This window comes from Schistocerca nitens, chromosome 4, assembly GCF_023898315.1.
Source record: "Schistocerca nitens isolate TAMUIC-IGC-003100 chromosome 4, iqSchNite1.1, whole genome shotgun sequence".
Classification (NCBI taxonomy): Eukaryota; Metazoa; Arthropoda; class Insecta; order Orthoptera; family Acrididae; genus Schistocerca; species Schistocerca nitens.
Genome location: NC_064617.1, coordinates 175,707,653 through 175,779,741, shown reverse-complemented (window position 1 = coordinate 175,779,741; position 72,089 = coordinate 175,707,653). Strand labels below are relative to the sequence as shown.

At 43.6% G+C, this 72,089-nt stretch overlaps 1 protein-coding gene across 1 annotated transcript; it reads right to left on the bottom strand.

Moving 5' to 3' along the window:
• Positions 1-16,110: 16,110 nt before the first annotated feature.
• On the bottom strand, positions 16,111-31,674 carry LOC126252185 (ATP-dependent RNA helicase vasa-like). The gene is made up of 3 exons (XM_049953056.1): positions 31,467-31,674; positions 31,189-31,386; positions 16,111-16,277 (listed from the first exon to the last, which is right to left on the bottom strand). The coding sequence occupies exons 1-3, from the start codon at positions 31,672-31,674 to the stop codon at positions 16,111-16,113; spliced, it is 573 nt and encodes a 190-aa protein (XP_049809013.1).
• Positions 31,675-72,089: the final 40,415 nt, after the last annotated feature.

Below are 72,089 nucleotides of genomic sequence, written 5' to 3'. Positions count from 1 at the left end.
ATGTCGACACCACGAACAAAGACTGCAAGCTGAGCACAGTCCGATATGTCGGTGCTTTCGTCAAGCGCTAGCGAAAATGCAACAAATCTCTCCGCCTTTTTCCTGAGCTGTGTCTCTAAATCCGCCGCCATGTCCAGGATTCGACGAGACATTGTTTGCTTCGACAGGCAAACCCGTTCAACTGCCTGCACCTCCCTTGGAAACAAACATTCTGCAACTGCAACCATGCACGACTTTACGAGTGGTCCCACCGAAAACTGCTTGCGACTCGTCGCAATGATGTGAGCGACCCTGTAGCTTGCTCGAATTGCAGATTCAGTAGTGTTTCCTCCGCTCTCATTCGCCTGAAAATTATAAACGCATTACAGAACACGAACTATGTTGCATGTTTTGATACCCTCCGTATTACGAAACCGTTTTTAAACTTACGTCTCCTGGTGCGTCGTTCTTAAGCCTGGCTACCAGTTCTCTGCGTGCAACGCCTTCTGCCTGATCGTAGTGCGCTGCGTGAAGACGGGTATAATGTCGTTGTATATTGTACCTCTTCGGAGAATTAAATACTTTATGACATAGAAGACACTGCGGACGACGATCCCTCTCAATGAATAGAAAGGTATCTTCCACTAGAGGTACAGGGCTCCCGCGGCTAGTCATAGCTGTCATTGAACACGGATTATTGCGTCAGTTGCGGCTGCATGCGGTAGGGGCAGTGAGTTCGCCTTCCCCCTCCACGCGGGCTCCGAGCTGCCGCAGTGAGCGCTCCGGCTCCCTGAGGCTTGGTTGGAACAGCCTGCTCTAGATAGTCGTTTCCCTTGCAGTCTATGTTTAAAAACTTAGGCTGGTCTTGAAGGGACCATCCTTTCCACATGATCCTTCCAATTTCTTTTTCTTGTCTTCATCCATTTATTTATATTCTGTATTCCACACTTTCCATTATCGACACATCTGTCCTTTTGTCCCACATCATTACTCCTCGGGCCTGTCTAAGTACCATCATCTCCACTCACGTTAACTTTTGTTTTATCTTTTCCGTTTCTGCTGCAGAACGCACCATTGTTTCATATATATTTATTTTCCCCTCACTTATCGTAAATATGTTTCTTCATACAGTATTTCGCAGCCATGCCCTTTTCACTCGATTTTTCACGTCCATCTTTAAGTCATTATACCTGGTGATAACAGTCCCTAGATAATTAAAGCTCATCATTTGCTCAATTGACGCATCATCTACTTGTAATTTACATTATAGAAGTACTTTTGATATTACCATACTCTCAGATTTTTTTAGATTAGATTTCCAGATTATATTACTTAGCTGTTTTATTAAATTGTTGAAGTAACCATTGTGAATCAACCTATGCTATCAGTACAGCATCATCAGCATAACATAAAATACATACCATTTTATTTCCCATTTTATAGGCCAGTTTCTTTCTTACGTCGTCAGTGATGTGGTTCATTATTACGTCGAATAGGAATGGGTTTAAAGAGTCCCCTTGTCTAATTGCTGTTTCAGGTCCATTTTCGTCTGTGAATCCTTCTCATTTTATCGCTGTGCGAATCTAAGCTTGCCCTTTTCTCACATGATATACTGCGAACTATGGATAGAGGGCAACAGGCATATTGCATTTATTTACACGTCAAGTTCCGTAGGATCAAGTTGATGAGTAAATCTCCAAGGACATGGAATGTCTCAGTATATTACAACTTAAAGTAATAACAGATAAAAATAAATATGAACCAGAAAAAAGTCAGTCCATAAGTAAACGCAATCAACAATGAAGGGAGAAACAGCTTTATTTTTCAAGGAAATGGTTCAAATGGCTCTGAGCACTATAGGACTTTACATCAGAGGTCATTAGTCCCCTAGAACTTAGAACTACTTAAACCTAACTAACCTAAGGACATCACACACATCCCTGCCCGAGGCAGGATTCGAACCGGCGATCGTAGCCGTCGCGCAGTTCCGGACTGAAGCGCCTAGAACCGCTAGGCCACTGCGGCCGGCTTTTTCAAGGAACTCCTCAACAGAATAGAAGGAATGACCCATAAGGAAACTCTTCAGTTTCGATTTGAAAGCGTGTGGATTACTGCTAAGATTTTTGGATCTTGTTCAAAACTGCTTATTCTTGAGAATCAGCTAATATTGTTAACAATAAATGACAGTAAGGAATACATATATTGATCTGGCGGACATGGTGAGCAGCTATTTGCAGTGTACTGAAATGTGTCTTTGGTGCATGACTGTAGAATGATACAAGAGGATTTACAAAAAATTTATAGTCGGTGTAATGGATGACAGCTGGCTTTAAATGCAAAAAATTCAAGTTAATGCAGATGAGTAGAAAAAGAACACCCATAATGTTATAGTATGGTATTGGTAATGTGCTTGACAGACTCGCGTCAATTAAATACGAGGCCTGTCTAAAAAGTATCAGATCTTTGGCCACAAAACATATTTAGAATACCTGGCGGGGTTCGGCTTTAGAAGTCGTTTGACATCTTTTCTCTGTGAGGTACTGGATGGGTTAAACAAAAGGTCTCGATGACACTAGCCTGGTAGTAAAGGATGTTGTGTGCAACATTGGTTCGGTTTCTAATAGTGCAGTTCATGACCTAAGTTGATGGCTTGTAGAAAATAAACTGACGCTATATCACAGTAAGGCTAAGTTTTTACAGTTTCTAACACACAATTCAACAAAACCTGACGTTTTAATTTCACAGAATGGGCATATGGTAAGTGAAACTGAACAGTGCAAATTTCTAGGTGTTCAGATAAATAGTAAACTGTCGTGGAAAGCCCATGTTCAGGATATTGTTCAAAGACTGCGGCCAGTGTCAAAATACCCAGACTCGTGAACAGGGGTCGACAAGAGGTTCGTGAATTTAAACCACTTATGGCCCGAATCACCCGTTTCTGAGCCAAAAATATGCTTTTACGATGGGAAGAGTTTCCCCAAAATATAATACCATACGACATAAGGGAATGAAAATAAGCAGAGCAGACTAATTTTCATGTCGAACGATCAATCACTTCAGATACCGTCCGAATATTAAAAATGGCAGCATTAAGTCTTTGAACAAGATCCTGAACGTGGGCTTTCCACGACAGTTTACTATCTATATGAACACCTAAAAATTTGAAATATTCAGTTTCACTAATCATACGCCCATTCTGTGAAATTAAAACGTTAGGTTTTGTTATATTGTGTGTCAGAAACTGTAAAAACTGAGTCTTTCGGTGATTTAGCGTTAGTTTATTTTCTACAAGCCATGAACTTAGGTCGTGAACAGCACAGTTTGAAACTGGGCCAATGTTGCACACAACATCCTTTACTACCAAGCTAGTGTCATCAACAAACAGAAATATTTTAGAGTTACTCGTAATACTACACAGCATGTCGTCTATATAAATAAGGAACAGGAGTGGCCCCAAATCTGATCCCTGGGGTACCCTCCTCCCCCCCCCCCCCCCCACTTTACTGTACTCCACTCAGACCCCACATCACAGCCATTATCAGCATTGTGAATAATGACCTTTTACTGTCTGTTGCTAAAGTAAGAGGTGAACCATATGTGACTCACTTCCCGTACTCCGTAATGGTCCTCCTTCTAGAGTAATATTTTGTGATCAACAGTCTTAGTTAAATAAAAAAAATATGCCAAGCGTTCGAAACCATTTGATTAACCCAACCAGTACCTCACAGAGAAAAGAGAATTTAGCATTTTCAGTTGTTAAACGACTTCTAAAACCGAACTGTACATTTGATAGCTAATCGTGTGAAATAAAATGATCAATTATCCTTACATACACAGCCTTTCAATAACTTTTGCAAACACTGATGGCACAGAAATAGGTCTAAACTTACTTACATTATCCCTTTCCCCCTTTTTACAGAGCGGCTTTACTACTGATTACTTTAACCGTCCAGGAAACTGACCATCCCTAAAGGAAATATTTCAAATATGGCTAAATACAGGGCTAACATGTGCAGCACAGTACTTTAATATTCTGCTAGGCACTCCATCTTAACCGTGAGAGTCCTTAGTCGTCAGTGATTTAATTATTGACTCAATCTTTCCCTTGTCTGTATGACAGAGGAGTATTACAGACATCAATCTTGGAAAGGCATTTTTGCCAAGTGACTTATATGATTCCCTATCGAAACTAAATTTTTATTTAATTCACCAGCAATGTTCAGAAAATGATTGTTAAATACTGTACATATATCTGATTTATCAGTAACGGAAATATTTTTACTGCGAACTGACTTTATATCGTCGACCTTGTGCTGCTGACCAGACCCTTCCTTCACAACTGACTAAGTGGTTTTAATTTTATCCTGTGCATTAGCTACTCTATTTGCATACCACATACTCTTTACTTCCCTAATAACGTTTTTAAGCACCTTTCAACACTGTTTGTAACGGGCTACTGTAGCCTGATTGGGACTACTTCTAACATTTTTATATAATTCCTCCTTTGTTCTACAAGATAACCTTATCCCACTATCAGCCACCCAGGCTGCCTATTACTGCTAGTTCCCCGTTCCCGTTTAGAACGTTCTAATGGAAAGCAACTCTCAAAGGGCATGAGGAATGTGCTAAAGAAAGCATTATACACTCCTGGAAATGGGAAAGAAGAACACATTGACACCGGTGTGTCAGACCCACCATACTTGCTCCGGACACTGCGAGAGGGCTGTACAAGCAATGATCACACGCACGGCACAGCGGACACACCAGGAACCGCGGTGTTGGCCGTCGAATGGCGCTAGCTGCGCAGCATTTGTGCACCTCCGCCGTCAGTGTCAGCCAGTTTGCCGTGGCATACGGAGCTCCATCGCAGTCTTTAACACTGGTAGCATGCCGCGACAGCGTGGACGTGAACCGTATGTGCAGTTGACGGACTTTGAGCGAGGGCGTATAGTGGGCATGCGGGAGGCCGGGTGGACGTACCGCCGAATTGCTCAACACGTGGGGCGTGAGGTCTCCACAGTACATCGATGTTGTCGCCAGTGGTCGGCGGAAGGTGCACGTGCCCGTCGACCTGGGACCGGACCGCAGCGATGCACGGATGCACGCCAAGACCGTAGGATCCTACGCAGTGCCGTAGGGGACCGCACCGCCACTTCCCAGCAAATTAGGGACACTGTTGCTCCTGGGGTATCGGCGAGGACCATTCGCAACCGTCTCTATGAAGCTGGGCTACGGTCCCGCACACCGTTAGGCCGTCTTCCGCTCACGCCCCAACATCGTGCAGCCCGCCTCCAGTGGTGTCGCGACAGGCGTGAATGGAGGGACGAATGGAGACGTGTCGTCTTCAGCGATGAGAGTCGCTTCTGCCTTGGTGCCAATGATGGTCGTATGCGTGTTTGGCGTCGTGCAGGTGAGCGCCACAATCAGGACTGCATACGACCGAGGCACACAGGGCCAACACCCGGCATCATGGTGTGGGGAGCGATCTCCTACACTGGCCGTACACCACTGGTGATCGTCGAGGGGACACTGAATAGTGCACGGTACATCCAAACCGTCATCGAACCCATCGTTCTACCATTCCTAGACCGGCAAGGGAACTTGCTGTTCCAACAGGACAATGCACGTCCGCATGTATCCCGTGCCACCCAACGTGCTCTAGAAGGTGTAAGTCAACTACCCTGGCCAGCAAGATCTCCGGATCTGTCCCCCATTGAGCATGTTTGGGACTGGATGAAGCGTCGTCTCACGCGGTCTGCACGTCCAGCACGAACGCTGGTCCAACTGAGGCGCCAGGTGGAAATGGCATGGCAAGACGTTCCACAAGACTACATCCAGCATCTCTACGATCGTCTCCATGGGAGAATAGCAGCCTGCATTGCTGCGAAAGGTGGATATACACTGTACTAGTGCCGACATTGTGCATGCTCTGTTGCCTGTGTCTATGTGCCTGTGGTTCTGTCAGTGTGGTCATGTGATGTATCTGACCCCAGGAATGTGTCAATAAAGTTTCCCCTTCCTGGGACGATGAATTCACGGTGTTCTTATTTCAATTTCCAGGAGTGTATTTATCATCTATGTTATCGGCACTATAAACATCCTGGCACTCTTGATCCTTGACAAGGTTTAGAAAACTTTATATTGCTGTTGGATTAACTATCTTACATAGTTCGTAATTACATGTGACATTTGTTTGAGTACTAAAGCCTTTTAGTGTTAAAATTCGTGCATCATGGTCTGAAAGGCCATTCACCCTTTTACTAACAGAATGCCCATCCAGTAATGAAGAATGAATAAAAATATTGTCTATGGCTGTGCTACTGTTCCCCTGCATCCTCGTTGGAAAAAGCACAGTCTGCATCAGATCATATGAATTTCTATATTTCTGGAAAGCATTTGAAGCGGTGCTCCATTACAGGCTATTAGCGAAGCTATGAGCATATGAACTAAGTTCACAGGTAAGGGAATGACTCGAAGACTTCTTAAATAATAGAACCCGGTATTTGTCCTCGACGGCGAGCATTCATCACTGACAAGGGTCTCGTCAGGAGTGCCCCAGGAAAGCGTGACAGAACCGCTGTTGTTCTCTACATAGATAAATGATGTGGCGGGTAGGGTGAGCAGCAATCTGCGTTCGTTTGTTGATGATGCCGTGGTATATGTAAAGGTGTCGAAGTTGAGAGACTGTAGGGAGATACAAGACGATGTAGGTAAAATTTACTGTTGATGTGATGAATAGCAGCTAGCCTAAATGTGGAAAAATGAAAGTTAACCATGAGCTACTATCGATATTTTTGACTATCACAACTACTATCGTGGGGACATTAGTGACCCCAAAAATTATTAGTATCTGCATTTACTTTGATTCAATTTTTAAGGTAATTGTTTTATACAAATCCATTTCAATTTGTTTACAACTGCTTTAATCTAAATATGAGGTGTAACAAAGCCAGACACTCATATAAACATGTTTATTTTAATGTATACATTTTTTAAATTCTCAGTGCAGAGGTAATTTTAAAATAACAAATTTTTCACTTTAATAGCAACTCTTTTTTTTTTTTTTTTTGCTTCATCTGCCTTGCTGGTTAAGGTCCAAATTAATCTCTGAAAGGGGAAACGTAATTTTTAATGCATAGTAAAGAAATTAACAGCCATTACTTTATGCTTAACAAAAATTTCAATTTCTAAACTATTGTTGTTCGTAATAAAGTTACTCTTTGTGGCACTGCACACATTATGTCTCCTGCTGAGAGTGGTTTTCGCAGAAATATTTGTTGCATCTTCAACAAGTGACTGACATTTTTGTCTCGATTTCGTGAGCAAAAGTTACATCTTTGGCGCTTTTTAGGCTCACATGAGCGTGATGTTTGGAACCGTTCTTCCAAACGAAATCCTGAATTAATTAATATTTTCAAACTTGTTGATAGAGTTAATGACATCTTGGTGTTAGGATTGGGGTACTGCCATATTACGTAACTGTTAGCAATACCAATATTCATTAAAACCCACCATATGGCTTGTAGCCACGTTTTACATCTTCTTCCACATTCATAGAGAGCACACTTCTGATCAAGAGCATCCACGCCCCCTGTGTAGAATTGTAAAATAGAAAAATATCAGGTTTACCACTCTGCTGATCAATGTGCTTGTCATGATACACAGACGATAGCACGACTACTGATTTACTTTTCTTGGGACATAGGAGCATACAGTATTGTTAAATCCTTTGTGAAACAAAATTTGTAGCCGGTTGCTGTGACCGAGCGGTTCTAGGCGCTTCAGTCCGGAACCGCGCTGCTGCTACGGCCGCAGGTTCGAATTCCACCTCGGGCATGGATGTGTGTGATGTCTTTAGGTTAGTTAGGTTTAAGTAGTTCTAAGTGTAGAGGACTGATGACCTCAGATGTTAAGTCCCATAGTGCCTAGACCCATTTGAACCATTTGAACCAAATTTGTATGCCCCACTTAAATATGACTTATTGGGCAAGAACCCTGCAGGAATTTCACGTTTCTGTTTCCGAAGTGTAGCGACGTATGTCAGGCCAATCTTTTGTAATTCATTAGCCGTTTCTACAGAGGTGAACCAGTTACCTCCACTTACGTTTCTGTTTGTCTTAGCAATAGCTTGAACCAGCTTCAGAACAGAATGTGCTGGGATGCTTAGTTTTGATGGATTTGGCTTTGTCGCCTTCTCTGAATAAATAAAAGCGTTTAGCAGATAGTGGGATTTTGCACGACACAAACAATTTTTAACCCATATTTTTGGGATTTGTTTTGTAGATACACTCTAAAAGAACATGAAAACCTACTAGCATTTCATCAACTGTTGCAACTTGTGATCAGCTACAATTTGCTGCGGAGTTGGATATAAACGTGTCAAGCAATTCAGAAATAGCTGCCAACTTGTCACCTGATTGTTTTCTCTGTTCCCTTGTTGCTCGGTTATCAAATATGATGACAGACAGAAGAAACCGTTCATTGGACATTGTTGCTCTAAATATTGGCCTTCCTGTTAGCTCCGTAGTAAAAAGCGAGTCTGCATTCTCATGGTTAGATTTACGAGCCGCCGCGAGATAAATGAATCCGAAAAATGCTTGCATTTCGTCTAGAGACACACGATCAACATAAATCGCAGTCACACCATAATTTGCACTCACCTCAGAAATTTGTGCGTTTGTGTGGTCTACCATAGTGTTCAGCATATCATCTATAGTAAGCAGAGACCATGCTTCAAATGACGTAGAAAGCTTACATTGCCGAGGAGGTCCAATCAATCCCGGTAATTGAATAATAATATTAGATTTTCGCATTCTAGAACTACTGGGCGGTTTCCGTGACAATTTGAACCTGTTTTTCCCATACTACCAGAATAATTTTCAGAGATTTCGTCTTCTGAGACGTCTGTATTGTGAGCACCGCGTTCACTTTCACCATCACTTATACCGGAACCTTTTCCTGGCTTCGTTCTTCGTCTGCAGATTCATTTTTTATATTATCTAAATAGTCCATAACCTCTTCCGCCATCATAACATGTCCGTCGATTCGAATAGATTCACTGCTCATTGTTAGATCACACACGGATCTCAGAAAGCACAATGGAATATTCAGAAATAATGTGCACGTAAGTACTATCCTGTGGTCTTCAGTGACCCCAAAATCCAATGACTCTGTAACAAACAGTCTCAAGACTTGCTCTAACATGTTTCCTTGAAGACAATTGACTTCTAATTGTACGAGGGCAGTTCAATAAGTAATGCAACACATTTTTTTTCTGAAACAGGGGCTGTTTTATTCAGCATTGAAATACACCAGGTTATTCCCCAATCTTTTAGCTACACAACACCATTTTTCAACGTAATCTCCATTCAATGCTACGGCCTTACGCCACCTTGAAATGAGGGCCTGTATGCCTGCACGGTACCATTCCACTGGTCGATGTCGGAGCCAACGTGGTACTGCATCAATAACTTCTTCATCATCCGCGTAGTGCCTCCCACGGATTGCGTCCTTCATTGGGCCAAACATATGGAAATCCGACGGTGCGAGATCGGGGTTGTAGGGTGCATGAGGAAGAACAGTCCACTGAAGTTTTGTGAGCTCCTCTCGGGTGCGAAGACTTGTGTGAGGTCTTGCGTTGTCATGAAGAAGGAGAAGTTCGTTCAGATTTTTGTGCCTACGAACACTCTGAAGTCGTTTCTTCAATTTCTGAAGAGTAGCACAATACACTTCAGAGTTGATCGTTTGACCATGGGGAAGGACATCGAACAGAATAACCCCTTCAGCGTCCCAGAAGACTGTAACCATGACTTTACCGGCTGAGGGTATGGCTTTAAACTTTTTCTTGGTAGGGGAGTGGGTGTGGCGCCACTCCATTGATTGCCGTTTTGTTTCAGGTTCGAAGTGATGAACCCATGTTTCATCGCCTGTAACAATCTTTGACAAGAAATTGTCACCCTCAGCCACATGGCGAGCAAGCAATTCCGCACAGATGGTTCTCCTTTGCTCTTTATGGTGTTCGGTTAGACAACGAGGGACCCAGCGGGAACAAACCTTTGAATATCCCAACTGGTGAACAATTGTGACAGCACTACCAACAGCGATGTCAAGTTGAGCACTGAGTTGTTTGATGGTGATCCGTCGATCATCTCGAACGAGTGTGTTCGCACGCTCCGCCATTGCAGGAGTCACAACTGTGCACGGCCGGCCCGCACGCGGGAGATCAGACAGTCTTGCTTGACCTTGCGGCGATGATGACACACGCTTTGCCCAACGACTCACCGTGCTTTTGTCCACTGCCAGATCACCGTAGACATTCTGCAAGCGCCTATGAATATCTGAGATGCCCTGGTTTTCCGCCAAAAGAAACTCGATCACTGCCCGTTGTTTGCAACGCACATCCGTTACAGACGCCAATTTAACAGCTCCGTACAGCGCTGCCACCTGTCGGAAGTCAATCAAACTATACGAGACGAAGCGGGAATGTTTGAAAATATTCCACAAGAAATTTCCGGGTTTTTCAACCAAAATTGGACGATAAAAAAAATGTGTTGCATTACTTATTGAACTGCCCTCGTATACGTACAATCTTTGGCGCAAGAGTGGCGTCATTACAGAGATAAATAAGATAATGTTTATGCTGCGGTCAAAAATGACCCCACGACAGTAACTGGGGGTTAATGCGGACGAGTAGGAAGATCAAACCTGTAACGTTCGGATACAGTATCAGTAGTGTCCTGCATGACGCAGTCAAATCGTTGAAATATCTGGGCGTATCGTTGCAAAAACGATATGAGAGGGAACGAGCATGTGAGAACTGTGGTAGCGAAGGCGAATGGTTGACTTCGCTTTGTCGAGAGAGTGGTCCATCTGTAAAGGAAACCGCATATAGGACGCTGGTGCGACCTATTCTTGAGTACTGCTCGAGAGTTTGGGATCTGTACCAGCTCGGATTGAAGGAAGACATCGAGGCAATTCAGACAGGGGCTGCTAGATCTGTTACCGGTAAGTTAGAACAACATTGCTTACATTGTTTATCTGAATGTGTCCATTAATACCCTCCTTCTGCTTTTGGAGCATCCACCACACTTTCTTTTGTGATCCATAGAGGACTCGTTTCACACCATTTGCATATAGCTTCTATAGCTCCCAACAATCCTCTTATTTTCCGAATTTGCGAGTTCATCTTATTTCGAATGATGCTATGCTCAGTATAATCGACTTTGTTTGGCTTTAAATTTTAGGCATACTTTCTTCTGCTAAGTTGCTAATTCTTCAACACCTTGGTTAAACCATACCGTTCTGTACATAGTACTATCTCCTTGTGCTGCCTCTTGTATATTCGATATGAGAGTAGTCCATGTAGCTCCTACGTCTTACTCATCTATACATGGGTTATTAAGGACATTTCGCCATCATTGAATTATTGTAAGTAATGTAATTCGAAATTCAATGATGAAAAGGTTAATATTGAATAAGTGACGTCACTTTGCTAACCCTGATACCATTTTGTCAGTTAATATACTTCGATACAGCACCTTCCTACTATGTCGTCTAAGATTTCTATTTCAATTATTTCTTCAGTCAGCCTCTCATTCTTTTTTTTTTTTTTTTTGTTTTTCAGTCCAAGTTTCATATTTAATTTACATCACTAACGTTTGATCTAATTATACACTTACTAATGTTAACATTCTCACATCTTATATTTGACTTGGATGAACGGCTGTGTTGGTTATGATGTAATTAATAACGAATGCACTGACAGATTAATGAATTACGTGAATAAATACAATATTTTAAGCGAATCACAGTTTGGTTTCCGAAGTGGCAAAAATAAGGATTCAGCCATACTAGAATTAACAAAAATTGTACTTGATGCTCTTGATAAAGATGAGTGTGTCACAGGCATATTTTTGGATCTTTCTAAGGCGTTTGATGCAGTTGACCACAAGATTCTATTACATAAATTAGAAGCATTAGGAATAAGAGGGATAGCTAATGACTGGTTTCGATCATACCTAACAGACAGGGTACAAAGAGTAGAGTTAATACATACTTCAAACAGATCTAAACATTTAGCAAAACACTTATCAGAATCAAAATACATTAATATAGGGGTTCTGCAAGGTAGCATATTAGGACCAATACTGCTCCTGATATACATCAATGACTTTCCCAGTAGTGTTACTCATCGTGAAAACATTCTCTTCGCTGATGACAATATTATAGTCGCTGAGAAAAGAAGAGAACTCCTTGCCGAGAAAGCTAATGAAACTCTCACGGAAGTTTATGATTGGTCAATAAGCAATAAAGTGACATTGAACATAAAGAAAACTAATGCCATGAATTTCAATTTGAAGAGGAAAAATGACAATGTTAAATTAAATGTAGATGGCACCTATATAGACTGTGTTACACAAGCAAAATTTCTAGGAATGAATATTGATTCTCAGTTGAAGTGGTGTGAACACACAAAGGTACTTGCAAACAGAATGTCATCAGCATGTTATGCCCTTATAATCCTATCATCAGTGTGTAACATGCAGGATCTTTTAGTTACATATTATTCATATGTAGACTCAATTCTTAGCTATGGCATTCTTTTTTGGGGAACAAACGCACAAAATATGAACACAATTTTCAAACTGCAGAAAAGAACCATAAGAATAATAACCAATAATACTAGGCGAGCTCATTGTAGAGATCTGTTCAGAACACTGGGCATTTTAACTGTTCCATGTGAAAACATTTAGCAATCAGTTGTGCACATCAAAAATAACATTGGTAATTACTGCACAAACAGTTCTGTCTATGACCATGCAACAAGAGGTTGACCAAGAAAAAATAAACATGAAACTCAAAACAGCATTTTCTACCAAGGAATAAAACTGTACAATAAATTAACAAAAGAGATTAAAGAAATTGAAAAAAATACACCCATTTAAAAAGGCAGCTAAAAAGTACCTGTTATGCAATACATTTATAGATGGAAGGATTACATAGATAAAACAGAGTAGGGTTTGATAAAAAAAATGTTATAAAAATAAATAATAATAATAATAATAATAATAATAATGATTATAAAACATAACACCTTCACTTTATATCTTTTTTCCTTCTTTTTTACTTTCTAGAAACACTTACCCCCAAGCTATCCATAGCACAATACTAACACCTCTTCCTCTTTCTGAGCTCAGCATATCACTCATTATGGAGGGATGCTGACCCAGTTTTTCAGGATAGCAAATGGGAAGGTGCAGTACAGAAAATGGCCCAGAGATGTGTGTGTGTGTGTGTGTGTGTGTGTGTGTGTGTGTGTGTGTGTGTGTGTGTGTGTGTGTGTGCAGTGAGTGAAGTGTTATGAAACAATGTGTGTATAGTGTGTGCAGTGACTGATAATGACATATGAGTGAACAGTGAGACATTACATTATTTAATAAGTTATTTGTAAAAAAAGTATTGTATACCTGGAGTAAATCTGATGATTGTCTCTAAGTTAAGTCTGTCAATATATGTGTATACGAATTAGCTTATTTTAAATTAATCTAAACTCGTAAATATTTTGATATGTCGTATATCCTTGTAAAAAGAGATCTACACATGAATAAAGCTACTACTACTAATACTACTACTACTATTACTACCTGTTTTATTACTCCGGGTGCTGTGGCTTATGGTCAAAGTATGTAATATTAATATGGGATTCGTTCAATACACAAAAATGAGTTAGGTCTTCTGCAGTTTCATTTATTTCTGTTTCACTAAATCTTTGTTTACTGCCTAGAATAATCGAATCGTCAACACATTTGTCGAGATCGCCCATGAGCAAAATTTTTCCTGTGTAGGGAATAGTATCGATTACAGCTTGAAGAGTGTTACAAAACATTTCTCGTTCTTTTTGTATGGTCATCCTTGTGCCAGGAGATCTGGGGGAACTACGGCCTTTCACTATTGTAACAAAATGAAACACCTACAGCCGTCCCTATGTTGTCATTTAATGTGTAGCTACCAGTTTCGGGTCTTCATTGCACCATCTTCAGACCTTAGTTGATGCTGAGTGGGTTATGGTCATCCAAATTTACGGTGCATCAGTGGGTAACAACTGGTTTATGAAGACTACCTGTAACTGTGATGTCGTCTCTCCAACCATCTGTCTGTTAACAGTTGATGCTAGGACAGGCAACATTGTAGTTACAGGTAGTCTGCGTAAACCAGTTGTTCGCCACTGATGCATTAAATATATGGATCGTGATAGCCCCTTCACCATCAATTAAGACTGAATAAGGTGCACTGAAACGCCGAATCTGGCAGCTACACAATAAAAAAAAACCAAGGATGGCTGTTGGTGTTTCATTTTCTTACCATTTCTCTTTCTCGTTGAGATCTTCCCACATCAGGTGCGTATGCAGAAAGCATATAAAGTATAGATTCGCCTTCCCCCATTGTCATCTAGATTATTGTCAAAACATCTGACAGAGATATATTTTGGCAGAAATTTGTGGGGTGCGCCGAACTCTGAACTCTGAACCTGTTCTGCACTTGTGTCGTTGTTGTGGTCTTCAGTCCTGAGACTGCTTTGATGCAACTCTCCATGCTACTCTATCCTGTGCAAGCTTCTTCATCTCCCAGTACCTACTGCAACCTGAATCCTTCTGAATCTGCTTAGTGTATTCATCTCTTGGTCTCCCTCTACGATTTTTACCCTCCACGCTGCCCTCCAATACTAAATTGGTGATCCCTTGACGCTTCAGAACATGTCCTACCAACCGATCCCTTCTTCTAGTCGTGTCACATACTCCTCTTCTCCCCAATTCTGTTCAGTACTTCCTCATTAGTTATGTGATCTACCCATCTAATCTTCAGAATTCTTCTGTAGCACCAAATTTCGAAAGCGTCTATTCTCTTCTTGTACAAACTATTTACCGTCCATGTTTCACTTCCATGCGTGGTTACACTCTATACAACCAGAAACGACTTGTTGACACTCAAATCTATACTCGATGTTAACAAATTTCTCTTCTTCAGAAACGCTTTTCTTTCCATTGCCAGTCTACATTTTATATCCTCTCTACTTCGACCATCATCAGTTATTTTGCTCCCCAAATAGCAAAACTCCTTTACTACTTTAAGTGTCTCATTTCCTAATCCAATTCTCTCAGCATCACCCGACTTAATTCGTCTACATTCCATTATCCTCGTTTTGCTTTTGTTGATGTTGATCTTATACCCTCCTCTCAAGACTCTGTCCATTCCATTCAATTGCTCATCCAGTCTTTTGCTGTCTCCGAAAGAATTACAATGTCATCGGCGAACCTCAAAGTTTTTATTTCTTCTCCATGGATTTTAATACCTACTCCGATTTTTTCTTTTGTTTCCTTTACTGCTTGCTCAATATACAGATTGAGTAACATCTGGAGAGGCTACATCCCTGTCTCACTCCCTTGCCAACCATTGCTTCCCTTTCATGCCCCTCGACTCTTATAACTGCCATCTGGTTTCTGCACAAATTGTAAATAGCCTTTCGCTCCCTGTATTTTACCCCTGCCACCTTTAGAATTTGAAAGAGAGTACTCCAGGCAACATTGTCAAAAGGTTTTTTCTAAGTCTACAAATGCTAGAAACGTAGGTTTCCTTTTCATAAATCTTTCTTCTAAGGTCGTAAGGTCAGTATTTCCTCACGTGTTCCAACATTTCTACGGAATCCAATCTGATCTTCCCCGAGGTCGGCTTCTACTAGTTTTTCCATTCGTCTGTAAAGAATTCGCGTTAGTATTTTGCATTCGTGACTTATTAAACTGATTGTTCGGTAATTTTCACATCTGTCAGCACCTGCTTTCTTTGGGAGATATATGTTGGCAGAAATTTGTGGGGTGCGCCGAACTCTGAACCTGTTCCGCACTTGTAACTGGTGTTTATGTTTAAGTGAATGGAAGCACCATTCAGAAACTTAGCTTCCAGCTACTTTGTCGTCGGAAAGCTAGCTCAGAAAATTGGAAATTACTGTATGAAAAAAATGGAAGCATTTGTTCTTTCGGGGAGGAGGGGGAGACGTCATGAGACTCTCTCCCCTTTAGGTCCGCGCCGGGAAACGTAGCGCTCGGGACGACGTGGCAACAGCACGGACGAAGGGCGTCAAAACGGCGCTGTGGGGCCAACTGGAAGTCGTCCGAGTGAGCCGGGCCGCCGCCTCCGCCGCCGTCCCTGCCCCCGGCTCTGCCCCTCATCAGGGCAGCCGGTGCAGGCGACGCCGCTAATAACCCCGGCCCGCCACGCTGCGCCGGCTCGTTGCGCCAAATTATCTGCTCTCAGAGGGCCGCTCTATTAGCCGCCTTCCGCCTTTTACGCCATTCCGATAAGCTGGGACCCGCGCGTTCGGCCCGCCGCCTGCGTGTGGCCGCCGGCGCTTTTAATACACACGCCGCGCGGGCCGCCGCCGCCGCCACCTCCACCTCCACCCACACTCGACGCATCCCGTTGTCCGCCCCCACTCCTCACCACTCCGTCTCTCTCTCTCTCTCTCTCTCTCTCTCTCTGTCTCCCTTCCAACCCTACCCTCCACAACCCCACCCCTTGACTCTCTCTATCTGACTCTAGCTGCCCCTTTTCCCTTTCAGAGCCCTTTTCTTTCACCCACTCGGAAAAAAACAGCTAAACAGGAGACAACAAAAAAAAAATGCGAAATCTCAGAGGCAGGCCAGCGGTGGCGGTCCCCCGGCAGCGTCCAGGCCTCGCAGGGGGAAACAGCAGCATTTGCATAAAGCTGACGTCATTTCCCTTTTCCCGTTTATAGTTCCTTTCTGGTGCCGGATGCGACCGAACCTCTCCTCCCGTCTCTCTCTCTCTCTCTCGTCTTCCCTCCTTCTCTATAATCCGGTGTGGTCCTCCCTCCCGAGGGCTTTCGCCACCATCCCTCTGCCCTGTCCCATCCCACCCCCGCAAACACACACGCAAATGCGTTCGAGAGGCAGACGGAGAAGTAAGTAGAAAGATGAGAGGTCTTTCACACCACCCCCGCGCTCTGCTCGCACTTCGTTTGTTTTCTCGTTCGACCTGCTTCGGTAGGAATCGAACATCTCGCCACGGGGGCTGAGTTCCAGTTCTCACCCTTTGTTCCTATCTGGAATCCAAAGGCAAAGAAATTACAAAGTTAAAACCCCTCTCAGATTAGTTCCTTTATTCTTAATTATATTTATTTTCTTCGATTTGATAGATTTTACGCCAGGCCACGTAACTCTTCATCTCCGACCAAGAAGAATATAGTGGTAAAGGAAATTCTTCGATGATGTAGATATGTGGACTCATTGTCTGCTGCCAGGATAACAGGCTCGCAATTTCTAATTCGCGACCGCTTAAATATTAATTATTACAGGCGAGGCAAATTTTATTCGTGCTTGCACATCGGACTTCGTTGTGAGATAACAGCTACAGGCTCTGAAAGTGTTTGCTACCGCCAGTAGCGATGTGCTAGAGATTGTCCTTCGGGAAGCCGTTGTTTCAGAAAGCGCCAGAAGCACTTATAGAAACTGGAAGCTTTCGTTGGTCAGCTGTGAAATGGTAATTATTCATTTTCAACTAAACACACGTACACCATTTCCAATGAATACAATTATCATTAGCTAAGAATTACAAATGCTTAAATAGGCAGTGTCCTAGGCATAAGAGAGTAAAGTAACTGAAGCGGAAGAGAAGAAAATGAACAACGTACAAATATTCAGAGATAACATTTTGTTGACTTTCGTCGGAATTACTGACATAGATTAAAATTGCATTGTCTGCCCGTCAGTAAATAAAAGGTCATTTAATTACAGATTCCTAATATCATTTATAATTAAAAAAATACACAGCTTGATTTATCGCTTCAGGCAGCTTCTTCTCCTTTCCAGTAATTCTGGAATTTTTTAATACTTACTTAAACGCGAACACTGTCGCCTTTTACAGGAAGGAGTCCTACTTTTAAAATCTACATTGTTAGTTTGTTTTTTGACAAAGTACCTCGCATTCATTTTTTATGAGTTATGACAAAGTTTTTAATAGATATACAGCTGATTTTTTCCACCGAGTACAAACTCGAGGGACTGATCTATGAGAGGATACGGAACAGGAAATGTCTAATGAAGTTATGTCCGGCAATGCATGGTTTGCGTGATAGACTATTTATTCAATCATACTTCTTACAGAGACAGCGGTCTGATAAGCGCTGTAGCATGCGCTCACAGTTACAGTATCTGTTGAAAACAGTGCCTCAACGCACGCGTGTACGCGCCGCAGCATGTTCAGTCTCACACGTTCACTCGAACAGAGTCAAAGGCAACATGAATACGCTACTCCAGTGTCTCCACATCTGTAATGGGCTGTGCATACACGATACTTTTGAGATGGACCAATAACCAGAAATCGCACGGATTGAGATCAAGTAAACGAACAGGCCGTGCAACTGGACCCCCTCGTCCGATCCATCGACCAAGGAAGACACCGTTGAGGTGCGGCCGGACGTTAACGGCGAAGTGGGCTGAACACCGTCATATAGCAGCCACATAACCCTTCCAATCGTCAATATTACTTCTTCCAGCAGAGGAGCAATGTCACCCGCAAGAAACAGAGACAGTTTCGGCCTGTTAGGCGACGTGGAAGGAAGACTGGTCCCAGAGCACGGTCGCCAGTTATCCTGGCCCACACATTCCGGCTGCACCGCAGCTGATCATTCGCCGTCACCATACCGAGGTGGTTCAGCATAATGTCCGAAAGATAACTCCGCGTAAAGGTGGCCCCGTCTGTGAATGGGATGGATGACACAAGTCCCGGAATCGTGGATGGCTGGTGAAGAAACCAGAGACAAAGCAGCTCCCGATGTGGAAAGTCTGTCGCTAGTAAGCCGTGCTCACGCTCTAAGTGTTAAGAGTAGTATCAGTTGTCACGGAGAGTGTTCCACACGGTCGTCTGCCTTACCCTGTACTGGCGGGCCCAACGCCTGGTACTGACAAGCGGTCGTCTTCCCCAGTATCAATCACATTTTCGTCCAAGTCTGGTGTACGAACATGTCGGGTACGTCTTTCATGATTTTCTGCTTCCTGAAACGACCCTGTCCCAGAGAAACGGCGAAACACTGTTGCAGACATTGAATACCGTGTTTGTTGTCGGCGGGGATAGGTATGCAGATCCCATTCCAGATGTGGATACATTGGAGCAGCGTATTCATGCTGCCTTTGACACTGTTCGAATACAGTCTGGCAGATGCGAACGTGTGAGACCTATCTTCCCTCCGCCCGTTGCCATTTGCCTTTCCGTATGTAAACACCATGTCGGCAAGCTCTCGATTCGAATACGGAGCCGCTGCGTACGACTTTGCATCACATCCACTACAAGGTGAGTCAGCAAGAGAGTTGAATCGGACACAACATTATCAATTACTATGGCATGGCAGGGCGCTAGGGCAAGGCGTATGAGGAACAGTACCACCCTATAGGAGGAAACCATGCGTGCTGTAACTGTGGTTGCATGGTACAGCGCGTATTAGACCGGAGTTTCTGTAACAAAGCATGATTGAGTAAGTGCTCTCTAGCATGGAAACCATGCATTTCCGGACATAAGTTGATTAGACCTTTTTTGTTCCGTATCCTCAGAGTTTGTACACAGTGGAAAACATTATCTTGCATAAACAATGGCAAGCAAAACTTAGACGAAAGTAACGCTCGCATGATGTGTCATTGCCAAGCAACATAGCTCGATGCAACGTAGACCATATACAGGGTCTATCTAAGAAGAGTCGTCAGGAGCGTTTTTTATGGTGTTTTAGCAGATATTTGTAATTTAATTTTTGCACTGTATAGCTGCAGCCAGCCCAAATGAACAGCACTGAAACGTCTTCCATGCGACACCCATTGTCGGTGGAAGGCGTCATTTGTTTCCCGTTAGAATAAAATGGGTTTTAAAGCGGACTTTGACGTGCCCACTCGATAGAGCGGTCCCAGGTTAGTCTAGCGCGATATTTGTTTTATCGTTGTGTGTTAACTGAAACAGAAAAACTCGAAGAGAAACCAGTCCTACCACGGCGACAGACCTGCCCTGGCCCGCAGTGACTGCTAACGGCAATCGTCCAGTGCTGCTGAGCCGCTGTTGGCGTTCTGGTTTACTCTTCGAGTTTTACTGTTCCTGTTTATACATACTGATAAAACAAATATCGCACTAGACTAACCTGGGACCGCTCTATCGAGTGGAAAAGTAAAAGTCCACTTAAAAAATCATATTGTTTGTAACGGGAAACAAAGCACGCTGTCTGTCAAGACTGGGCATCACACTAACACGTGAGGAGCACTATTTGTATGGACAGACTGTAGCTACATGATGCGGAAACGAAATTGCAAGGATATGCTGAAACACAGAGAAAATGCGCCTGACGACTTCTGGGAGAAATGAAATGGCTCTGAGCACTATGGGACAACATCTGAAGTCATTAGTCCCCTAGAACTTAGAATTACTTAAACCTAACTAACCTAAGGACAACACACACATCCATGCCCGAGGCAGGATTCGAACCTGCGGCCGTAGCGGTCGCGCGGTTCCAGACTGAAGCGCCTAGGACCGCTCGGCCACAGCGGCCGGCCTTCTGGGACGGATGTGCTGTATATAAAGAACTTAAGAACTGAATAATTGAAAGAAATACTCACTGAGACGGTTAGAAACAACGCTTTTATTCAGAGAATAATGACATTGGTCGCTGCGATTTGTGACAGTCCGTTGGACATTACAAAAGATGGGACATTGGCTTTAATAACGTGTGTGATTACTATGGAAGGCAACGCATGTTCTGCAACGTGCACTCATGCTTCCCAAAAGATTGATGACTTCTCAGGTTAAGGCGTTCTATTCCGCAACCAGCAAAGTTGGCAACTGCTCGATGGTCGTTGATGGGTGTGAACGGGGTGTAGTACGTCTCTCCAACACGTACCACAGGTTTTCAACGGGATCTAAGTTGAAGGAACGGGGAGGCCAGTCCATTCACCGAATATGCTCTCGTTACTAGTGCTCCTCCACCTGCGCTATCGATACGGCAGCGCATCGTGCTCCATAAAAATCAAGTCAGGGCCCTGAAAAGACCCACCTGAGGAATAAGTACAGTGTCACAATAACGTCAACCGGTGAATGAACCGTAGCTCCTCCTTTCAAATAGGTATTTTTATTAGATTTTTCACTTAAATAATTGTGTGATTTGTGGGGATTTTTAATTACACTACCAAAAAAACTGAGGTCTACGAACTAATACCCGTCTGTGTTTAACCCATGCACAAAATATGTGCGTTAGCTACTCACAAAATTTTATTATGTCTCCGAATGCACAATTCGTTGATCAGAAATGAATAAGGAATATAATGAAGAAACAATTGAATGTGGAGAACCTGAAAGTCATAGTGCCTGACTGCAGGCACTCATGAGGTGAAAACACATCACAAAATGACGTCACAAATTTACCCTCTGAGAGTTAGCAGCAATCTGACACATGGTCTTTAATTAACCACCTAACGATCCCCTTAATAATGGGATCTGTGTTGTGTCCTGTCTACTCGTTGAATATGGGATGTGATCCGTGCTGGCCCCGGCTTGTGCGTTTGTTCAAACCTTGACTGTTACTCTGCCGTTTGTTTCTCACGGTTATTGCGGTTATGCCGTGGTTCTTCCTCTTTCTACGCCTGGCAGCAGAGGTGTGTTTCGATATTCGCATCTTGTACTATCTTTGGTCTGGTGCTTACAGTTTCCAGCTAGCTGGTGTGCGGCAGTCGGTCGGTTAGTGTGGATCAGCCAGGAAATCTCCGCGCGGCGCAGTGGGCCGGGCCCGCTGGCGGTCTCGACACAGTGTCGGAGTGTGTGGGAGCTGTTGAGATTGCTACGTGGTTCGTGGCTCAGCGACCAAGGACATCAAAGTTTAGTGGTGATTTAATTACCGAAGCCAGACTGTTCAAATTATGCCATTGGTTTTCATGGTTGGCTGTTGGGGGTATTCCGGTGAGCAACAGCGAGTGTTCGAGTTGGCGAAGGTTTGGCCACCATCCGGTGGAGTTTAACTGTATTTTGGGCATTTGAAGTCGAAGTACACCAGCGGAATTTTCTGCCTTGTGGCCGTTAGCGTTTCGGTTACCTGCCCTGGTCGCTGACGTGAAATTCAGTGACCGGGGCAGGTAACCGGAACACTAACGGCCACAAGGCAGGAAATTCCGCTGGTGCACTTGGACTCCAAATTCAGGCAGTGTCCTTTTCCTCACCATGTTGTCGCTGTCCAACACGGGTGTGTAGATTTGACAGCTTATGCATATTTGGTTATGGCTGGATACGCACTTTACGTTTTGGCTTTGGAGTTCCTTGCGTACCGGTCGGGTGGAAAGCAAGTCGTCTTGTCGGTGGGTCTCTTGGTTGGGTTGCCAGGAGTTCGGAAATAGTTGGGCCGACTACCTGTCTACCCTAAGCGAACGTTAATATTTAAAATGCAGACCGACCCCAGGAAGCTTCTGAGCGCCGCTGGGTGTAGTGCCTTTTCTTACTGGTGTTTGATTGTGTATTTTAATGGATCATAGCTGATGATCTGAATTTGATGCTTTTAGTTGGGTTTTAAATAATGGGCCTTCAGCCGTTTTAAAATTGAAAGTTCCTTACTTGTCAAATCTTGCATTGTTTGGGCCTTCAGTCTCCTTTCTTAAAATTATTTAAGGATAAAGCTTTGGGCCTTCTGCCTTTGAAAATTTATTGTAGTTGTACTTTTAAATCACGGGCCTTCATCCGCTTCAAAATTAAAATTCCTTACCTGTCAAGTCCTGGATTGTTCGGGCCTTCAGCCCCATTTGAAATATTATTTAACGGTTAAAACCTTACGCTTTCTGCCTTTTGAAAATATATTGTAGTTGTGTTTTAAATCATGGGCCTTCAGCCGTTTTAAAAATTAAAGAGGTTGTGGCCTAAAGCCATAAGACTGTGACATATTCAGTCGATAGTTAAGCTCGGAAATTTGCACTGTAATGTTTGGGCAATTAAATAAAGTTAAATGTGTTCGAGTGCAATTGACAGCCGCTCATTTTGGCCCCTTTCCACAATTCCAACTACCTGTTCTGTCCTGCAGATTTAACCAGGCGTTTCAGGGTGCGTAGGAAACCTTCTTTCTGAGATAGCTGGACAACAATTCAAGCAAATCGTATTAATGAATTTTTATTACAGCAAAATAAATGACAATAGTTAACTTTGAGAATTTACAATCGTGTGTCGCAAGCAATGGGCGACGGACAAAATAAGAAAATCTCTTCAATTTACACATCTCCTACTACAAGTGAAACAATTCAGTTGCTAGGTCGCTGCTGTAGAGCTCGTAGAACGGCTCCTCTTGAACTCGGGCCGCGGCCTGCGGCGCGGCGCTTATGTTCTCTTCGCCTAGAGGCCGGTGCTGTCTCGGTGTCATCCTGGAGAGGGGTCGGTCAGCGCCCTGTTGGCTGACGTCTTCTCCACAGCCCTCTCTACTCTACCGTTCCTGCCCGTCGTGCCGGGGCTTGACTTTTACGCCGGAACAGTCTGCTCATCCCTCCTCCCTCTCGATCCTCTCCCATCGTACGTGTAAATGCAGACACCCTCGACAGGTGATACTGCTCGACGGGCCACACGATCGAATCTCACATATGGTTTCATTTCCACACTACCACAAGTACATCAAAATCTTGGTATCCCTTTTGTAAGAAAACTGTCTTTTCTGATTTTACTCACGACACAATATGGGTAAGAATTCGTCATGTGGGTGTTATCGAAACCGGTCAAAGTTTCACACTTCGTGTATGGACGCATAGCCGTGAAATAAATGTGAGGACTATAGTTATCACGGTGAGACTGTTAAGGGCTCAGTTGTTTTCCGATAGATTTTAATCTGGTGTCTCAGCCTTTACGATAGAATTAAAGAGATCCTCGGCGGTCGTACAAAATTCGGCGGGAAAATTACTCATTAAGCTTAATAATTTTATAAATATATTACATCGTTGGGAGAACCAACGTTTACAAAGCTGTCCACCTAGTATGCATGATACGTGAGACAATCCAATAGCCGGCCGGGGTGGCCGAGCGGTTCTAGGCGCTACAGTCTGGAACTGTGCGACCGCTACGGTCGCAGGTTCGAATCCTGCCTCGGGCATGGATGTGTGTGATGTCCTTAGGTTAGTTAGGTTTAAGTAGTTCTAAGTTATAGGGGACTGATGACCTCAGAAGTTAAGTCCCATAGTGCTCAGAGCCATTTGAACCATTTGAACAATCCAATATTCTTATACCCTCAGAAGACTGTATTACCCCAATTCCAAAGAAGACAGTGACACACGGACGTATATACCATCTGTTTAACAGGTAGCTGTCGCAAAATGCTAATATGGATTACTTACAGAAGAACAGAAAGGCTGGTGGGGCTTTACTTCAGGAAGATAAATTTGGATTCCTCAGAAATGTGCTAACAGGCCAGGAACTACTCCCCCTCCCTCCCCTCCCCCCCCCACCAAGACTTAGCTTAGAATGTGGACTGTATAAAGTCAGACCTGATTTATAGCATTTGTATATTAACTGGAAGACATTCCTTGAAATTCTGAAGGTAAGAGCGATAAAATACCGCAAGGTACAGGTTATCTAAAACTTTAAGTCGAACGCAGTTATAAGAGTTGATTACTATGAAACGGCGACATTAACTGAGAATGAAGTGGGCGTATCTGGCGTATCTGCTATGTTATGTAGTCTATGCAATGAGCAAGCAGTGAGGAAAGTTATTTAGAAATTTGCGGAGGGAAATAATGTTTAGGGAGAGAAAACCAAAATATTATGATTTGTCAATGACATCGTAATTCTGTCAAAGACGGCAAATGACTCAGACGACCATTTGAACGGAATCGATACCTAGTTGAAAAGAAGTCACGAGATGAACATCAGCCTAAGTTATCTAATATACTCGACTTAAATCCGACTGGTTAATACTCTGAACTCGCACTCGGGAAGTCGACGGTTCAAAACCGCGTCTGGGTGTCCAGATGACGGTTTCCCTGATTTCCCTAAATCACTTAAGGCAGATGCCGGGAGAGTTCAAATCAAATGGCTCTGAGCACTATCGGACTCAACATCTTAGGTCATAAGTTCCCTAGAACTTAGAACTACTTAAACCTAACTAACCTAAGGACATCACACACACCCATGCCCGAGGCAGGATTCGAACCTGCGACCGTAGCAGTCCCGCGGTTCCGGACTGCAGCGCCAGGACCGCACGGCCACCGCGGCCGGCTGGGAGAGTTCCTCCGAAAGGCCACCGCCGCTTTGCTTCTCCGTCCTTCCCTATTCCGAGCTTGTGCTCCGTCTCCAATGACCGTTTTGTCCAAAGGATGTTAAACACTGATCTCCTCTTCCCTGCCCCCCCCCCCCCCCCCAAAAAAAAAGGTGAAGCTGAGAGAAGTAGATTAGGAAATGAAACACTTAAAGTAATAGATGAATCTTGTTATCTAATAAGTCAAATGGCTAACGAAAGAATACATACAGAGGATACGAATTCAGGCTTGCTACGGTAAGAATAAGTTTTCTGAATGCCAGAAATATCTTAACATTCAATATAAATATAAGCGTTAGTACGTCTTTTCTTAAAGTGTTTGTCAGGAGTGCAGCATTATATGGAAGTGAAACGCTGGCAATAAGCGGTTTAGACGAGAAGGGAATATAAGCTATTGAACAAGGCTCAAAATGGATGTATCAAATAACTAACGAAGCCGTACTGAATCGAATTTGGCCAACAAGAAATTTATGGTACAACTTCACCAAAAGAAGCTTTCGATTGGCAGGAACCATTCTCAGCTACCGAAGGTAATTTATTAATAGAGGGAAGAGTGTGTGTGTGTGTGTGTGTGTGTGTGTGTGTGTATGTGAGGGGGGGGGGCGGGATTTTCGTTGCGGAGGGAAACCAATGAAATAGTAAGCAAGTTCAAATAGATATAGGCTGCAGTTGCTATGCAGATAGGAAATGACTTGAGCAGGACTGACCACTGAGGAGAACTGTTATGTGGGAAGAATGATCATTTGATGTTTGTGTGCGAGATGCTGTTAGTCTAATTTGGTCTTCACTGTCTCCAAGGACGAAGAAAATTTGTAGCTTCTTCCTTGTAAACCGGCTCTTATATATTGTAAGTTGATTTTTGCTTAGTGTACAACGTCTTTTACGTTGTTCGATCTAAATAGGCAGTCTTTTATCGGAATTCTTAGTTACTGAAGATATTCATCAACGAGTCAAGCCATGTGCAGGATAGTATGTCTGACTAATTTTGGTCATAGCTATCATCACAACAAATATGGTACGTACGTTTCCTTTGTAAGTCCTCGTCGCTACTGCTGGGTAGGAAGAGTTGCCACTGTTTACACAGTTGTGTCCGATGGCCAGCTAACAGGATAGAAGAACGAAGGTTCTACAACACTCCAACAAATCAGAAACAAAGTCACACAAATGAGTTAAAAAGGTTTACTTATCTCTGTGACTGCCGCAGGGGTAACACCGGTTCCCGTCAGATCACCGAAATTAAGCACTGTCGGGCTGGGCTAGCACTTGCATGGGTGACCGTCCGGTCTGCCGAGTGCTCTTGGCAAACGCGAAGCAGCCCTTGTGAGGCAAACTGAGGAGCTACTTGATTGCGAAGTAGCGGCTCTGGTCTCGGAAAAGGACATGCGGCTGGGAGAGCGGCGTGCTGACCACATGCCCCTCCATATCCACATCCAGTGACGCCTGTGGGCTGAGGATGTCACGGCGGTCGGGCGATACCGTTGGGCCTTCATGGCCTGTTCGGGAGAAGTTTAGTTTTTTATATTTGTAACTTGTCAAATAATGAAGTCTTCAACATTGCATGTAATATAACACAAAAAAGGCCCTCAGTGGAGTGCAAATAATAGTAGGCAAACTTCGCAGTACATAGCAAATGAAATTTACAGCAACTGTCTGTTCACTTCTAAGAGTTCACTAAACGACGTTCCCTGTCTCACTCAGCCCTGGACGCTGATTTATAACCAAGTGGGCCACAGGTGCTCTTCTATCATACGAGTAGTTTCTGTCCGTTGTCGTCCGATCACTGGCGGATTGTACTCGGCTTTCAATTGGCCGAGGCGAAGTCGATATCTTCATCCTCAACGCCCGCTCTTGGCGCTGGTGGAACTCACGCAAGTGGCGAGTCTCTATGGCATTTGCACCAGCTCGCGTCTTTGCTCCTGTGTTGCTTTTGCCCTGGCTGTATCTTGTTCGGAGGACACTGCACTACCTCCTCCACAAACCGCCGCGCTGTCGTCACGTACGGCGGAGCATCATACCGACGGTGAAGGGGAGGCGAGGTTGTTGGAAACACTGTTGGAGCAGCGACCGTTGCTGTAGCCGATGCTGAGTCGTTGCCCGCATCCCGAAATCCGTCTTGAGACTGCGAGGCAACACCGGCCGAAAAACGACGCAGAGGGTGCGTCCTAGCATCATTGGCAGGGCATCTCCTTGATGGCATGAATCCGCAACGTCGATGTCCATCGGCTCGATGTCCGGAAAGAGCGTTCCCTGACCCCCACTCTGGGAAGGCCAGGAATCTGCGAACATACGAGAAGCGGCAGAACTTTGCAAGCGACAAGGCTGAATTTGCTTTAGGTGCCGCTTCTGCAGTCCATTGGGACCTCGAATCTGAAACGTACGCGAACCCGTGCTCCCATGATTTCTTCCTGCCTTGTTGTTGTTGTGGTCTTCAGTCCTGGTTTGTTGCAGCTCTCCATGCTACACTATCCTGTGCAAGCTTCTTCATCTCCCAGTACCTACTGCAACCAACATCCTTCTGAATCTGCTTAGTGTATTCATCTCTTGGTCTCCCCCTACGATTTTTACCCTCCACGCTGCCTCCAATACTAAATTTCTGATCCCTTGATGCCTCAGAACATGTCCTACCAACCGATCCCTTCTTCTGGTCAAGTTGTGCCACAAACTCCTCTTCTCCCCAATCCTATTCAGTACCTCCTCAAAAGTTATGTGATCTACCCATCTAATCTTCAGCATTCTTCTGTAGCACCACATTTCGAAAGCTTCTATTCTCTTCTTGTCCAAACTATTTACCGTCCATGTTTCACTTCCATACATGGCTACACTCCATACAAATACTTTCAGAAATGACTTCCTGACACTTAAATCTATACTCGATGTTAACAAATTTCTCTTCTTCAGAAACGCTTTCCTTGCCATTGCCAGTCTACATTTTATATCCTCTCTACTTCGACCATCATCAGTTATTTTGCTCCCCAAATAGCAAAACTTCTTTACTACTTTAAGTGTCTCATTTCCTAATCTAATACCCTCAACATCACCCGACTTAATTCGACTACATTCCATTATCCTCGTTTTGCTTTTGTTGATGTTCATCTTATATCCTCCCTTCAAGACACCATCCATTCCGTTCAACTGCTCTTCCAAGTCCTTTGCTGTCTCTGACAGAATTACAATGTCATCGGCGAACCTCAAAGTTTTTATTTCTTCTCCATGGATTTTAATACCTACTCCGAATTTTTCTTTTGTTTCCTTTACTGCTTGCTCAATATACAGATTGAGTAACATCGGGGAGAGACTACAACCCTGTCTCACTCCCTTCCCAACCACTGCTCCCCTTTCATGTCCCTCGACTCTTATAACTGCCATCTGGTTTCTGTACAGATTGTAAATAGCCTTTCGCTCCCTGTATTTTACCCCTGCCACCTTTAGAATTTGAAAGAGAGTATTCCAGTCAACATTGTCAAAAGCTTTCTCTAAGTCTACAAATGCTAGAAACGTAGGTTCGCCTTTCCTTAATCTTTCTTCTAAGATAAGTCGTAAGGTCAGTATTGCCTCACGTGTTCCAGTATCTCTACGGAATCCAAATTGAACTTCCCCGAGGTCGGCTTCTACTAGTTTTTCCATTCGTCTGTAAAGAATTCGTGTTAGTATTTTGCAGCTGTGACTTATTAAACTGATTGTTCGGTAATTCTCACATCTGTCAACACCTGCTTTCTTTGGGATTGGAATTATTATATTCTTCTTGAAGTCTGAAGGTATTTCGCCTGTTTCATACATCTTGCTCACCAGATAGTAGAGTTTTGTCAGGACTGGCTCTCCCAAGGCCGTCAGTAGTTCCAATGGAATGTTGTCTACTCTGGGGGCCTTGTTTCGACTCAGGTCTTTCAGTGCTCTGTCAAACTCTTCGCGCAGTATCGTATCTCCCATTTCATCTTCATCTACATTCTCTTCCATTTCCACAATATTGTCCTCAAGTACATCGCCCTTGTATAGACCCTCTATATACTCCTTCCACCTTTCTGCTTTCCCTTCTTTGCTTAGAACTGGGTTTCCATCTGAGCTCTTGATGTTCATACAAGTGTTTCTCTTATCTCCAAAGGTCTCTTTAATTTTCCTGTAGGCAGTATCTATCTTACCCCTAGTGAGATAAGCCTCTACATCCTTACATTTGTTCTCTAGCCATCCCTGCTTAGCCATTTTGCACTTCCTGTCGATCTCATTTTTGAGACGTTTGTATTCCTTTTTGCCTGCTTCATTTACTGCATTTTTATATTTTAATCCTTTCATGAATTAAATTCAATATTTCTTCTATTACCCAAGGATTTCTACTAGCCCTCGTCTTTTTACCTACTTGATCCTCTGCTGCCTTCACTACTTCATCCCTCAAAGCTACCCATTCTTCTTCTACTGTATTTCTTTCCCCCATTCCTGTCAATTGTTCCCTTATGCTCTCCCTGAAACTCTCTACAACCTCTGGTTCTTTCAGTTTATCCAGGTCCCATCTCCTTAAATTCCCACCTTTTTGCAGTTTCTTCAGTTTTAATCTACATGTCATAACCAATAGATTGTGGTCAGAGTCCACATCTGCCCCTGGAAATGTCTTACAATTTAAAACCTGGTTCCTAAATCTCTGTCTTACCATTATATAATCTATCTGATACCTTTTAGTATCTCCAGGGTTCTTCCATGTATATAACCTTCTATCATCATTCTTAAACCAAGTGTTAGCTATGATTAAGTTGTGCTCTGTGCGAAATTCTACCAGGCGGCTTCCTCTGTCATTTCTTAGCCCCAATCCATATTCACCTACTACGTTTCCTTCTCTCCCTTTTCCTACACTCGAATTCCAGTCACCCATGACTATTAAATTTTCGTCTCCCTTCACTATCTGAATAATTTCTTTTATTTCATCATACATTTCTTCAATTTCTTCGTCATCTGCAGAGCTAGTTGGCATATGAACTTGTACTACTGTAGTAGATGTGGGCTTCGTATCTATCTTGGCCACAATAATGCGTTCACTAAGCTGTTTGTAGTAGCTTACCCGCGTTCCTATTTTCCTATTCATTATTAAACCTACTCCTACATTACCCCTATTTGATTTTGTGTTTATAACCCTGTAGTCACCTGACCAGAAGTCTTGTTCCTCCCGCCACCGAACTTCACTAATTCCCACTATATCTAACTTTAACCTATCCATTTCCCTTTACAAATTTTCTAACCTACCTGCCCAATTAAGGGACCTGACATTCCACGTTCCGATCCGTAGAACGCCAGTTTTCTTTCTGATCCGAATGGGGGACTATTTTACCTCCGGAATATTTTACCCAAGAGGACGCCATCATCATTTAATCATACAGTAAAGCTGCATGCCCTCGGGAAAAATTACGGCCGTAGTTTCCCCTTGCTTTCAGCCGTTCGCAGTACCAGCACAGCAAGTCCGTTTTGGTTATTGTTACAAGGCCAGATCAGTCAATCATCCAGACTGTTGCCCTTGCAACTACTGAAAAGGCTGCTGCCCCTCTTCAGGAACCACACGTTTGTCTGGCCTCTCAACGGATACCCCTCCTTTGTGGTTGTACCTACGGTACGGCTATCTGTATCGCTGAGGCACGCAAGCCTCCCCACCAACGGCAAGGTCCATGGTTCATTGCGGGGGTGTGTAAGCATATTTATTCAAAAAGAATCCCATGCTAACTTCAGTCATCAATACATCTTGCAACCACCACCAAAACTGTATGCACGCAGTTTTCACAAAGTACTGTGGAAGGAAGAAGTAACCACTCCAGCCTTATCTTTAACTGATAAAGCAGTGCATTTCTTTTTTTCAAGCATGTTCTATGATCAGGAGCGTTTACTGTGGCAGTAACAGTATTTACAGTTTCATCATATCTCACCTAGACCTCTGGCTGCAACAGCAGTGGCCACAAGAATTCCCATTCGTCCACTCTTAAAATCATAAAGCGCTTCTTCTCTTTGACTTTGAAGGCGATCACCATGAATACTTGTTGTTGGAAATTCTGCCTCACATAAAAATGCTGCCAAAAAATCTGCAATCCTTTTTGTTTCCACAAAAACAAGTACCTTCTTGCCACCTGGAACACAATATACCCTTGCAATAACTGCTTTTTTTTCTTTTTTTTTTTTACACACACACAGAATGTAACTCACAAACCTTCTTCCCTCAGTATTTCTGTAAGTTTTGCTCTCCTGTCAAATTTAGATACTTTGTAAAAAATCTGTTCCACATCACTACAAGCACCACCAACAATCCCAACAGCCAGAAATAAGTAGTTGGACAGGAATTTTGTTGCTAGTCTCTGAATTTCTTCAGGGAATGTAGCGGACACCATAACTGTTTGACGTTCTCCCGTAGGAACCATTCCTCCCTTATAATCTCTAAAAGACAGGTCGGTTACTCTGAAATGTTGGCTAACTGGAGTTTGTAGGCGCCGATCGCAGCGGGGGTGGAGCAAATGCAGGAGCGTGCGGTGGCATCGCCCAAGTAGCAAATCTGCGGGCGTAGGACCGTTGCGGGTATGGGAGCGATAAGTGGACAAGAAGCGAAGCAAGGATAGTTCACGTGGATGATGCAAGCGAAGTTTGTCCATTTGCTGTTTGATCGTGCGAACAAAACGTTCAGCCTCACCATCCGATTGTGGATGGAATGCTGCTGAGGTGAAATGGCGTATGCCGTGCGCTGTACTCAAAGCTTCAATTCTGCAGAGACAAATTGAGGACCGCTGCCCGTGATGAGCAATTCGGGCAGACCTTCGGTGCAATGAACGGACTTAAGTGCTTGCCCGATGGAGCGAGATGTTGTCAGTGGCATGGGAACAACAAGGGGGAATTTACTATCTGCGTCGACAACTACTAACCAGCGTGTGTTCCAGTGAGGGCCAGCAAAGTCTAGTTGCGCACGCTGCCAAGGTGTCTCTACCTTGGGCCACTCAAAAAATCGTTGTGGACGGGCGGCTTGATGTTCAGAGATCCTTTATACTTGCGCGTCCACGCCAAACCATGTGGAATATCTGCGCGCTAATTGTTCTTTGCGGACAACACCTCAGTGACCTTAATACGATAAGCTGATTACATACCTTTGAAGCTCTTTCAGTATCAAAAATGCTCAAATGGCTCTGAGCACTATGGGACTCAACTGCTGTGGTCATCAGTCCCCTAGAACTTAGAACTACTTAAACCTAACTAACCTAAGGACATCACACACATCCATGCCCGAGGCAGGATTCGAACCTGCGACCGTAGCAGTCGCACGGTTCCGGACTGCGCGCCTAGAACCGCGAGACCACCGCGGCCGGCCTTTCAGTATCGCCACACGTCAATGCCCTGACTATGCAAAGCAAAATGTTACCATGAACAACAGGAATATTATGTCGCCGTGCAAAATATACAATGGGGCTAGCGATGTGCTTGATAGAAGATGGCTAACTGGTGCGAATGTATCGGAGCAAAATTTGTAAATCGGGATGGCAAGAAGTAGGTTGCGCTACTTTGCAATAATGCAGGGGAAACTGCTCGACAATGTTAGTTTCTTGTGCATCAATTTCAAAACATGCTGTTTCGGAAGTGTCTAAGTCAGCATCAGGTCCCATAGGGAGACGGGAGAGAGCGTCTGCATTCGCACACTTAGAAATGGGCCGATAAATGATCTCGAACTGAAGAGAGAAGAAGAGCCCAGCGTTGCAATTTCTGAGCAGTACGAGTAGGAATCGATTGGGCCGGATTGAAGAGTGACTACAAAGGCTTGTGGTCCGTGACCAAATAGAATTTTCGACAATATAACTACTGGTGAACTTTAGTCACTCCTAATATGATTTCTATTTAGCAACAGTTCTGCTGAGCTTTGTTCAGAAGCTTGGAAGCGAAGGCAATAGGTCTTTCTGACGAACCAACCCGGTGTGACAAAACAGCAGCAATACCATAGGACGATGCGTCTGTGGCCAAAATGACAGGTTTGTTTGGATCGAAATGAACAAGCATCCATCACTGAGCAACGCCACTTTCAAGTTATGAAAGGGTATATCACAATCTTGGGACCAAAGGAAAGGATCATTTTTGCTACGAAGGCGACGCAGGGGGGTCACTATGTGAGCTGCGTTAGGGATGAAGCGAATGTAATAATAGAGCATCCCTAAGACAAATTGCAGTTCTTTGACATTCTGAGGCGATTAGAGATCACGGATTTGTTGCAAATGTGCCTGTACCGGACGGACACCTCGAGAATTGATAACATGCTCTAAATATTCTATTTAAGTTAGGGAAAAGACACTTTTCTTTATTACACTTGAGTCTGGCCTCAGACAAAACTTAAAGTGCACAAGTTGGCAAGATGTTCTTATGCTGTGCGGCCAGCAACTACAATATTGTCCAGGTAATTTGTACACGAAGGTACAGAAGTGGTCAACACTTCTATGTAGTGTTGGAAAATGGCAAGCGCTGATGCACTACCGAAAGGCAAATAAAAGAATTCGAAAAGTCCTGATTGTGTATTGATGACAAACACATTTTGTGAAGATTCATCAAGAGGAACCTGAAGATAGGCATCGCGAAGGTTAATTTTTGAAAAATAGCGACCAGCGCCTAAGCCATTCATGAGTTCGTCAGGGCGAGACAATGGATAAGTATCCACTACTGTCTGAGGATTGACAGTGGCTTTGAAATCAGTACAAATCCTAATATTTCCCGAAGATCTGCGAGCATAAACGACTGGGGAAGACCTCTGACTTGCAGAGACTGGTGCGATTATGACATTTTCTTGTCAATGAGCCAGTTTTTTCACGAAGTGCAATAGGCACCACACGCGCTCTGAAAGAGTGTGGTTGCGCGTTATCTTTAATCATAACGTTATTGGGGTTGCCTACCCCTGGAGCGAACAGTTCTTGAAATTCGTGACAAAGCTTAGCAACACTGCTACTTGAATCGGAAAGAGACACAGCTGGTACACTGGCCACAATATTTAATCCAAACAAGTCGAACAAGTCGAGACCAAAAATATTAACTGATTATTTACTTCGTAGCAGATGAAGGGAAACTGTCTTCTGCAGCTTGTGATACGTGGACGCAATCTGAAGCGTTTCTATCGCGGGAATGTTACTGCCATTGTACCCCGTAAGCGTATTTGTAGATAGGCACAGTCTCGGTTTGCCTAACAGTTCGTAAGTTTCATAGTTCAGCAAGGACACTGATGCACCTGTATCTAATTGAAGTTTTTCTGTATAGCCTGCAGTCACTAACGGTATATACAATTTATGAGAGACACGTTGCACGGGAGATCTAGTGTTCTGAATAACTGAACACGATTGTCCTGTGGGGGCCACCTCTTCTGAATTTACAACATGCACTTGCACAGCAGGACGCAATTGTTTCACATTGTGACCCGGGGACTTTGGTCTTTTTAAGCAAACACTTTGAACATGTCCAGTCCGGTGGCAGGAGTAGCAAGTGGCTTGGCGTGACGGGTTAAGTTCATGTTTATGTGCTGTATAGCAACGGAGGCAAGATTTTGTACCAGACTATAGGTGAGCGAAGCGCGGTTTGCGTTTAAGCGTTGGACGTGTTACGGCGTCCTGTCCGCGATGCTGTTTGTGTGCCGTTAAGTGTGGCTGTTTACGGGGCCGCGTAGCGCTAGAGCTATTTCCGCCCTTCTGTTCTACAGCACAAATGTTACCAGACTGCTGGAAACTGTCTACAGCAAAATCACAAAAGTTTAGGTAATCGATGATCTCCAATACCTGGATCGGAATATTTCAAAATCTGTTCTCTGATCCTACTGTCTGACACATTCTGTGTGATTGCGTCCCTGATCATAAAGTCACTGTAATATTGTCCACATTCATAACGGAACTTCCATTTCCACGTTAAGCCTTGTAATTCAGTCGCCCACTGACGGTATATTTGTCGTCGCTGATACTTGAAAGGAAAAAAAAAACCGACAGGGTAGCCGAGAGCGCTAACGCGCTGCCTTCTGGACTCGGGTAGGCGCTCCGGCCCCGGATCGAATCCGCCCGGCGGATTAACGACGAGGGCCGATGTGCCGGCCAGCCTGGATGTGGTTTTTAGGCGGTTTTCCACATCCCGCTAGGTGAATACTGGGCTGGTCCCCATGTTTTCCGCCTCCGTTACACGGCTGGCAGACATCCGAACACTTTCGCACTCTTCCATGGATTACACTCGACACAGACAGTTGGGGTACACTAATTCTGTCCCAGAGGGTACGGGGTGGCGGCAGGAAGGGCATCCGACCAACCCTTAAACACTAACATGCCATACCGATTAACGATGACTGACCCAGCGTAACTGCGGGACAAGGCTCAAGCGATAGCAATTCTTTAAATGAAAAAACTGAAACCTGGCAGCCGCGATATTGCTGAGGTCTTCGTAGTATTTATTTATTGCATTGACTAATGTCTCAAAGCGGACATCTTCAGGCTGTCATGTAGGGAAGAGGTTTATAATAGTCCTATACACTGATACAACTACGACGGAAAGGAAGTAAGCCTGCGCTACAGTACCTGGTAGGGTGCTAGGCGGGCCCTGAATTGTGCAATATACTCCGTCCAGTCTTCTGCGTTTTCATCGAAAGCGTGATACGGCGGCAGGAACAATGGCACAGAAGCTGCAGGCGTGGCTGACGACGCGCTGCTTACTGTCTGAGCTGCCGCTTGATGTGCGACTGCATCTGAAATCTAAGGAACCTATTAAGATCCTGCGGCGATTGCACATCCACATTAGGCAATGTTTCAGCAGGAACAGATACAATTGGCGGATTCTGTGGATTTGGAGCCGGTGAGGCATAGGTGACGGTTGCGTCACGTGATAATGAATTATAAATTGTGGTTGGGTAGTGGGTGGGGTTTGAAATCGTAACTAGTTAGACAACAGTAATGGCACAAAAGCGCCGGCCGGGGTGGCCCAGGGGTTGCAGGCGCGACAGTCTGGAACCACGCGACCGCAACGGTCGCATGTTCGAATCCTGCCTCGGGCATGGATGTGTGTGATGTCCTTAGGTTAGTTAGGTCTAAGTAGTTCTAAGTTCTAGTGGACTGATGACCTCAGATTTTAAGTCCCATAGTGCTCAGAGCCATTTGAACCATTTGACACAAAAGCAAAAGGTGTGACGTACACGACGTGTACGCGTAGATCAAAAGATGTCTCAAATGTGCAGTGTTGGATTAGGTGAAGCAAGGCATATAAGAGCACTTTAAGCAGAAGTGACGCCAGCCGTTGTCGCCACAGCTTCTGGCTTGGGAAGCCGCCACCTCGTCGCCAGTTTTTGTAAAGGTCTCGTCGCTACTGCTGGGGAGGCCGAGCTGCCACTGTTGTTATGCGTAGCTCGAGTTCTTGATTTCGTGAAACGGCTTCTGGTGCAGTACACCGCTAAGACAACGTCTCCCTGTCACTATTACACAGCTATCCGCCGGGGTTAGGTAACAGGATAGAAGAACGAAGGCTCTACAACACTCCAACAAATTAGTAACAAGGTCAACAAATGAGTTAAAAAGGTTTTTGTGACTTGTCGAATAATGAAGTCTGCAACATTGCATGTAGTCTAACACAAAAAAGACACTCAATGGCTAAGTGCAAATAATCGTAGGTAAACTTCACAGTATGTAATTTACAACAACTGTGTTGACTTCTAAGAGTTCACTAAACGACGTTCCCTGTCTAAGTCAGCCCTGGGCGGCGATCTATAACCAAGTGAACGAGTGCTGCTCTTCTCTCTTCCGAGTAGGCTTCTGTCCGTTGCCGTTCCTGCTTAGCTCGGTGACAACGTGCTCGCCTCCTATGCAATAACTTAGAATGAATTAAGTCCGCATCTCGTGGTCGTGCGGTAGCGTTCTCGCTTCCCGCACCAGGGTTCCCAGGTTCGATTCCCGGCGGGGTCAGGGATTTTCTCTGCATCATGATGACTGGGTGTTGTGTGATGTCCTTAGGTTAGTTAGGTTTAAGTAGTTCTAAGTTCTAGGGGACTGATGACCATAGATGTTAAGTCCCATAGTGCTCAGAGCCATTTGAACCATTTTCAATGAATTAATTTCACTTATGTATATTACAAAAATATGACTTAGGCATATAAAAAGGAAGTTATATATAAGATAAAGCAGCTCAACCGCATATTTTAAACAATCTTTTAAATATTTTTAATTCAATCATTTTAGGACTTCTTAACTGTCTGACCCTTATCTGAAATCTGATTATCCCTGTTCTCAGCCAGTACCGGGTAAGTTTTTTGCTAAATCCTTCTTGTACTTTACATACATTTATGGTGATTTTCTAATTATTTGTATTTTCTTAAATTGGTGTACACTTCCAAAACCGACAGAATAATCTATCGAACAGGTTAAGTGCAATAAAACATTTCAATAGTGCAGCTGCCAACTTCTCAAAATGGTTCAAATGGCTCTGAGCACTATGGGACTTAACTTCTGAGGTCATCAGTCCCCTAGAACTTAGAACTACTTAAACCTAACTAACCTAAGGACGTCACACACATCCATGCCCGAGGCAGGATTCGAACCTGCGACCGCAGCGGTCGCGTGGTTCCAGACTGTAGCGCCTATAACCCCTCGGCCATCCCGGCCGGCACCCTCTAGTCTGCTAGCACAGGAACGTAAGTAAGAATCTAAGATGTAATCTATAAAGTCCTTTCCAGTCACAAGTTTACTATGGGATTCGTGGAGTTTGTAAGCCCCACACTCAAACGTCGAGCAAAATGAAGCATTAGAAAGGAGTGGGTGTCAACTCCCCGCCCCATCGCTTTTATTTAGCCTTCTTGAGACTCTCTGAATCACTTCAGCCTTATGCTGGGAGAGACCTTTACAAAGGGCTACGATCTACTTCCTCCACCATTTTTGTTTCGATTAGCTTTGCCGTGATTATAACGACCACACCGTCGCTGAGACGAAAAGTCTTATCTGTCCCATCGCACACAGATACTGTTTCGTTCTTTTTTACTGTATCCTAAACGCATCGGCGATGAAGGTGCAGAGAGAGACGTTTGTTTGATCTACTGCCAGGTCAGGATGTCAATATGGCCAACACGAGGCATATCTTTGGGCGGCAAGTCTGTCAGAGGCCACGCACAGCGCTAGAGACAGCTGCAGACGCCGACTGTGTGGAGCAAACCTTCTGATGTCTAGAGCCATGAAGTCCATCGTAATGAACGTCAGAGCAACAGCGATCGTCTTCGAGACGTCGAGTGATGCGGTCCCAGCTTCGATCGATGACCTCTGGGTTCGGCCCGTTGGTAAACGCAGTCGGCTGCTCCATCACGACGACTGTGACTACAGAAGAGCACAAAAAAAAAAAAAAAAGATACTCTCCGAGCAGGTCTTGAAGGCCAACTGTACCGACGGGCCGTAGTGTCATCCTCATCTCTTGGATGTCACCAGACACGGATGCAGAAGGCCATGTTGTTGTGTTGGCAGAAGAGCCAACACCGTGTTACGAATCGAGGCCGAAATGCACGCGTTTTAGCTCACGAAGGCTGGCATGAGGAGGGAAGAACTATACTGACGTGAGGTCTGGAACATGACAAGGAATTAGAATTCAGAAAGCGGACGTAATTAGTTTGATACTTAACTTTAATCCATTAATGATGAACGTCGCTCTTGACGGTACATGTGAGAGGCACCCACATGCCTTGCTCATACTGTGGCATCAAGCAGTCAGGCCTGCAAGATGAGTGGTCTGCCAAGCGAGTGGATTCATTCTTATTTATCGAGTAACATGAACTCTAGTACTCACACTTAAGTTACAAGTTATCCTCCTATATGATTAATACGCAACGGAAACACGCATCTGACTATTAGTAATTTACAGAACTCTGACTGTACACTACGCACTGGCAATACCACATTTCCTTTTTGTCTTTTATTTAACGGTTTTTGTCAACACGTGGCCACCGCACTGAATATGAATGGCGCACACATTATAAATTCGGGACATCATGACAACATACAATTCGAAGGAAAAGTCCACCAATCTTTTTCTTTTCACTATCTTATTTATTCCGATAAATTCTATAACCTAAGCACACAAATTCTATAACCTACAACAATAACACATGAGAAATTCCGCCCAGTGGGCATGGCTTTACATAGGTGAATCTCTATATTATGGTCTCGTAATTATTTAACGCTACAGTGCACTTTCTGGATAGGATGGTGGATCTTTTATTATACCTCACACTTCGACTCTCACAATCATCATCACGAAACTTTCCTCCAGACCGAGCGGTACCGAAGGAACAAGCATAACCCACTAATCTTTTGAAACTACCTTGCTACTCTCCCATGCAAACCACACATACCCGAATTACATGACATACATCACACTGCAATAAGAAATATAAAACACTAAATAGTCACAACACTATCACTTTCAGCTTTCCCACTTCAATTAATATTTATCCCAGTTTCACACGACACTGCCCCACTTCGTAATTCTACTTTCCTACTATGAACTCTGGATATATATGCACGTCTTCCTGTGCAATGCAAGCCAAGTGGCGTTGCTGGATAGACGGCCGACTCACCTTGCTTCTCTCTCAGAGTTTGAATCTAGCGTCACACGGAATCATACCACGCAAAGTAATATTAAGAACGTATTCATCACACACGCGAGTCCTCAACTGATACCATGGACGAGTACTTCTCTTTATCTTTTGTCTCATACACAGATTGAGACTCACACAGTACTCACCACGTGGAAGTACTCGTCTCTAATTTCAAGTCCTGCACACGCCATTTCTTAATTATTTCAACTTATGGTACACATGCTATTTCTTAAATATTTCAACTTATTGTACACACGCTAGTAATTCAGCTTAACTTAAGAACACGGAAGTATTTCAACTTATTGCTACACGTGGTTTCATTGTGACCGTTGGTCACTTCCGAAGATTACTACAATCCCATTAATATTACCTGCCTAACATTTAATTCTCCCCACAAAAGTTTCTGAAAAAGAGAAATTATTATTTCAAACTACTCTTAAATATTCCACATGCATACCATGTCTCCACTCTTTCGTCATTACGGAACACAACTAAAACAGGTCTTAACAGCACAAGATCCAGCGGCAGAGTGCTGAAACATGGCCGTTCTCCAGGTCGTCTCACACCTCTGTCGAAGTGGGGGAGCACCTTGCTACCATATTGGTCAGCCACATTTCAGGCGCTCAAAGCTCAGGTAAATTTCATCTCTTTGGTCCCACCAAAGGTGGCCAAAGGATCGTCTCAAAGATGATCATATATTCACATTCACTATCTGCGGTTAGCAGACGACCATACATTCATTCATTTCACAGATCTCACCAAACTGGATGTAGGGATTTACTTTGTGGGAGTGCACATGTGATCAATTAAATAAATAAATTGTCATTCTTTCCCACACTGGTATCCGGTTTCGCTGTATTAATTGAAATTGAGTTAGTTTTACAAAAAAATTTGTTGTTCTGACAAAAATAATGAAGTATGTTGTACCTATTTTCAATGTCGGGCGGTACTGTACCCTTTCACATGAGTCACAATATTATCTGTTCAGAAGACATAGTAACTGAATATGGCGCCTTGCGAGGTCGTAGAAAATGGCGTAGGTGAAGGCTATACTTATCTCGTCTCTGCAAATGAGAGCGTCTGTAGTCAGTGAACCATCGCTAGCAAAGTCGGCTGTACAACTGGGCGAGTGCTAGGGAGTCTCTCTAGACCTGCCGTGTGGCGGCGCTCGGTCTGCAATCACTGATTGTGGCGACAGGCGGTTCCGACGTATACTAACGGACCGCGGCCGATTTAAAAGCTACCACGTAGCAAGTGTGGTATCTGGCGGTGACACCACACATCTGGTCAGTACACCACTCTCCCGGCCGTTGTCAATTTGCGCCGCTACTTCTCAATCAAACAGCTCCCCAATTCGCCTCACAAAGGCTGAGTGGACCCCGACTGCCAATAGCAGTCGGCAGACCCGGACAGTGACCCATCCTAGTGCTAGCCAAGCCCGATAGCGTATAGAAGATCACATCTAGCGGAAAACGTACCAGGCGACAGACACAGTTAACGAAATGGACTCTATATGGAATTTGCGTTGCAGAATTTCCTTTCAATTTAGTGATGGTAAACAAGGCCACAACCGGGACATTCAGCACTGCAGACATGGCCTCGCACAAGCAATTAACATCTATCATTGACACCTAAGCGGACACACGAGGCCTTCGGATACATAAACGCACCGTTAAGCCTCGTCGCCAGCAGGAAGTACAGCCGCTGCAGACGTCAAATTTCTTCGCAGATTCAACTGCAAAAGACGCCTCAGATTATCGGACGGTGCTAACAGAAGGTTGACGGCGTCGATAACTCCGAAACACACTCCTTTGGTTCGACGGCAAGAACCTCGAGCTATTCCGCAAAGTCAAGAACGTCATCTAATACCGCAAACTGGGGGTTATAACGGCAGATATAATTAAAGTGCAGCTGCTCACAGAAGCCCAGTATGGGCTGTAATTAGTGTAAGGGAGCGAAAATTTGTAGATATTCTAATGCGTTAGTGCGGAACCTATGTACACTAGAAAAAGTTAGTTCGAATTGGGGCCACCAGGTGCAAATCTGACTCTGTACAAAGACTTATAGGAATGTTTCCATATGCATGGGTTAGGAACGGGACGTGGGGAGAAAAGGTGAAACCAGAGAGAAAGGCATAGTGTTGATTTTATTTTTAAGCGCCGCTTCGTTCTATATGAGCACCAGATAAGCTGACGAGATGCTGCCATACGATAGTTACAGCCTACATTAGACCTCCGCGAGTACCTGCACGTTAATTATGACCACCTAGTACTAGATCAATCTGCAAACAACAGAAAATCAGCGAAGGTTTTCTGGCTAAGGATAATGACAACAATATGTTCATGTCTCGCTCCATATCCCTTTGTGTGTGGGAAGAATGATTGTTTGCTGTTTCAGTGCGAGATGCTGTTAGTCTAATTTATCTCCACTGTCACTGAGGACGCGATATAGAAAGTAAATAAGAATATTCGTAGCTTCCACCCTGGAAACCGCTTCTTATATTTTCGAAGCACGTTTTTACTTGCTATGCAATGTTTTTTGCATCGTCAAACCTAAACGACCAGTCTTTCCTCTGAATTGTTTAAGATAGTCATAAACGAGTCAGAGTTATGTTTACAGAAAAACTAGCATCCAACCCGTGTGCGCCAGTTCCTGTGAAGCCACTGCCGATAGTCATTCGCTGGTTTCCACTCAAATTCTCTCCACGGGACGTCCAGAGCATCATGGTGGAATTCACTGCTAGGGATGTTACCTGAATGGAGTCGCCGAAGACCAGCTCCAAAGCACCACTGTTCCCTCTAGCGGCCCCAGGCACGCCACAACAAGAAATCGACGCAGTCTCACCTCCTTCGCCGTAGGCAAAGTGACGGTGAAAGACTTGTGTGCCAAACTGGACTCCCCCAGTCTTCAGGTGCCAGGGGTCGGCCGTGTTGCCCGGCACAGCCGAACAGCAGCTTGTAAAATGCGCTGGCCGACATCCCTGTGCAGACTGCATTCTCCAGAAAGAAAGCGACACTCAAAAGTGCGCCAATTGCGGTGGCATGGCAAGACAACAAGGCTTTACCACAACACCTCCAAATAACTCAGGTTCTCCCTGCATTGTCATCCTCAGCAGTGGCGGCGAGCAAGAAGACGATGTTGTCGTAGATTCAGTTGATAACATCAGCAGCCACGCCGCCACGACAGTCCAACCGACCGTCTTCTTCACATTTCGACTGCTGTCAATTACGCACCAGAACGCAGTTTAACAGCACATATGTTCTTTATCAGCATATCGCTTGACGCGTTGCCGAATATCTTAAACCGCTAACAATTCGGATCAAGGACTGTTCATTTAGATTTGGCGACATAGAAGACACTTCATACCGAGTAAAACTCTTTCACTTCATTTATTCAGCTCATTGAGACACATGCAATTGGGGCACTTGTATCGTCTTAGGATGACACTATGATCGATATGAGGTTCATTAAAGAGGGTTGTCAATGGCAGTGTGCTGACTTCATTGGTAACTAACTGTAGGGAGTAATTTTGAGATGACGAGACTCATTTTATGTATTGTTGAGAATCTACTGTTGCAAATGGCCAAAGAGAAGCTTGGCAGGGGTACGCAGTATGTACATCTCAAATGTCTCAGGCTTGTTTTGGAGCAAAGTCCTCACTGGTCTTCAAGGTATCAATACACGACCAGCGGCTGCATCGCTCGTTTAGGTGAGTTATTATTTGCAAGTACTGTTATATTCTAATTTGGTCCAATTGCAGTGATTTATTACAGTTTCCAGTACGACATTTCAGTAGTCATATGCAAAACCGTAATGCAGCCTGTCAGAAGGCTATTAAGATGTTGAAGTCGGTTATAGCTACACAAATCATAAGTGATTATGAGTAACAATAAGATATTCATATAAGTTTTAATATGTTTTTGTGTTCTCTGCTCGACATCAACGCTGTTGTCTGAAACACATGGCAGAAACACCCGTTCCCATCAGAGCAAAATGCTTTGTCGCATTATTACACCGTCCAGTCACTTTCTCGAAGTCCTTCTCAATAGCAGGAACACGGCAACCCGACTCTGGAATTCCCCCCCCCCCCATCCCCCCCCCCCCCCCGCATGATAACCACTGTCCCTGTACGCATTCCTCACCACTGTACATCCTTATTCCCTGTCACATCTTTCTCATTTCCCAGCATTCTTAGCTGGTGCAGTCTCCTTTAATTTCATTACCCCAGAACTCGCCATATCAGAAACCATGAATGTTGTACACTTATAAATTCCTTTCATATCTACCATTATCATTATTGTTATTATTACTGTTGTTACTTTTATTATTACTATTACCACTATTTGTGGCATCAGTAGTACAAGTACTGTCATCATTGATTTTATTAGTACATAGTCAGTATTATTTACTCGCATTGTCATTGTAGACGCTCAGATCATTTTAATTGTCACACTAAATTGTCATTTCTTAACGAACTATGAGGAAGCAAAGGTTATGTGTGAAAACCTGGTGCGGTGCAAGAAAGGGTCTGGTGGCCCCAATCAGTTAAGGTTAAATCATTACATATAATATACGGGTGTGCGTGTGTTCGTAATTCTTCTCCTCCTAAACGACTTGACCGATTATTTATTTTTTGTTCTTGTAAGTTCACTTGGATGGTTCATAGCTACAGTTGGTCCTGGTAGGTGGCGCTGTTGTCAAGATCCAGAATATTTTTATTATTTTACGACCAATTTTTTAAATATTCCTTTGGATTCCTCACAAAATGGGTATAATACCAAATTATTAGCCTAGCAGTACCTCTCAATCGTAACATCGATTTCGGGTTGATGAGTTCTGATAAATATTCCTTGTATTGTAAGGTTTTCTCTTAAAGCCGACTGAGAACAAGAAAATACTGTGCTGTGAAAATGGGCGATCTTCTTTCTCGCAATCAGTTTTAACAACTATATATCGTAGCTAACACTTGGCTTAAGAATCGTGAAAGAAGGTTATATACGTGGAAGAGGCCTGGAGACACTGGAAGATTTCAGATTGATTATATAATGGTAAAACAGAGATTTAGGAACCAGGTTTTAAATTGTAAGACATATTCAGGGGCAGATGTGGACTCTGACCACAATTTATTGGTTATCAACTGTAGATTAAAACTGAAGTAACTGCAAAAAGGTGGAAATTTAGGGAGATGGGACCTGGATAAACTGATAGAACCAGAGGTTGCAGAGAGTTTCAGAGAGAGCATTAGGGGGCGATTGACAAGAACGAGGGAAAGAAATACAGTATAAGAAGAATCAGTAGCTTTGAGAGATGAAAATAGTGAAGCCAGCAGAGGATCGAGTACGTAAAAAGACGAGGGCTAGTAGAAATCCTTGGGTAGCAGAAGACATATTGAATTTAATTCATGAAAGGAGAAAATATAAAAACGCAGTAAATCAAGAAGGCAAGAAGGAATACAAAAGTTTCAAAAATGAGATCGACTGGAAGTGCAAAATGGCTAAGCAGGGATGGCTAGAGGACAAATGTAAGGATGTAGAGGCATATATCACTAGGGGCAAGATAGATACTGCCTACAGGAAAATTAGAGGGACCTTTGGAGAAAAAAGAACCATTTGTATGAATATCAAGAGTTCAGATGGAAAAACAGTTCTAAGCAAAGGAGGGAAAGCATAAAGGTGGAAGGAGTATATAGAGGGTCTATCTATACAAGGGCGATGTACTTGAGGGCACTATTATGGAAATGGAAGAGCACTTAGGTGAAGATAAATTGGGCGATATGATACTGCGTGAAGAATCTGACAGAGCACTGGAAGACCTAGGTTGAAACGAGGCCCCGGGAGTAGACAACATTCCATTAGAACTACTGATAGCCTTGGGAGAACCAGCCCTGGCAAAACTCTACCATCTGGTGAGTAAGATGTATGAGACAGGCGAAATACCCTCAGACTTCAAGAAGAATATGATAATTGCAATCCCAAAGAAAGCAGGTGTTGACAGATGTGAAAATTACCGAACTATCAGCTTAATAAGTCACGGCTGCAAAATACTGACACGGATTCCTTGCCTTTCTGCTGGAAGAGTAGGTCAACTTTTAATATTATTCTGCTGCAGCTTTGGGTTCACGTTGACATATAATACATTAAATCCAGCATGTACGTTGCACTTCAATGTGATAAACTTATCTGTACAAGGATGACTTTATGAATCATGCTAAGATACCACAATAAAAAAAAATATTTCTGGGGATATCACTGCCTATGAAGGTCTTAGGTTCTGGAGAAACTTCATCTAAAGCAATTACCATAACATTTGAGAATGCAAGCCTGGAACTATGGGAATAGGAGATGCATCACCCAAGTGAATGACCTGGTGTCATCGAATAACTGTCCCCAGCACACTAGGACTGCTGCCTGGAACGGTTTGACAGGTCGTTTTCAGGAGTCCAACGACAAACTTCAGTTCACAATGAGCTCCTCGAATGAAGTTGTGCGAACATGTTATACGGAGACCAAGGTTTTTATATCTCATATGCACTGTTTTCACACACGAATATGTGTTCGTTGTTTCGTATGTAACCTGTAAATTAGCACTGTTTAGACCAAAGAATGAATAAATTACGTAACCTAAAAACCTGAGCAAAACGCAAGACTGTAACTATCGCTTAGATAGAGCAATACGAGTCGTAAAGTAGGTATTTGTGAATTGATGACTGCCTCACTGTATTGAGAATTTTTACTTTGTTTAATTATTTACTAGCAAACCGAGCTATGTTTCGCAATTGACTTTGAGGCTTGTTTATTGCTGTTGATTGGAAATCAATAATAAATGGGACGAATATGTTGGCATTGTCCGCATTGAGAGCATGACGGTGTTCACCCCTTCGTCATTGTCCTCCTCCGCTCTCTGACTGAAACTTGATTGTTCTCTCTAACTGCTAGATCTGTGGGGATAGTAGAATCAATGACTTGTTTATATTCTTGATGTTCTTGTTGTTGTGGTCTTCAGTCCAGAGACTGGTTTGATGCAGCTCTCCATGGTACTCTGTCCTATGCAAGCTCCTTCAAGTAACTACTGCACCCTACATCCTTCTGAATCTGCTTAGTGTATTCATCTCTTGGTCTCCCTCTATGATTTTTAAACTCCACACTACCGTCCTATACTAAATTGGTTATCCCTTGATGCCTCAGAACATGTCCTACCAACCGAACCCTTCTTCTAGTCAAGTTGAGTCACATATTTCTCTTCTCCCCAATTGTATTCAGTACCTCCTCATTAGCTGCATGATCTACCTATCTGATCTTCAGCTTTTTTCTGTGGCAACACATTTCGAAAGCTTCTATTCTCTTCTTGTCCAAACTATTTATCGTCCATGTTTCACACCCATTCATGGCTACACTCCAAATACTTTTAGAAAAGACTTCCTGACACTTAAATCTATACTCGATGTTAACAAATTTCTCTTTCTCAGAAACTCTTTTCTTGCCATTGCTCTCTACTATGACCAAGTTCAGTTGGTTTGCTCCGCAAATAGCAAAACTCATCTACTACTTTAAGCGTCTCGTTTCCCAATCTAATTCCCTCAGCAGCACTTGATTTAATTAGACTACATTCGATTATCCTGGTTTTGCTTTTTTTGGTGTTCATCTTATATGTTTCTTTCAAGACACTGTCCATTCCGTTCAACTGCTCTTCCAGGTACTTTGCTTTCTGACAGACTTACAATGTCATCAGCAAACTTCAATTTTTTTTATTTTTTCTTCATGGATTTTAATTTCTATCCTAAATTTTTCTTTAGTTTGCTTTACTGCTTGCTTAGTATCCAGATTGAATAACGTTAGGGATAAGCTACATCCTTGTCTCACTCCCTTTTCAATCACTGCTCCCCTTTCATGCCCCTGGATTCTTATAACTGCCATCTGGTTTCTGCACAAATTGTAAATAGTCTGTCGCACCCTGTATTTTACACCTGACACCTTCAGAATGTGAATGTCGCTTGAGCAGATGTGCAGGATGCCTCGCAGATGTATGTGCGAAACATACCATCAAATCAGTGAGCTAGAAAGAAGGCACATTATTGGCATGAGAGAATGTGATGCATCCATCCGGGAAATTGTTGCTCGTGTGGGACGAAGCGTTTCGAGCAGTGCAGTAGATATGTGCCGAATGTTTCACGGAAGACTGTAGAACATTACGAGATGGGCCAGACTGCACCATTCAGGCCACCCCCAAAGAAGTTCGACACTTCATCCGAAAGGCATCGCAGGGCAGATCTGCAGCCTCCTCGGCTCTGGTGCAATAGTAGAACAGTGCATCACCTGGTACACTGTTAGTGGCGACAGTCCGTCGCCGTTTATTCCGGCATGGGTTGCGTGCACGTCACCTACTTCTCCGCCTACCTTTGACGAATGTGCAGGAACATGCTAGAGGGCAGTTGTGTTTGGAACGACGACATTGTGGGCAGGAATGGCACCAGATAGTGTTTTAGGACGAGTCCACATTCTGTTTGTTTGTAAATGATGGTCGAATTTTTGATCGCCGCAGACAGGGGCAGCGGCATCACAGTGATTGCATTCACACAAGACATACAGCGCCAACTCAAGACCTTATGGTATGGGGTGCTATTGGGTACAACCATAAATCACAGTTGGTGTGTGTCTAGAGTACTGTCATCAGTGCGACCTAAGTGAATGACATCGAGCGAAACGTAGCAATACCCCTTCTCCATAACACCACAGACGATTCAGTAAGACAATGCTCGACCACGTGTTACTGCTCGAACATGCGAACATGTACCTTGTTGGTGTCACAGGATTTTGTTTTGTCCTGACCCGCCAGATGAGGAGACTTGTCGCCAACTGAAAATGTGTCGATATGTGAAACGATGTAACCCGATGCCAACCACCACTGATGAACTTTGGAACAAGCTGAATCCAGCATGGACGGCTATACCGCACGATGCCATTCGCAACCTTATACGCGTCGATACCATCATGCATGGAACAAGTTATCAGGGCCTATGATGTACCCTGTGCCTACTAGGCAACAGGGCACATACTAAACCGAGACTGGGTGTTGTGTGATGTCCTTAGGTTAGTTAGGTTTAAGTAGTTCTAAGTTCTAGGGGACTGATGACCATAGATGTTAAGTCCCATAGTGCTCAGAGCCATTTGAACCATTTGAACTAAACCGAGATGACTGAAACGCTAATCATTTCTGCAGAACATTCTAATGTACATGTCCTGAAAATATGAACGTCCAATCTCTATTCGTTGAAGGTGTCCGGTTTTTTCCAGAACATGAGTGTATATTAGAAACAGCAAAACGTCTCCATCACTTTACTTGTGCAATCACACTGATCACTTCGTGATGTCCGTGATGTTCCGTCGCTTACGGCGCACTATAACCTTACAGACAGGATTCCACGAATCCAAACGCACAACTGAGACGATAGTCCATAGGAAAGCAATGTGGTTGCAAGCTGCTTATGAGGAATGATGTTAAAAGCCTTTTTGGAACTCTATAAACACGGAATCGAATTGAGAGCCCCTGTAGGCAGTACATCTTGCGAATAAAGCGCCAGCTGTTTCTCACAGGAGTGATGCTTTCGAAATCCATGCTGGTTTCATGTTAATATGTGATATATCACGGGGTATTTAATAATGTTGGAGAGAAGTATTTCTTCACACGTCCTGCTCCATGTCGAAGTCAATGAAATGGATCTGTCACTCAGTGGATTACGTTCATTTTCTTTCGTATGTATTGTGGCAGCCTGTACAACTTTCCATTCCTCGCTCTCAACATACATACTAGAATACTCCCCATAACACTGTAGGACTGGGGCGGGCAGGAATCCTGCACATCTGCGGTGCACTTGCACGCGTGCAGTTAACAGGTGTTCCACGTGCACACAGGGGCAAGCTGGCCACCCGCTTATCTCCCTTCCCCACCATTCCTTCTGTCCGCTCCTTCCTCTGTAATGCGTTTTGTTTCCTAGCTTGCTTTATTGAGTGAATCAATAAGGTTAGTAGGAGTGCTTGAAAGATATCATGGTTTGAAAGAGTATCTATTACCTACGATACGTTTTCTTTAATTATCACAGGTGGAGTTTACAATACGTTTAATATATGGAACAAAATTTCTCCGTACAGACAAACACAAACAGTTACGTAAAGTCCTGAAAACTTGAAAACAGTGCTCCATGAAATGTTAGATCAGTTAGATGAGAGACATGACGAGAGAAAGTCGCAGATCTCTCATGACAACAGCAACTACGACAAATTCATATGGCTCTGAGCACTATGGGACGTAACTGCTGTGGTCATCAGTCCCCTAGAACTTAGAACTACTTAAACCTAACTAACCTAAGGACATCACACACATCCATGCCCGAGGCAGGATTCGAACCTGCGACCATAGCGGTCGCGCGGTTCCAGACTGTAGTGCCTAGAACCGCTCGGCCACTCAGGCCGGCCAACTACGACAGATTCATCTGGTATCGTCAGATCGGTCTTCTTAAGCTCAGTCAATTCCCCATCCGCTCAGAATCCGACAATAAATTGTACTCGTCCTTGTGAAATTTATTATAACGGCCTTCAATACTAAACTTCCGTTGCCCAGTGAGAATACTGCCACATATTAAACATTTCGAATTTTCACGTTTTTGCACAAAGAACAAATGATTCTCCCATTACTTTTTAAAAGATAGCAAATCTCCACTTCTCCGTTTCTTGAAATACAACGTTCACTACATAGTGCTCGCTTCGCATCAACGTCCGCAGCTTAGCCTGGCACTACACTGCCGCAACCTGTCGGCTGTCGCCACAGCCCCGGTCGACACCTGCACGCGAGCAGCACACGTGCAGCGCTGTGCGCTCATGAGCCGCGTGCAACGTTTGCCCGCCCCTGCTGTAGGAAGAGTAAATAAGCCGCTTCATCGTTGAAGCACAAGATGAACGCCTAAATTGTTAGCCAACTCAGGAAAGACACTGCCTGCAGAATCATAATCGTCCTGCTACGACTATGACAGGGTGATTACAACATAGTGCAGGGGCGGGCAGGAATTCTGCACGTGTGCGGTGCACATGCACGTGTACAGTTAACAGGTGTTCTGCGTGCACACAGGGGCAAGCTGGCCACCCGCTTCTCTCCCCTCCCCACCATACCGTCTCTCCGCTTCTTCCTCTGTAATGCGTTTTGTTTCCTGGCCTGCTTTATTGAATGAAGGAATAAGGGTAGTAGGAGTGCTTGAAAGTAATCATCGTTTGAAAGAGTACCTATTACCTACGATACGTTTTATTTAATTAACACAGGTGGAGTTTACGATACGTTTAATGTCTGGAACAAAATTTCTACGTACAGACAAACGCAAACAGTTACGCAAATTTTCATTACTGATGTTTGCTCTTAACCGAGACTTATTAATTTTCATAACAGAAAAAATCTCTCACAAACGTATGTCGAGCCAAACATTGACATTATCTTCACGGCTTCATGATGGAAACGAGGAAACTTGCTGTGGAAAGTCGTGATAAAAATCTGTCACACGTCTTGCCAAAAGGAACCTGTCTCTCAGACGAGAATTACGCTGTAGACCTATTAATTCCATTTGCAAACTGGGATGAATATCATCTACAGAAACAGCAGATTGTCTCGAGAACTATTCAAAACCTTGGTATAAGTAAGATATATCCCCAAATCGCTTGAGAAATTCCTCTTTTATTGCACTAAGAACGGCAACATACTGAAATTTATTATAATGGCGTTCAATATTAAACTTCCGCTGACCAGCGAGAATACTGTCACATATTATACATTTCCAATTTTCACGTTTTTGCACAGAGAAAAAATGATTCTCCCATTCCTTTTTAAAAGATAGCAAATCTCCAATTCTCCGTTTCCTTGATTCACTCTGCATTTTCCGGTTACTGAAATTCACTACGTAGTGGTCGCTTCGCTTCAACGTCCGCAGCTTAGCCTGGAATTACACTGCGGCAACCTGCCGGTTGTCGCCACTGCTCCGTTCGACGATTGCACGCGAGCAGCACACGTGCAGCGCTGTGTGCTCATGAGCCGCGAGCAACGTTTGCCCGCCCCTGAACATAGTGGAATATGACTGGTGACGCTGTGATAGTTTGTTACTTAACGGAATGACGGAGAATTACCTTGCAAGATTCAATTCATAATCAAAGATTATGAATCAATTCCACTCGATTCATCGAATATGTGTTTACATACAGGGCGGTTCTAGGCGCTTCATTCCGGAACCGCGCTGCTGCTACGGTCGCAGGTTCGAATCCTGCCTCGGGCATGGATGTGTGTGATGTCCTTAGGTTCGTTAGGTTTAAGTAGTTCTAAGTTCTAGGGGACTGATGACCTCATATGTTAAGTCCCATAGTGCTCAGAGCCATTTGAACCATTTTTTACATACAGGGGAGATTACTTTCACACAGCAACTACGACTAATCTTGTTGTCTACATTGCGAATTATCTGTATCAGCCGTCACAAGAGCAATGAGGAGGTAATGAACGCTGCAATCGGTCGCCTGCTCCATGAAAATGTCGACGCACTGTAGAAAGTAAGTGGCAATAGTTCTCAGTCCCAAACTGGCACGAGGTGAACACTTTACCTGCTCTGTGACAGAGCTACAAACATCTAAATCGAACTCAGAACGAAATCTTTAGAAATTTTGTCATCATAAGATGTCTCGCTATGTTCAGTAACCAGTAGCTCTAGAGGTGAGAGATATAAAATACTGCGGAGCGGAACTACAACTAAAAACACGCAAATCTGTTAATGAAGTCGTATCACCGGATAATCTTTTAACTGCGTTTCATTCAGTAATTCCTCCGACTGCCGCGTTGTCGTATTTACACTGTAGTCTGTCAAAGCCACTTGAGTATGACAAAAGACTTCATATTCAATTAAGATAGCTATTGGTTGTATGATATTATGATGAGACACCAGTTGTATTATTGAAGTGTATATTAATAGCTTTTCCCGTTGGTTATCGAACAAAATAGACACAAATATCAGAGAGACTGTCAGCAATACGTTCCATCTTGTTATCAAAGACCGTCTGATGATGCGCAGCTAATTTTTTGATCCCACGAATGCAGCGACTTGCTGATTCTGAGTTAAGCAATATTTAAAGCGTAATCCCCAAAACAAAACAAAAACAAACAAAAGAAAACAAAAACTAACTTTCTTGGTGGTTGATCGATAAGGGGCGCGAAAGCTACATGCATGCCGATGCCAGATTAGAAGACGAATGTCAACCAAGCTGTCTTCCAGCTCGCATTTGGCGCTCTGCGACTGAAAGGCATCTTATTTGTTGGCAAAAAATGTCAACTGCGAGGGACACATCCCGGTGAAGCACTTCGTAACGCAAAACACCTTTTTGTGCCACCAGATCTATACGTTTTGTGGAAGTATACCGGCCATCTTTTGAGATAATGTTTGTTATGGCTTACCCTTTCTCCTTATGAAATTACCAATCGGTACTTCAAATCGCCTTCAGGTCACACTGATTTAGGTTTTCGGCGGCCCCATGAAATCTTTTACAGCAAATGCCAGCACCAATCCTTTGGAAGAGCACAGGCAGATTCCTTCCCCATCCTTCCCTGTTCGAGATTCTGCTTTGCATCTAATCTCGTTTTCGATTAAACGTGGCATTTTGTCGTCCTGTATTTGGTTATTAATTTACCTCAAAACAATCGTATTTGAAACAATACAACTTGAACTTCTCGATTGCACTCACTCCATACAGGGCACAGGTGTTTCGAACTGCCTCTATTGCTGTCACCATTTTATTAAACCCAAACAGAATACAATGTCACAAATGTTACACTTTACTCCGTTATAGACTTCGTTTTCTAACACATAAACGACGCTCCTCCTAATGCCAATAATGAGAAATATCCAAGTTTTCATGGCACGAGCTACACTACAAATACTAACAAAGACCATAGATAAATATGATTATAGCAATATGCCATACAAAACTGCCACAAAACATAATTGTATTGTATCATAAGCAATGTTACATTATGTTATACTTGCTAATTCGAGCACAGAAAAGTCCACTGGAAATAATAGGTTCTGTACCAGATGCCCTGCGATCACTGTGGCTAGCGCTGGTCTGCATGAAGCGGCCGCTAGCTGATCGTGCTGAAATTTATCTTACAGTGACAGAAACCCACGATCCTTTCACAAAAACATTACTCCAAGATTTTTCTACAACCGTCTGGTTAGAAAGTGAACTAAAGTATCTCTGACCTTCTGTCAGACTGTGCTACTAGCAGGCAGACGGAATATGGCCTATAAAAGAAAGGATAAGAATGAATTTGATACCGTGGCGCCGGCCAGTGTGGCCGTGCGGTTCTAGGCGCGTCAGTCTGGAACCGCGTGACCGCTACGGTCGCAGGTTCTAATCCTGCCTCGGGCATTGATGTGTGTGATGTCCTTAGGTTAGTTAGGTTTAAGTAGTTGTAAGTTCTAGGGGACTGATGACCACAGATGTTAAGTCCCATCTTGATCAGAACCATTTGATACCGTGGCTTTGCATTCGCACTGCACAACGTCCACTACTGGACTACGAACAGGTTATGCACAACAATAGCTCATGTGAGTGTCAACACTTCTTATTCTGTGTGCTACATTCCCCACTAAGACAGAAACGTGATGCTAACTAACACATGTGAAATTTGGTGGCTGTTTGTACTGAGGCTAGCTTGTAATGGATAACGTGTGGGTTCTATTCTCCTGTTGGGGGTACCAGTTTTAAACAGCCACACGCAGAATCTCTTCACCTCCACTTTCACGAAATAAAGTACGTATGACTGTGTCGTGATTCCAAATCAACAGTAAACATGTCATTCGCTAGTGATCGGAACAGAGCGGGATTAGTTTCGACAGTAAGTAGCGCCACTTGCAACAAATCTGTCTCTAGTAACCTAACAGTACACTAGTAATGTTATTTTAGGTAGCAAACCAGTCGATATGGGAGGTCATGGGACCTTCATTTCTTATTTTAAATGACCTCGAGGTTTTAAAAGTATTGGCACTGGACTGGTATTCGAGCTTCGATTCCAGTTTTTCTCAGGATTTAACCATTCATGATGATACTGACCCATCATTTCATTGTTTCCTCACGATGCCAAACTCGTCCAGGTCTCTACAAACAGCGGGATCGTAACTCCTAGTAAAAGAGAATTTGATAGTTGACATCTCTTTGCTTGAGGTCAACAACGACGAAATGTGCTGTGTTGGAATCCCAGGCGATACAGAATCATTCGTTGTGTTACCTGTAGCTGAACAAGGGAATATTTCGCTACTGGTTAAGAAACGATAAATATTTCATGTCTGTTCGTAGCTGTAAGGCAATAGCGAAATGTGCCGTGTTCGAATCCCTGCCAGGAAAAAAATTCTTTTGTAACGCCTTTTCAGGTTGTAATATCACGCTGTTGGTGAACATATTTAATATCTGACGTTTGATTGTGCTTCCCGTCCATCACCACAACTTTACTTCATGGCGTTCGACACCTGTGCATTGCACTTTATAAGATATCTTTCATGATTACTTCTACGGAACAATATAAGCTTTATATGGTTCCTGGAGCAGTACTAAACTTGTTGTCATTTATTTCCAGGTTCGGACATTCGGCCTTCTATACTGATACTGGTGAACACTTAGATATTTTACGTCTCTTCATGCCTAGTCCATTCTCGACTAGACACACAACCTTTGTTTGGTTAGCAGTGGGCTTGCATTCGGATCACGAACAACATCTCGTCACATAATTTAATGTGATAACACTTCGGCAGTGTCACTTATTGTAATGAAATTTAATTTGCAAGCGTTAGGGGCTGTCTCATCTCTAATAATGTGGTTTTTAATGTTTGTTGTATGGCGGTATTAGTTTAAATCTGGACTGACTGCCATACAGAGCAGTGTTCGCTGACAGTCTCTTGTGATACCCGTTGTGTATTGTGAAACGACTGTACTGATGAGTGTTTAGAGGACCTGCGACACAGCTATGCTATGTTGGTTGCATACATTCAGGTATGGCCTACACAATGGAATACAGGAGTGGACTCCTATGCTATGTTGGTTGCATACATTCAGGTACGGCCTACACAGTGTAATTCAGGAGTGGTCTCCTTTTTGTGCTGTTGAGTGTACGTTGCCGACAGTAGAATCATTCGAGTCTCAGCCTCAAATGCCAGTTCTCCTAATTTTCTCAGTAGTTCCTCACGAAAAGAACATTGTCTTCCTCCAGAGATTTGCATTTGATTGCAAGACGCATCTCTTTTAATACCTGCGTGCTGATGGACCGTACTGGTAACAAAACTAGCATGCCGCCTCTGTATTGCTTCGATGTCTTCCTTCATTCTGATCTAGTTGTGATCCCAAACACTAGAGCAGTACTCAATAACGGGTCGCGCTATACACGCAGTCTCCTTTGTAGATGAGCAATACTTTCCTAAAATTCTCCCAATAAACCAAAGTCGACGTTTACTCTTCCCTGCTATCATTCTCACGTGGTCGTTCCATTGTACGAGGGCAGTTCAATAAGTAATGCAACACATTTTTTTTCTGAAACAGGGGTTGTTTTATTCAGCATTGAAATACACCAGGTTATTCCCCAATCTTTTAGCTACACAACACTATTTTTCAGCGTAATCTCCATTCAATGCTACGGCCTTACGCCACCTTGAAATGAGGGCCTGTATGCCTGCACGGTACCATTCCACTGGTCGATGTCGGAGCCAACGTCGTACTGCATCAATAACTTCTTCATCATCCGCGTAGTGCCTCCCACGGATTGCGTCCTTCATTGGGCCAAACATATGGAAATCCGACGGTGCGAGATCGGGAATGTAGGGTGCATGAGGAAGAACAGTCCACTGACGTTTTGTGAGCTCCTCTCGGGTGCGAACACTTGTGTGAGGTCTTGCGTTGTCATGAAGAAGGAGAAGTTCGTTCAGATTTTTGTGCCTACGAACACGCTGAAGTTGTTTCTTCAATTTCTGAAGAGTAGCACAATACACTTCAGAGTTGATCGTTTGACCATGGGGAAGGACATCTAACAGAATAACCCCTTCAGCGTCCCAGAAGACTGTAACCATGACTTTACCGGCTGAGGGTATAGCTTTATATTTTTTCTTGGTAGGGGAGTGGGTGTGGCGCCACTCCATTGATTGCCGTTTTGTTTCAGGTTCGAAGTGATGAACCCATGTTTCATCGCCTGTAACAATCTTTGACAAGAAATTGTCACCCTCAGCCACATGACGAGCAAGCAATTCCGCACAGATGGTTCTCGTTTGCTCTTTATGGTGTTCGGTTAGACAACGAGGGACCCAGCGGGAACAAACCTTTGAATATCCCAACTGGTGAACAATTGTGACAGCACTACCAACAGAGATGTCAAGTTGAGCATTGAGTTGTTTGATGGTGATCCGTCGATCATCTCGAACGAGTGTGTTCGCACGCTCCGCCATTGCAGGAGTCACAGCTGTGCACAGCCGGCCCGCACGCGGGAGATCAGACAGTCTTGCTTGATCTTGCGGCGATGATGACACACGCTTTGCCCAACGACTCACCGTGCTTTTGTCCACTGCCAGATCACCGTAGACATTCTGCAAGCGCCTATGAATATCTGAGATGCCCTGGTTTTCCGCCAAAAGAAACTCGATCACTGCCTGTTGTTTGCAACGCACATCCGTTACAGACGCCATTTTAACAGCTCCGTACAGCGCTGCCACCTCTCGGAAGTCAATGAAACTATACGAGACGAAGCGGGAATGTTTGAAAATATTCCGCAAGAAATTTCCGGTTTTTTCAACCAAAATTGGCCGAGAAAAAAAATGTGTTGCATTACTTATTGAACTGCCCTCGTATATCGCTTTTCAACGTTGCGCCGAGATATTTCCAAGGGCACCACGGATTTTGATGAGTCTTACTTATATTGTATTGGGGCCTGTCGTGAGTACATGCAAGCGATTTTTCATGCAATGACCCTTAGCTTCCGAGAAAATCGATGTTGAAATTTTATGCGTACCTTATATACCTGTAACGTAATCTCGTTTTGAGTGAAGGAGTTAGAACATTCACGGTTGCTATGCTGGAGGTACTGGTACAATTCCTGACCAAGTCTTTGTTTTCACTTTCATCCTACAGAACAAAATTAAATTGCATGTCATGGTAAATTATTCAGAGTAGTCATTTTCGCTGTAGTAATTTCATTACTAAATCAGTCATTCAAAGTTTTTCAAATGTATATTCTATTTGTTATAGAATACATTACAGAAACGTCATACTCGCTGTCTCGTGCATCGCTTTCTATGCTAGAACAGAGTTCTAGATGGTATTTGCCGTACAAACAACCGAAACACAAATTCACAGAGCGCTATGCACATTTCATGGAAGCTGTTGCCTTGATGGTACCGGAAAGCACTGTTCGTTCGAATTCGAAAAGATTGTTCTCTCTTGAGTCAGCTCCTATGCGAACCACTAGTATTTCACTATTCCTGTAGAAAAAGGCGCACTACATTGATGCAAAATGAAAGAACATAGTTTTATGGGATCATCCCTCGATGCGATTTCTCTATTAGTCTTTAGCAAATCAAGAGCATGTTGAATTATTTTCGTGAATATTTTAACATTCAGCTATATTTTTGCAAAGTACACTGGTGGGATTCGAACCCGTTCTGATGGCGAGTTAGCCGTGAACCTTAGTCGCTGCACTACGCTCGTTTCGTCGAAGTAACAAAGTTATGTATGTGTGCTACGAACAAAATATTAACATCGATTTTCTCTGAAATAGGGGGCGTCGCATGGAAAGCAGCTATCCAGGTCCCCTACAACATATGTAAGAGTCGTCCAAATGCATGATTAAGAGGTATGTTGGTCCTTCCCTCCGACCCCCACTCCACACCCGCACAACCCTCTCTCCCACGATACAACGTCTCTGTCGGCTCGAATGACTTTAGAAAGAGCAAACATAAATGATTCATTTGCCAGCAACCATATTTCAGATATCGCTCATACTCAGTGGCGGCTCATGGTATACATTGTGCGTGTTCACAAATTCCAATAAATATGAGAGTGCGAAACTAATAACATCTGCTGTGTAACAGTTACGCTTATCAACGTATTTATAGAACTTCAGCCGTTGTCAGTAATAATAACAATAATATGCATAACTTCTCTGAAAATAGGAAGAACAGTTTTACGGAATTTTGTTGTTTTTTACATAATGAAGAACAGTTAGCGGCAAGAACGAAATAATGTATACGCTTTCACTAATCTCCTTTTCGCATTTTTTTGTAAGTGGGAGTTATAGTGTTTTTTTTATTTTTCGGACTAATGTACCAGATTCCTAACACATGTGTTAGTTAACGAATCAACTTCGGGGTTGAAAATCAGGGATTTTTACTTCGCACCCTCACAACAACTTATGCTTATTATATACTTCTTTCCCTATCGTTCGCTTGTAGTCATGCTTACTTGATTTCGTCACTTTCTCAGGCAACGGATCTTGTCTGGGAGATCCCACTGACTTTTCGGTTAACTTTTTCTGGTAATTTTCTTTCCTGTTGGTGCTTAATGCATGTTCAAAACAGTTCATCTTGATACTGCACAGGATAGCCGATTCCTGCGGAGTGAAGAACCAACTCTAAACACAAACTGCCGTTTAGGTAAGTTATTAAATTCGAGTAGTACTATCTACCAACAATATCACTTGAATAGAACACTAATGAGATGCCGAGAGCCACAAAGGCCTAAAGCGCACCCTCTTTGGCCTGCCATTTTTGAGTGAATATCAAAGAAACCAGTGGGACAGTTTTCATGAATGTTCAGATATATGTACGATGTGGACCTACACTACAGATAAACCTGACATACTATAAGATCAACAGATGAATGAATAAATGCTACAATCTCACTATTGACGATGACGTGCTTTCTGGTTTCCAGCGCCTCAAGTGGATTACTGTACGATAAAATCCAAAACTTAATACACTGTATATCATTCAGAATCCCAAAACATAGGTTTTTCTATAACTGTAGTTTATATTGTTGTCCGATCTAATTTAAATATATAGTGAATGAATTGGCATATCTGTGGAGTGTGCTACTCAGAGGCGCCGACTTATAAAAAATATTGGGGGGCCCATACTGGGGATCTTGCCCTGGGAGATTTTATAAATTTTAGAAGAAAAATAGAGAGTTTCAAAGCTTTTTAAGTATGTTATAGTCATGTGGTCAACATTAGAACCCCGAAAACTGGACTCTCAATACTCGACACTCCGGGAAACTCGACAAGCCTGACACATTTTTTGGCTTTGAAAAAAGAAACAAAACATAAACACACATTGCACTTTTGTAAAATGCTAATTTAATTTACAGTAATAATCATGCTTATAGACTATTACAGAGCAGTGAATATATAGCTTTGAAAAGACTGCAATTATATTTAAATAAATTCTAAACTATCATTAAAAGAATAAAACATAAAATATTGCTGTCGCATAGGAATAGGACTTTGATGACTAAGTGAAATAGCTAATTTAAGCTTACTTTGAATAAGGCTCAGGGTTCATTAAATAAAAACAATATCTCAAAGTTAATGCTTTAATACAGTTAATAAAGTTAATACAGTATGCCTAATACTTTCAGTCAAACACAATCTAAATAGCGGGTTTTAATTGGGTCTTACACCCTAAAGATATTTAAGTATTTGAAAATAACTAATACAGTACTATAGTAATATTACTACAATTGCCAAGTCTAAGCTGTGAGCAGTGCTGTGCACATAACGTACTTTTGGTTGTGCATCCAAATCTAACTTTTTTAGTCCTTTGAACTTACCTCTCATACTCGAGGCACCATCATAGCACACTGTCTTCTTAGGTTATCCATTGACAAATCAAGACGAGCAAGCTCCTTTACCTCAGTCGGTAAAAACGGAACCCTTGCAGGATCAGTTTGTTGTCCGTCCGTCTGTCAGCCTGTCCGACAGCTAAAAACCATTTTCTCAGGAACAGGTTGATGTATCAAGTTGAAATTTATGTTATTTTTATGTTGCATAGTGAGGTTTTTAGTCCTTTCGTGGCGTAAAAATTTTAAGCTTTTAAGTCAATGTAATCAAAAGATACGACCATTTATGTCAGGTGTTTTGATAATCACAAACTCTCTTGAATGAGATGTTCATTCTGCAGGGGAGTGTGTGCTGATATGAAACTTCCTAGCAGATTAAAACTGTGTGCCCGACCGAGACTCGAACTCGGGACCTTTGCCTTTCGAGACGAGATACTGGCAGAAGTGACGCTGTGAGGACCGGGCGTGAGTCGTGCTTCGGTAGCTCAGCTGGTAGAACACTTGCCCGTGAAAGGCAAAGGTCCCGAGTTCGAGTCTCGGTCGGGCACACAGTTTTAATCTGCCAGGAAGTTTCATATCAGCGCACACTCCGCTGCAGAGTGAAAATATCATTCTGGAAACATCCCCCAGGCTGTGGCTAAGCCTTGTCTCCGCAGTATCCTTTCTTTCAGGAGTGCTAGTTCTGCAAGGCTCGCAGGAGAGCTTCTGTAAAGTTTGGAAGGTAGGAGACGAGATACTGGCAGAAGTGAAGCTGTGAGGACCGGGCGTGAGTCGTGCTTCGGTAGCTCAGATGGTAGAGCACTTGCCCGCGAAAGGCAAAGGTCCCGAGTTCGAGTCTCGGTCGGGCACACAGTTTTAATCTGCCAGGAAGTTTCACAAACTCTCTTATCAAAACGTATAGAGTACTTCCCACTGGCCAACAATCATAAAATGTGCAAGAGCTAAGGATTCACAGTGAAAGTACAGAAAAAATACGAAAACTGTTAATTCGTAATTATCGCACACAAAAAATATTTATTTTCTAATTTTTTGTCAGACATCAAACTTGAAATTAAAACAGTCAGCTGTTCTACATTTAGGCTTACTGGGGCGAACTGAAAAACCTAAACGTTAGGCAAGACTTTGATGCTCATATGACGCGTTTCTGAATTTAACGACAGTCGTATATCCACGTGGATATGGCTTTTCAAGTTGTGTGTGAAACAAACATTCGCAGACTGGTCTGTCCAATCTGCTGACACCAGACGGTCTTTGATATACGACTATCTATAAATTACGAAAAGCGTCATATGAGCACTAAAGTCATTCCTTGCCTGAAGTCTGGCTCTACCATTGCGACCCAATCACCCTGAATGCAGAACTACTGATTATTATAACAATGCTCACCTGCTCCCTGCAAGACCTCGTGTCACATTTCTATTATTGAAAGTGAAACATTCTCGAAAATCTTGGACCCCATGGGAACTATATCTTGCCAGCATCAGTTTCGATAAGAGGCTAAAATGGTCGCGGTTCTCGATTCCTGTCTACATACATACTTAATTTTCTACGTAACCTTCAATGCCCAAGTCCTACTCACACCTACTAAATTTAATTTTTTTCATCTTCGCATCTGTAAGACGTTCTGGGAGTTTCTTATTCATGTAAGAGAAGTATGTTCTGTAATATTCGGTGTTCTCTGCATATAAGAGCGTGATCTCTCAGGAATAAGTTCTTTCCATTTTGTGATTTCATTCTGATTAAGAAACGAAAGATAAAATTGCTGCAAGTGAAACAACAAGCAATTACATTTATATTCCTTCTTGCCACAAATATTTGACCGCTTCTTCCCAATATATCGCGATTTCCGTGGAATTGTTTAGGCTGGAATCTAAGAGTACAGTTTAAGTGTTTGCAAGTATAATAAGCAGTAGTGATAAATATTCTCGCCCATCATAAATATTGGGTTGTTTATTTTATGGTGTGTTTCGATTTGCAATGGTGTGTTTAGACGCGAGTCTAAGAATACAACTTAAATTTCTGCGCGCAAAACAAAGAACAATCATGCTTATTGTTGTGTCTAGACCATACAGCCCAGACACAATGCTGTAGCCGATAGGGCACGCAAGGCTAACGCAGACGGGCGTGAAGTCTGGAACATGAGACTTATAAATGCACTAAAGAAAAATACGTAGCTTTTTTAATACTTAACTTTATTCTCTTGTTGGAATACATCTCTCCTGCATACTCGTAAGCTATTGGCACTGATACAAATGGCGCCTTGCTAGGTGGTCGCCATTTAACTTAGCAGAGGGCTATTCTACTGTCTATCTCTCGGCAAATGAGAGCAAGGCTTAGCACGTCCAATCGCTAGCTATGTTGTCCGTACAACTGGGGGCGAGGTCTCCTCAGTCTCTCGAGACCTGCCTTGTGGTGGCGCTAGGTTTGCGATCCCACAGTGGCGACACGCGGGTCCGACATGTACTACAGGACCGCGGCCGATTTAAGTTACCACCTAGCAAGTGTGGTGTCTAGCGGTGACACCACACTTATAGTCTTTCTTGTCACCAATACTTTGCTGTTTATTCGGAATATGTCGCATTTTAAGAGTACATTCTTAGGTAAGAAACTAAGAGCACAGTATAAATTGCTGCGAATGAAACAGGCAGCAATCGTATGTACAGTCTCGCTCGTCACAAATATTTAATCAAATTAAAAATATAGTTCCAGAGACCTTTTCCAGTTTCGAACACCTACGACATATACATGCAGACTGGAGCAACGAGTGAAAATGTGTACGAGGGCTGGAATTCGAATCCGCGTCTTCTGCTCTCTATGGATGTGCTGACCACTGTACCACTCTGTCTCAGCGACTTTACACAACTGCATGGACTACCCTACCACACCTCACTTCTCAACCCAAATTCCCGTTCACACCTCAGCCCACTTGGCATTCCCCTCGAACAGCATTGTAGAGCCTCTCCAATTGTGTTGGAAACGCACCTCAGCATCGAACGAAACGGGGGAGCCTGCCGAAACCCAGGCGTTACGCCTTAATCAAATAAAACTGTATGATATCAAACGACGTTTTGAAGTCTCAAATATCTGTGATGTTTATATGCAAACTCAAGCAATGAATGAAAATGTGTGCAAGTTCGGGATTCGAACGCAAGTCTCCTGCTCGCTAGGCCACGCTGGCACAGTGGTTTTGCACAATTGCAAGGTCTACCCTAGCACGCCTCCCACCTCAGTCCTCCTCTGTCATATATGGGTAGTGAGCAGGAGACTTTGGTTCGAATCCTGCCTTTGGTACACATTTTCATTTGTTGCTTCAGTCTATATATATACACGAATATTTAGCTGTGATCGAAAGAAATGAAGTAAGGTGGTGTTTAATGATCCGCCGACATTGAGGTCATTAGAGACGGAGCACAAACTTGAATTGTGTCAAGGGTAGGGAAGGAAATCGGCCGTGCCCTTTCAAAGGAACCATCCCGACATTTGCTCGGAGCGATTTAGGGAAATCACGGAAATCCTAAATCAGGATGGCCGGACGTGGCTTTGAATTGTCGTCCTCCAGATATGAGTCCAGTGTGCTAACTAGGGCTGTTGATAGAATAAGTATATATCGATATATCATTTCCCTTTCAAAAAATATCGATACACATCGGCGTTACAGTTTTCAACGATATATTTATAAATCGATGTCAGAATGGCATTTTTTTTGTTGCAATTTTTGGTAAATATTTGAAGTTGTTCTTTCTAAATTGTAGTAGTACATAATTTTGCTTTCAATGTGTGAAGCAGTCTTTCTACTTTCCGAGCTTTCATCACGTCCAGTATTTCCCTTTGTGTGAAGCAAGGATAGGTGGCACAAAATAAGAAGTCCAATTGCAGTGGAAGTTGGCGGTGTGAACGAAATGCCAAGATTTCCGATGTGAAGAAATAGCAAACCAGCTGTGTTAAAAAACAATTTATAACGCAACTAGTGCGCCATTTCTTCACATCGGCATTCTTCAAAAATTGTTGCTGAAATGATGAACAAAAATCTAAATGACAAGACTGGTCTTTGCGGTGGACAGAGACGTGTGAGGCGAAATACTGACGTGATCGGCGCTCGGCGTTACCAACATCAACTGCAGCGTTTAGCTTCGCAGGCAGTTTTGACACAAGAACTGCTAGGTCGCTGGTATTGGCAGAAATGAAAAAAAAAACAACCGAACTGTCGACTTGAAGTGTTCCGAGCAAATCAGATACATGACGGAACCGAGCCACGGACCCATAGAACACCTTTTATTGTGCCAGTTACCGTTGTCAGCAAAGTGGTTATTGCCAAGCGTGAACGTGCATCGTTTTCCTTTCAATTCTTGCTTTAAGGGGTATAGGCAGGCTGCTAGTTTGTTGATGTATAGAATACCTAATAATAAAGCAACAGCCGCATCGAGTGGCCGCGCGGCTAGAGGCGCCATGTGACGGTTTGCGCCGCCGCTCCCGCCGGATGTTCGAGTCCTCCCTCGGGCATGGGTGTGTGTGTGTGTGTGTTGTTCTTAGCATAAGTTAGTTTAAGTCGTGTGTACGTCTAGGGACCTATGACCTCCGCAGTTTGGTCCCTTAGGAATTCACACGCATTTGAACAATAAAGCAATAATTAAGTATACAACTCTAGAACTGGCAAAATATTTAGAATGTGTAGCTGACGTTTTTATAGGCCTGTACTTGGATATTTCCTCCGTCGAGATGTCGATATATACACTACTGGCCATTAAAATTGCTACACCAAGAAGAAATGCAGATGATAAAAGGGTATTCATTGGACAAATATATTATACTAGAACTGACATGCGATTACATTTACACGCAATTTGGGTGCATAGATCTTGAGAAATCAGTACCCAAAACAACCACCTGTGGCCGTAATAACGGCCTTGATACTCCTGGGCATTGAGTCAAACAGAGCTTGGATGGCGTGTACAGGTACAGCTGCCCATGCAGCTTCAACACGATACCACAGTTCATCAAGCATAGTCACTGACGTACTGTGACGAGCGAGTTGCTCGGCCACCATTGACCAGGCGTTTTCAATTGGTGGGAGAGCTGGAGAATGTGCTGGCCTGGGCAGCAGTCGAACATTTTCTGTATCAAGAAAGGCCCGTACAGAACCTGCAACATGCGGTCGTGCATTATCCTGATGAAATGTACGGTTTCGCAGGGATGGAATGAAGGGTAGAGCCACGGGTCGTAACACATCTGAAATGTAACGTCCACCGTTCGAAGTGCCGTCAATGAGAACAAGAGGTGACCGAGACGTGTAACCAATGGCACCCCATACCATCACGCCGGGTGGTACGCTTCCAATGTGCGTTCACCGTGATGTCGCCAAACACGGATACGACCATCATGATGCTGTAAACAGAACCTGGATTCATCCGAAAAAATGACGTTTTGCCATTCGTGCACCCAGGTTCGTCGTTGAGTACACCATCGCAGGCGCTCCTGTCTGTGATGCAGCGTCAAGGGTAACCGCAGCCGTTGTCTCCAAGTTGATAGACCATGCTGCTGCAAACGTCGTCGAACTGTTTGTGCAGATGGTTGTTGTCTTGCAAACGTCCTCATCTGTTGACTCAGGCATCGAGACGTGGCTGCACGATCCGTTACAGCCATGCGGATAAGATGCCTATCATCTCGAATCCTAGTGATACGAGGCCGTTGGGATCCAGCAAGGCGTTCCGTATAACCCTCCTGAACGCACCGATCCCATATTCTGCTAAGAGTCGACCAACGCGAGCAGCAATGTCGCGATACGATAAACCGCAATCCCGATAGGGTACAATCCGACCATTATCAAAGTCGGAAACGTGATGGTACGCATTTCTCCTCCTTACACGAGGCACCACAACAACGTTTCACCAGCCAACGCCGGTCAACTGCTGTTTGTGTATGAGAAACCGGTTGGAAATTTTCCTCATGTCAGCACTTTGTAGGTGTCGCCACCGGCGCCAACCTTGTGTGAATGCTCTGAAAAGCTAATCATTTGCATATCAGAGCATCTTCTTCCTGTCGGTTAAATTTCGCGTCTGTAGCAGGTCATCTTCGTGGTGTAGCAATTTTAATGGCCAGTAGTGTATATAGAGTTACGATAATGATATATTTTTATATGTCGATATATCGGATTCCCGATATTTTTAAAAATATCAAATTGTCCTATCACTAACCAATGGGCCACCTCGCTCGGCGCTGCGGTCCAATCCTGAACAACACTTTCGTAAATTTGTCGGTCAAGACAAAGATCACACCACACGAGCGAGGGACGTCACGTGACCTCTTTCCCATTTCGAGCGAGTGCCAGACGTACTTCCAATTTTTAGTCACTCATTCCGCCTGGGTGGGGCAGCGGTGGTTGGAAAGGCAAAAGCGGCTTCGGCGGCGGTGCTCGTCGACGCGCCCTCGGCTGCGGCCCGAGACGTACCCTGGCCAGGCGGCAGCGCGGCGGGCACACACCCCACCGATCCCCGCCGGCTGCGGCCCACTAACTTTATTAAACGGGGGAAGAAGGCGCGGGAATCCGGGGCCCGGCCGGGGATGAATTCCGGCAAATAAATCTCTTAGCGGCAGAACAGAACGGAACGGAAAGAAGAAAATAACTTGCCGCTTTAAAAAGGCGCGGGGACAGCGAAAGAAAGGAGAGGCAATCTGCCGGCCTGCGCGCCGCGCCGCGCCGCGTTCCGTTCCGTTTCGCTCTTTCCGCGTCGCGCGGCCAACCAGCCAGCCAGCACCGCCGAATCTGGTTTGAGGCCCGTAACGCAATTATCTGTCATTTCAAAAATACATTACCGCGGAATATTTTGTTACGCGACTAAACAGATTAAACTGCCTAACTCCGCGGCCGGACCGGCGGAGGTGGGTTCAGCCGAATGCGTAATCCACTTTGTGCATCCGGTAACCGGGGCTACTCCACGCCGTCGCCCCCCACTCCTACCTACGCCTGCTCGGTGGACGCGTCTTCTCACACGCGTCAACACGCCGCAGCGGTCGTCAGGTTTCTGTTGCACGTTTCTCGCTGCCTCACATGGACACTTGTGCATTGCGAGAGGTACTAGTGAAATTTTGTGACCTCGAATAAAGTAACGTTTGCGTCATGGAATATCGTCTCAGTTATGCGACAGGATTAGTGATTTCCTGCCAGAGAGGTAGTAACGGGCGGAAAGTCGTGGAGTAAAACAGAAGTTATTTCTGACGTTCCCCAAGGTAGTGTTACAAGCTCTCCGCTGTTCCTTATCTATATAAACGATGTAGGAGACAATCTGAGCAGCCGTCTTATGTTGTTTGGAGACGATGCTTTCGTCTATCGTCTAGTAAAGTCACCAGAAGATTAAAACTAATTACAAAACGATTTATAAAAGATATATGTATGGTGCGAAAATTGCAAATTGAGCCTAAATAATGAATAGTGTGAGGTCATCTATTTGGGTGCTAAAAGGTATCCGTTAAACTTCGGTTACATGATAAGTCAGTCAAACCTAAAGGCCGTGGCTATAAGCACTATGCGAATTAACAAATGGCTCTGAGCACTATGGGACTTAACATATGAGTTCATAAGTCCCCTAGACTTAAAACTACTTAAGCCTAACTAACCTAAGGACATAACACACATCCATGCCCGAGGCAGGATTCGAACCTGCGACCGTAGTAGCAGCGCGGTTCCAGACTGAAGCGCCTACAACAGCTCGGCCACAACGGCCGGCCTAAAGGCCGTAAATTCAACTAAATTCCTAGGAATTACAATTACGAGTAACTTAAATATTAAAAAAAAAACACACACACACACAGAAAATGTTGTGGGGAAGGCGAACCCAAGACTGCGTTTTATTGGCAGTACACTTAGAAAATGTAACAGATCTACTAAAGAGACTACCTGCAATACGATTGTCCGTCTTCTTTCGGAGTACAGCGGCGCCGTCTGGGATTCTAAGCAGATAGGATTTACGCAGTACGTCGAGAAAATTCAAAGAAGATCAGCACGTTTTGTATTATTGCGAAATAAGTAAGAGAATGTCACCGACATGATATAGGGTTTGGCGTGCACATCATTAAAACAAAGGCGTTTTTCGTAGTGGCGGGATTTTCTCACGAAATTTCAATCATCAGGTTTCTCTTACGAATGCGGAAATATTTTGTTGACGTCGACCGACATAAGGAGAAACGATCATCATAATAAAATAAGGGAAATGAGAGCTCGCACGGGATCATATAGGAGTTCGTTTTTTCCGCGCGCTGTTCTAGATTGGAATAATAGAGAAGTGTAAAGTGGTTCGATGAAACCTCTGCCAGGCACTTAAGTGTGATTTGCAGAGTGTACGTGTAGATCTACAGTGTGACAGTTAATGAACTATATGAAATAAAATCGTCATTTCTTCTGAAGGTTGGCGTTAGGACGTTCAAACTGCACTCTTGGCCGGAGGGCATGGTAGGAATTAGTTTGCGCATACATGGTTTGGTTAAGCAACGAAGTCCACTTTCAATAGATTGCACAACTGGTCCATTTGGGGACTTAGAATCCGCATTTCGCGACCGAGAAGTCTCTTCATCCTCAAGGAGTGGCTCTGTGGTGTCTAATATCCAGTTGAGAGGCACCCACATGCCTTGCTCATACTGTGGCATCAAGCAGTCAGGCCTGCAAGATGAGTGATCTGCCAAGCGAGTGGATTTTCTTGATTCCCTTGATCGTCTTAATCAGTAGAGCATTTTCATGGACAATCCGCCTCCCTCTGAATGGTCCACGATACACAGTAAAGAATTTCCTTATTAGGAATCTGTGCTTCTTTGATAATCGATTAGTTTTAATTAGAACCTTGTCTCCTACTGCTAATTCGATTTTACGGATCTTTCCTTTCTGCTTCTCCTGCCTATCCTTAGCTGCTTTCTTAATACGCTCTATCGCAACCTTGACAATTTCTGAGTGCCTCTGCTTTCCTGATCGGGAAAATCTACCTGCTCCCTGACTCGATCTGGTGGTGGTTCATTCTTTAGTACCGTAATTGGTGATAAACTAGTTGCTCCATGTGGTAGCTCATTGAGGATGTCCTGAAAATCTTTGAGAAAAATACTCCAACTTCTATGTTGCCTATGGCAATAGATCTTACACAACTTTCCCAGTTCTTTTACCACTCTTTCACTGGGGTTACTTGCAGCATGGTATCGGAATATGAACACCGGTTTTATCCTTCTTCTCTTCAGTGTGGTTAGCCATTGTCTGGATCTATATTGTGGTTCATTGTCAGCTATGAACTTTTCTACAGTTCCTACTTCTCGCAAAAAGTTTTTAACGATCGCTGCTGCAACTGTCCTTCCCGTCGCACGTTTCAATGCGGTAAGAGTGACATACTTTGACACCAATTCCACTGCTACCAAAACATGTCTATATCCCTGCACTGACTTAGGTAGCGGGCCAAACAAATCTGTTGCTCCGAATTCCCTCAATCTACCTGGCACTATCGGAAAAAGTGGTGCTTTGCATGAGATAGTTAACGATTTTGCCTTCTGGCACAATTTGCAACTACCAAGCACGTTCTTGATCCTCCTCTCCATACTAATGAAATAAACTGATTCCCTTAACTTCTTACAGCATTTCCTTGCCCCGTAATGCCCGTAACTTAGGTGCGTATACCAGATCAGCTTGTTGACTATTTCATTTGGTATACACAATACCCAGTTCTGTGTGTTCGGATTTCTACGGTAGAAAAGGACCCCGTTCTGAATTGTACAAAAGCGTGCTATATTGGCATCTAAGTTCTCTCTAACTCTGTCCTTCACCATTCTCCATGACGCGTCTTTATCCTGCTCTTTCGCGATATTTGTGAGTACCGCCCCTATGTATTTCTCGAACGGCACGCCCTGCATGTACAATATGTCATATCTGTTCTCGTTTACCTCCTAATCAAAGCATTGACCATGACCTACTGGGTTCCTTGACAACGCATCTGCCACTATATTCTGTGGCCCAGGAATATACATGACCGAAAACTGAAACTCCTGTAAATAGAGTGCCCACCTAGCGAGTCGTCTATGGTTAAGTTTGGCCGACATCAGAAACTGTAGTGACTTGTGGTCAGTATAGATTTTAGTATGCCTCCCATACAAATAGTATCTAAACTTACTAAAACCCCATACTATTGCCGAAGCTTCAAGCTCAGTTACCGTGTAATTTCTCTCAGCTTTGCTAAGCACTCGGCTCGCTAATGCAATAGGTTGTTGTATTACTTCTCCCCCTTGCTCTTGCTCTTGGAACAATGTTACCCCAAGTCCACTACGGGAACTGTCCGTGGCCATACAAAACTCTTTCCCTAGGTCTGGATGCCCGAGAAGTGGTGCCGATACCAGTGCCTTCTTTAACGCCTCATATTCTTCCTGCGCGACAGGGTCCCAATTCCATACCGTTTTCTTTCCAGTCAGCTGACATAGTCTGGGTGTCGCTGCAACCCCAATCTTAATGAACCTCCTGTAAAAATTGATTAATCCTAAATAACCCCGTAGCTGACGTTTTGTCCTTGGCACTGGAAAATCTCTGATTGCTTCGAGTTTGTCTGGATTTGGTCTTATTCCCTCTGGTGTCACAATGTGACCTAGAAACTCGATTTCTTTTCGTCCCAATTCTGACTCTCCCAAATTCACGGTTACCCCATGTCTCTCCAATGCACCGAGCAATATGCTTAACGTTCTATTGTGGTCTTCCCAGTTTCTTTCTGCTATCAGGACATCATCCACGTACTGTGTTACCTTATCTTTTATTTCATTAGGAATGACAGTATTTAGCGCTCTGATAAATGCCGCGGATGATACATTTAACCCAAATGGTAGTTTCCGGAATTGATACGATTTCCCGTAGCACAAGAAAGCAGTGTATTTTCTACACCCCCTATCTAACTCCACCTGCCAGAAACTCATTCTCAAATCAACTGAGCTGAGAACTCTGATCCCGTGAAACTTTTGTAGCAATTCGTCAAGTGTCAGCAGTCGATCTGTCTCTGGCTCTATTATCTTATTAATCCTTCTTGCGTCCAAAACTAATCTAATTGACCCATCCTTTTTTTCAACACAAACTAAAGGGCTGTTGTACGGACTGGATGCTGGTTCGATAATCCCTTGTTGTAGCATGCTTTCGATCTCAGTTTCTACTCTTTCTTTGTACACAACAGGTATCGGGTACACTTGGGCCCTAAACTGTTTATGAGGCTTGACCTTGAATCTATACACAAAATTTCTTATTGTACCCGCAGCATGTTTAAATACCTTTCTATTCTCGTATAAAATTTTCTGCAATTCCCCGTAGACCGTGGTCCCTCGTAAATGCCAGATTTTCTCCCTGATC

Bases quoted from the DNA above. Each gene is read 5' to 3' on its own strand.
- LOC126252185 (XM_049953056.1), bottom strand. From the start codon at position 31,674: ATGGTTCCTACGGGAGAACGTCAAACAGTTATGGTGTCCGCTACATTC. The intron at 31,387-31,466 runs GTTTGTGAGTTA...ATTGTGTTCCAG, and splicing joins AGAAATACTGAGGGAAGAAG to GTGGCAAGAAGGTACTTGTT. The intron at 16,278-31,188 runs GTGAGATATGAT...CTCTGAGAGCAG, and splicing joins TGTTGCAGCCAGAGGTCTAG to ATAATTTGGCGCAACGAGCC.